The sequence below is a fragment of the Juglans regia genome, chromosome 8, assembly GCF_001411555.2.
Source record: "Juglans regia cultivar Chandler chromosome 8, Walnut 2.0, whole genome shotgun sequence".
In the NCBI taxonomy this organism is placed as follows: domain Eukaryota; kingdom Viridiplantae; phylum Streptophyta; class Magnoliopsida; order Fagales; family Juglandaceae; genus Juglans; species Juglans regia.
The window spans coordinates 5,961,366-6,021,291 of record NC_049908.1 but is presented as its reverse complement, the minus strand read 5'-3'; the positions used below and the strand labels follow the sequence as shown (position 1 = coordinate 6,021,291).

General features: G+C 35.1%; 4 protein-coding genes and 1 long non-coding RNA gene across 9 annotated transcripts; 3 read left to right on the top strand and 2 right to left on the bottom strand.

Moving 5' to 3' along the window:
• Positions 1 to 3,743: 3,743 nt before the first annotated feature.
• Positions 3,744 to 10,721, top strand: LOC109011817 (probable rhamnogalacturonate lyase B). Its single transcript, XM_035693549.1, has 15 exons — positions 3,744 to 3,948; positions 4,282 to 4,403; positions 4,590 to 4,649; positions 4,955 to 5,074; positions 5,193 to 5,312; positions 5,427 to 5,568; positions 5,864 to 6,034; positions 6,824 to 6,988; positions 7,746 to 7,852; positions 8,339 to 8,429; positions 8,854 to 8,995; positions 9,107 to 9,263; positions 9,438 to 9,554; positions 10,104 to 10,230; positions 10,343 to 10,721. Exons 1-15 carry the CDS (start codon positions 3,910 to 3,912, stop codon positions 10,577 to 10,579), a joined length of 1,917 nt encoding a protein of 638 aa, XP_035549442.1. The 5' UTR covers positions 3,744 to 3,909; the 3' UTR covers positions 10,580 to 10,721.
• A 419-nt stretch (positions 10,722 to 11,140) lies between these two features.
• LOC109015450 lies at positions 11,141 to 11,985 on the bottom strand. The gene is made up of 2 exons (XM_035693550.1): positions 11,696 to 11,985; positions 11,141 to 11,400 (listed from the first exon to the last, which is right to left on the bottom strand). The coding sequence occupies exons 1-2, from the start codon at positions 11,852 to 11,854 to the stop codon at positions 11,275 to 11,277; spliced, it is 285 nt and encodes a 94-aa protein (XP_035549443.1). The 5' UTR covers positions 11,855 to 11,985; the 3' UTR covers positions 11,141 to 11,274.
• Positions 11,986 to 16,243: 4,258 nt separating this feature from the next.
• On the top strand, positions 16,244 to 18,902 carry LOC109011818 (transcription initiation factor IIA subunit 2). 4 transcript variants are annotated; one of them, XM_035692871.1, is made up of 5 exons: positions 16,246 to 16,359; positions 16,439 to 16,456; positions 16,560 to 16,708; positions 16,818 to 16,868; positions 18,541 to 18,902. In XM_035692871.1, exons 3-5 carry the CDS (start codon positions 16,580 to 16,582, stop codon positions 18,679 to 18,681), a joined length of 321 nt encoding a protein of 106 aa, XP_035548764.1. In that variant the 5' UTR covers positions 16,246 to 16,359; positions 16,439 to 16,456; positions 16,560 to 16,579; the 3' UTR covers positions 18,682 to 18,902. The 4 variants fall into 4 exon arrangements, with proteins under 4 accessions (XP_018848703.1, XP_035548764.1, XP_035548765.1 ...); XM_018993158.2 differs by lacking the exon at positions 16,439 to 16,456 and having other exon boundaries at positions 16,244 to 16,359; XM_035692872.1 differs by lacking the exon at positions 16,439 to 16,456 and having other exon boundaries at positions 16,571 to 16,708.
• Positions 18,903 to 23,478: 4,576 nt separating this feature from the next.
• LOC109011819 (E3 ubiquitin-protein ligase UPL2-like) lies at positions 23,479 to 48,796 on the top strand. 2 transcript variants are annotated; one of them, XM_018993161.2, is made up of 17 exons: positions 23,479 to 23,646; positions 23,854 to 23,987; positions 34,513 to 34,608; positions 34,684 to 34,890; positions 35,059 to 41,611; positions 41,761 to 42,851; positions 42,951 to 43,250; positions 43,355 to 43,490; positions 43,961 to 44,238; positions 44,328 to 44,620; positions 45,109 to 46,228; positions 46,340 to 46,486; positions 46,587 to 46,667; positions 46,757 to 46,982; positions 47,118 to 47,257; positions 48,241 to 48,347; positions 48,468 to 48,796. In XM_018993161.2, exons 2-17 carry the CDS (start codon positions 23,892 to 23,894, stop codon positions 48,568 to 48,570), a joined length of 10,974 nt encoding a protein of 3,657 aa, XP_018848706.2. In that variant the 5' UTR covers positions 23,479 to 23,646; positions 23,854 to 23,891; the 3' UTR covers positions 48,571 to 48,796. The 2 variants fall into 2 exon arrangements, with proteins under 2 accessions (XP_018848706.2, XP_018848705.2); XM_018993160.2 differs by having other exon boundaries at positions 43,355 to 43,559.
• Positions 48,797 to 50,319: 1,523 nt separating this feature from the next.
• Positions 50,320 to 52,451, bottom strand: LOC109011847. The gene is made up of 4 exons (XR_001999390.2): positions 51,635 to 52,451; positions 51,051 to 51,137; positions 50,846 to 50,914; positions 50,320 to 50,739 (listed from the first exon to the last, which is right to left on the bottom strand). It is a non-coding gene; the product is annotated as an uncharacterized LOC109011847 (long non-coding RNA).
• Between the last annotated feature and the right edge of the window lie 7,475 nt (positions 52,452 to 59,926).

The window sequence follows — 59,926 nt, the reverse complement described above, 5'->3', positions numbered from 1 at the left end:
ATAAAAAAGTAAATTCTACTAAAAAATAATAACCTTTTTTTAGTACTTTTTCAAGATGTGATACAATTTTTAAAAAAACTTTTGCTGCTTATTTATTTAGAACTTGTACAAATTATTTTCTTTGTTTAAAACTTTAAATGGATCGGAGGAAGTTTTTAGGTAAATTTTATCCTTATAACACTAAGCTCGCATCACGCCTCCATCACCTGAACAACGCATAGTTAGGGGTGTAATTGGTCCGATTCGGTCTAGTTTTTGACATATTTTAGAACCGAACCGATATATATTAGTTTTGAGATTTGAAGAACCGATACCTAGGGCTGTAATTGAGCTGAGCCGAACCGGTTTTTGTCTTGTCGAGCTCGACTCGACTCAAAATACTCAAGCTTGAGCTCGAGATTTTTTTTTTTTTATTCAAACTCGACTCAATAAGCTAAACTCTTAACTCCAACTCGAACTCGAATTGTTTATTTTTTGAATGAGATTTAATAATTAATAAAAAAAAATTAAAAAAATATATATCTAATTTTTAGTTTATTCAACTGACAAGTAGAACCTCTATTGAATTATAAAATTTTAAAAACTCTATAAATAATTAATATCTAACTAGTTGATATTTATCCAAAATAAAAATATATTATATGCCTACATATATTATTAATACATACATTTAATATGATAGCATATATCTATTTCATATATGGTTCTCACATATTAGTATATGAAATTATTAAATTTTATCGACTAATTATTATACAAATTATAAAATATATTTATGAAGTATATTTACTATATAAATATAAGTAATTAGATTACATATTATATATTTAATTATAAAAGTGGTATGCTTATATTATTAGCTAATACATATATATGTATATATACATAGGTGTATGTATATATTTATCAATATATGAATTAGTCGAGTCGAGCTAACGAGTCGAGTCGAGCTAACGAGTCGACTCGAGCATAAACGAGTCTTAGCTGAGTCGAGTCGAGTTTTGTTGGGTATGTGTCATTTACAAATCGAGCGAGTACCGAGCGGATTATCGAACAAACTGATTCATTTACAACCCTATTGATACTGCACCGGTTACACCCCTAAACCAGTATTTTCGATTTTATCGGTTTTGGTCAGGTTCAGTCCCCTTTTTTCGATATATTATATAGTATATATAATATAATATATTATAATTGTATTATAGACTATAGTGATATAGTATTAGTATAACTATCAATACACTAGACTATAGTGATATATGATTTTAAAATTTAATATTATATTAATTAGTAATTTATCATACAATATAAGATTATTTTATATATAATTTATATATAATATAAAAAATCATATAAAAAATATTTTATACAATATAAAAAATTAATATATATATATGAATCGGTCTAGTCCGGTGTTAGAAAGAGAAAAACCAGAATCAAACCGATTTTGACCAAATTTGAAAAAAATGAAATCGGTACTAGACCAAACCCACTAGTTCAGTCCGGTCCGGTCCGGTTTACCAATTTACCAAATTTTTTTTTTTCACCCCTATGCGTGGTATCCCAACTCTAGTGCTTTATAAGATGTTAGGAAAGAAAAAACCTATTTTTTTTTAATACCTAACGTACATAGCACTGAAGTAGATCTCGGAATGTAGTGCTGTTTTATTCGGATCTCTTCTTTTCCAGAGAAAGATGGACTAAATTAATCAAGTGGACTAGCAGCAGACTCTACTGATCATTCAAGTTATGTAAATTATGTGCTCGAGCGCTACCTATTCTATTTAACAATTCATCTGTACCTTAAACCATCTGAAAATATACTGATATGGCTCATGTACTATATATTAATCTTCTGGGCTCTGCGTTTGAGCCAATCGTGATCCCTTGGCCCAATAATATCTCCCGAAACATTCACCAACCCAAAGGTGAATGAACGCCAAAAGAATCCATCTCCTTCTTTGCAGAGCAAGCCCAGAGCAAGCCTGTAATGTTTACGGTGTAAACCAAAATAATTCCAATATGAACAAGCATGCATGTCACTTAATTTAATAAACAGGGTACGAAGATCACGAGCACAGCAAGTATGCGGTCAGCCTAGCTAATTTCTAGGTAAAGCTCTAAGGTTACATTTAGATGTTGAGATAAGTTGAGTAGGACCGGCTCAATGGGAAGGCCATTTAGGTCATTACTTAAGATCCCATCCTATGTAAGGCCTTCAAAAATAAAAACGAGGTATTTTTTTTTAATAAAAATAAAAATCATTTCATTAAATAAAATTTTAAATAATTTTTATAATTTTCAATGTGTGCAAGGCCCCATAATACTAAATTTAATATTTAATACAATGAATTTTGTTTTTTGATAAGTAATGCAATGAATTATTTATATTTTAAATATTTTTTTTAACATCTTGCTAAATTAAGGCACAAAATCTGTATTGAGAACTCATTTTAAGTTGTTGTAAATATAAATTCACAAAAACTATATTTAAAGATTTTAAATAAAATCTCATTTTATTGTAAAGTTTGAAAATATTCCATATAATAATTTCTATTTTATTGTATTATAATTACGAATAAATCACTTAAATCTCACATTAGACCTCAATTTGTAATGAGTTGCCTGAGTTGAGTGGAATTGTAAATAGTAACAGTTTGTAGGTTCTATTGAAATGGGCTTAACTTTTTTAGATTGAGATGAGTTTAACTTTTTATGATAAAATGTATGGAAGTAGGTTGATATGAGTTTAACTTTTTTTATGAGAATTTGAAAAAGTAGTGGGTCTCATAATAATTGATTTGAGATGAGTTGAGATAAGTTAAGTTTGGTTTAACCACCAAATACAACTAAATAGACAAGGCCTGCGCAGATCTTTTGTAAAAAGATAGGTCCCATTTTTTTTTAAAGTAAGGTTTACTTTTTTACAAAGGTATATACAGAACTAACCTATATCATGAACTAAGCATGCACAAAACTTATCTATTTAAACTTGTACAAAACATTTCTCTAAAATTAAATGTTGCATGGTTCAATCACCGTGCATGTTTCAATATGGTGCTAACGCTTTATTAGCTTAAAAGTGAGCACGCTTATCATGACTTGGCACCTTCTCTAGCTCTCCCTCTTTGGACCCTTTACCGGACTTGAGATTACATATGTACCTAACGACCATGCATGGTGCATGGCCCGCCCAAGATCATCATATATATATATAATATTGCATCCCGTGATCAACATATATATAATCCCGTGATCAACAAATATATATATCACTACAAGAAAAATGAGTTTTTGTGGTCATTTAATTGCGGCGAAAATGTTATTTGTGATCAAAATAGACTCATTTTGACTGTAAATAATCATTTCGCTGGAATTAAATGGTCACAAATAAATAATTTTCTTGTAGTGTATATATATATATATAATTAGTATCTCATTTTGATCACACTCTATTCATGATTTGGAGTGCATTAGCTTTTTTACACATGGCTAGCGACTCCTGCACGTCTATGACATCATTGGCAACCGAGCAAAGAAATCAAGAGAGAAAATGTTAAAAGAATGAATATCTTCCTCTCTAGTTCAAGCAAACCCTAGCCAATTATCACTCAGTACGTAACCTAGCTAGCTACCTAGCTAGCTTTAAATTAAAAACTTAAAATATTTCCAGACTGAGGAGGCAATAATATTTAAGATATATATATATATATATATATATATATATATAGATCATGATCATCGATATATGGAGTACCAGATCAGATCGATTTTCTAGCTCTCCTCAACACATTCCATCCTTTTTCACAAAATCTGCCTGCTTGATTCGGAAGCTGCATCCCAAAATTCAGAACTTTTTTTGTTCTGCGAAAAGAAGGAAAAGAGACAACCAAGGGCATCATCATCACCATGTCTCCACGGGTGCACTTGCATATTGAGGACAGCCATGTAAGTCATGTATATGTATATACATATACACACATACACTCTTTAATTTATACATATGGAAATTAAAGAGTGGACACAAATGCATAAACAAGCTTTAATCATTAGATAGGGTTAATATATATATATATATAGATGATGAATTATAATAAGTTCCCATTTTATATATGCTCATTAATTAGGACTTCTAAATTCATTTTGCTCCTCCTTATTTCTTAACTTCTATAACTATCTTAATCTGCATGCATGCTAACTTATAAGTAATCAATATTACATTTTAATTAGTTTATTAGGTAATGATCTTGATCAGACTCTTGTATATATGTTCATGTGCAGGTGACAATGGATAATGGTATACTCCAAGTAACATTATCAAATCCAGATGGAATTGTGACTGGTATAAAATATAATGGCATCGACAATTTGCTTGAAGTTCTCAATGAGGAGGTCAATAGAGGGTATAATCTCCTTATATTAAAATTGCTCTTTAAATTTTTCTTAGATCTTGGGGTCTAGCTTCTTAATTTGATCTCTTAGATCTTTTTTTTTTTCTAGCTTCCTTCTTTTAAGGAAAAGGAGGGGCTGTTAATGTTTTACATAGCTACGTACATGTGTTACATATATATTTTGGATGAAATATGTAGGTACTGGGACCTTGTCTGGAGTGAAACAGGAAGTACAGGAACAACGGGTACATCCGATGTGTATGTATAACCTCATGCAACAATGAATTAAAAAGCCTTTATTTTCTTCCATATATATATATATATATATATATATATATATATATATATGTATGCACCACCTTGCCTTTATAATATTCATTTCTTTTGGTTCATCATGATCATCCGATCCCTTTTATTTCTGTCATCAATTTGTCCTATATATGGGTATTATTTCTTAACGTATGCAGATAAATGCAGTTGAAGTACTAATCCAAATTATTATTAATATTTTCTCATTAAGTACTGGTCGTCAAGAAATGATCATTACCATGCATGAAATGCAGGATCAAAGGAGCAAGTTTTAGGGTTGTAGTTGAAAAGGATGAACAGGTAGAGATCTCATTCACGAGGCTATGGGATCCCTCGCTTCAGGGAAACCTCGTCCCCTTAAATATAGACAAGAGGTACGTTGTGCATGCCACCGATATGTCACGGCTAGGTAGCCTGCAATTAATTAATGATGATGATGATTAATCATATATATATATATATATATGATGTTTGATCATCTCATGTACGTAGGTTTATAATGCTACGTAATTCCCCGGGATTCTATACCTACGCCATCTACGATCACTTAAAGGAATGGCCTCCTTTCAACCTCCCACAGACCAGGATTGTCTTCAAACTCAGAAAAGACAAGTATGCGTACCCATGTAATATATATATATATATATATATATATATATATGAATTAATTAATTATATTATGAACCATATGATATTGGTTTCTTAAAAATAATTAATTATATATAGGTTTCACTACATGGCAATGGCGGACAATAGACAAAGATACATGCCTCTTCCAGACGATCGGTTACCAGAAAGAGGTGAACCTCTGGCTACACCAGAAGCAGTCTTGCTCGTTAATCCTGTGGAGTCAGAGTTCAAAGGAGAGGTACTGTGTACAATTATTTCAAGACTAATGATTTGTACAAATCTAAATAGACAAGTTTCGTATAATTTATTTATAAAAAATAGTCTCATTGCAAAAAAAATATAAAAAAATCTATTTATTTTTAATTGAACCTACTTTTTAATTATAAAGGGGACACTCATGATACGATTACAATATACATATATATATATCTATATATATAACTAGGGATACAGTTTTTTTTCAAATTATTGAAATAAGAAATTGTTTAGGTTATAGTACTATAGGAATAATTTGTTAAATATTATGGTTGTAGGTGGATGACAAGTACCAGTATTCGTGTGAGAACAAAGATCTTCAGGTCCATGGATGGATCTGTACCGACCCGCCCGTGGGGTTCTGGCAAATCACACCTAGCAGTGAGTTTCGATCGGGTGGGCCCATCAAACAGAACTTGACTTCCCATGTGGGGCCCGTCAACCTTGCTGTAAGTAACGTTGCGTGTATATTCCACTTTCAAAAAGCTTAATTTCGAGATTAGTATTGATTTTATTAAATTTATTTTTAAAATTTAATAAAAAATACATATTTTTTATAAATTTTAAATTTTTTTATTTATAACTTTATATTGAATTAGTCATTATATTCATCAAAATGATAATATAATATTATTTTTTAATAATAATATTTTTAATTTTTTTTCATATTTTATAATTATACTAACTATATATACATTAATAATTTAATTTGATATTTAAATTATTGATACTGGGTCATTTATATTATTAAGGCCAGAAAATGCATCAACACCCACCATGCAGTAGTGTAACAGTGTTAGTAAAAAAGGCTCTCAAAAGAAAAGATGAAATAATTACATTACACAAATTATTGGAAATGTAAGAAATACTTTTTATAACAAAATAATAGAAATAGAGAATGAATAGTGGGTCTTCAAATATAGAGATGAGGATGAAGGTACTGTAGCTCAAAGCTTGAGTTTTGATAGTATGCCAAATCCAATGCCAGCATTTTAACTCCCAAATCATCAAATTTTGATGAAAATTCTCTTTTGATGAGACCAATGCTTGTACTCTTGAGAGTAGTCACGTGGAGTACTGAGGCACTCTTTGCGAAAATATTACATTACATTTCATTTTATTATTATATTTTTTAAATATAGTTATGTAAGTGATTGTGAAAATGATTGTATGTGTATTATTTTGCTACGAATGTGATTTTGTTATAATGTTAAACCTAATAAAGATGTTACAAACAGATGTTTCTCAGCGCTCATTATGCAGGAGAGGATCTTGTGCTCAAACTGAAGCCCAACGAGCCATGGAAGAAAGTTTTTGGCCCCATTTTTATGTACCTTAATTCTATGTCGACAGATGATCATGCAAGTGACCCATTTTTCCTTTGGGAAGATGCTAAAACACAAGTGAGTAAAACATAACTACAAGAAAACTACTTATTTGTGGTCAGTTAATTCTAGCGAAATGACTATTTACAGTTAAAATAAATCTGTTTTGATCACAAATAATCTTTTCGCCACAATTAAATGACTACAAAAATCTATTTTTCTTGTAGTGATATATAATATAGTATAGAGATTTTTATATATGATAGCAATACAAAAATAACTTGTAAATGTGAATCAAAATAAAAGAAGTTATCAACATGTTTATTAACCTATATAGAGATACATGATGTTATGAATTAAATATATATATATATAGTTTTTTGGAGCCAAAATGTTAATTTTTAAGAAAAATTATGTATATTTTGAGTTTTAGCAAGAACTCGATTACATATATTTTTATATTTTTGGAAAAAGAAAAACTGTGTTATCATGATGGGTTGGGGGTGAGAGGAGTTATTTCAATTCTCTTGGGTCAAAGATTTCTTTTTTTGTTTTTTTTTTTTTTAAGAAGAATTGTAGGTCAAAAAAGGGATTATTAAAAGAAAAATAATATCTGAAATCGTGAAATATATAAATGTTACGTAATTTTTTTATAATAAATAAATATAAAATGTACATAAAAGAATTTTATTTTCTAAAAATAACCCTACTCTTTTTCCATAATTAGACCGCATTCCTCTTTTAAAAATCCCGATCCGTCTCTGCCAACATATATAACTTCCAAGCTCTAGATGGGACAGCACTAATTAATTTAAAATGGAATCATTTTATTCAGATGAAGATTGAAGTTGAAAGCTGGCCCTACCATTTTCCAGCTTCGGAGGATTTTCCATCATCCGATCAAAGGGGCTGTGTTAGTGGTAGATTGCTTATTCAAGACAGGTAAGTTCCTTAATCGTCTTCAACTCATGTCCCGTGACCCGTCTATGATTCTTTTACGTTAACTCTTGTTTCAATATTAATGATTGTGTCGAGTCCTGCTGGGTTTATATCATAATAATTACACAATTATTTTCGGATTTATTTTTAATAAACGAGTAATACTGCTACAGTGTCGTAAAATATATAAATATCGTACAGTCATTTAAAAAAAATTAAAATTTATTAGTTAAAAAATTATTTTTCTTTTCATATAAATTTCGTATTTATTTATTTTTTTAAAATAATTATGCAGCATTTATACATTCATAATTGAAACTATCATTTTTCTTAATATGTATTTTTATTTAATTTATAAAAAAACTTAAAATTAAATTCTTTTACAAAATAAATATCTTTAAATCGATTTGTAAGTATAAGCTCTTTAAATTCATATAAATAAACCACCTTAAAAAGGACCAAAGATTGTAGTTGGGTTGCTTTGCGCAGGTATTCAAGTGACGAGTGGATTCCCGCAAACTTCGCTTACGTTGGCCTGGCCCCACCTGGAGAGCTTGGTTCCTGGCAAACAGAATGCAAGGTATTTTAATTCATAATAATAATAATAATAATAAAATATATATATATTATTATTATTATTATTATTATTATTATGTATAACAATAAATATATCATCATTTATTTTAAGAAAAAGATTGTTCTCTTCATTTAAGATTTGTCTTCTTAAATTACACTTATGTGATAAGTTTTAAGGCATTATAAATGTATTATAATAATTGGTATTATTGACGACAATAAAATGGAGTGAAATGATTTGTTCAGTCTTAGAGTACATGCACATGCTCTCTACATACTCTTTTTTTAAAAAATAGATAAATTTACTCGCGCATAACAATTTATTTTTAAATGGCAGACCTAATTTTTATTCAAATGGAGTACTTCATGTATACTCTTAACATTATTTTAAATCACGATAACAATTCTAAACCCCTGTGACTCACTAGGGTTACCAGTTTTGGACCGAAGCAGATGCATGTGGCTGTTTCGCCCTAAATCACATACGAACAGGGGATTACAATCTTTATGCATGGATTCCTGGAATTATTGGTGACTATAGGTGTGATGTTCTCATTACCATAACTGCAGGTCTGATTCTTATTTAATCAAAGATTTACAAATTATTTGTTTAATTTAGCAAGCATGCAAGAGTATTTGTATAAAATAAATAAATATATATATATATGTAAAATATTACAGGTTGTGATATGAACTTGGGAGACCTAATATTTGAGCCACCAAGAGATGGTCCTACAATGTGGGAAATAGGGATTCCAAATCGCTCTGCTGCTGAATTCTACATCCCCGATCCTAATCCAAAGTATATCAACAAGCTTTATGTGAATCATCCCGACAGGTATACATCATGCAGCTCGCTCATAATTACTACTACTACAAATATATATAAATGATTAACATTCGAGTTAGTTTTCATTACATAATACATTATTTTTCGTTTTCTATATACTTATCTTTCAATTATGAAAAAATATATATTGTTTTTTCATACTGAATTTCATCGTTTTTACAGGTTTAGGCAGTACGGATTGTGGGAAAGATATGCAGATTTATATCCCGATGGGGATTTGGTTTACACAGTGGGCGTTAATGATTATAGGAAAGATTGGTTTTTTGCTCAGGTTACCAGGTACCAACAGTTATTCCCAACTATTTAGGTCTCGTTTGTTTGTAAAGATGAGATAAATTGAGATTAAAATAAAAATATTGAATAAAATAATATTATAATATATTTTTTAATATTATTTTTATTTTAGAATTTGAAAAAATTAAATTATTTATTTTATTTTGTGTACAAATTTTATAAAGTTGTAATGATTAGATAAAATATTTTCAAAATTTTGAATTTTAGTTTTGAAAGTAAACCAGGCCCGAGTACGTGAACATTCTTTTTTAAAGAAAGTTAAGTTTATCATTAAAAAAAAAAAAAATTATATAGTCCAGATTTATCTAACTTTTTTAAAATGGAGCACACGAATCTCATACGTCCTACGACTCCAAATATCATTTCTCTTTACTTTTATATATATATATACACACCTAGCATTAGTTATAGTTATGCAGTCAATATCTAAGTTAAGAGATAGATACTTTCTTATCCCCCAAACAGGAGTTATATCTATACACTAATATATGAATATTCAATATATATATTATGCTTTTGTTGCGAGTGTGTTAGGAAAGTAGATGAGGACACATATCAAGGAACCACATGGCAAATCAAGTTCCAACTTCCCCAAGTAGATACAATCGGAGTCTATAAACTGCGATTGGCACTTGCAACAGTGAATGCCTCTGAATTACAGGTTTGGACCTTAAGCGTTGATCGTGAGCACATGCATGCATGCATATATAATTGATTATAGTCATTAAATCCAATGTGTTCTATTTTTATTTTTACTTTTCCCTTGAAAAAAGGTTCGTGTAAACGATCCTGAAGCAAATCCTCCCATGTTTACAACTGGAGTAATTGGGCATGACAACACAATTGCCAGACATGGAATCCATGGACTGTACCGGCTGTACAACATTGAAGTGCCAGGTGCTTTGCTCCTGACTGGGGACAATACCATTTTCCTAACACAAACATCAGTCACCGGCCCTCTTCAAGGGATCATGTATGACTACATTCGTTTTGAAGGCCCACCTTCCTAACTAGCTACTGGATAATTTGTATCAGTCGTTTATTATTGGTGTTGTACATTACATGCATGCACATCTTCAATATTTGAGTGTATAAACCCAAATAAAATTCTAGCTACTTAATTCCATATATAAAATTAAGTAATGCTACTCATCCTCTTAATTTTCATCATTTTTATTATTATTTTTATAATATAATATAATATTAGATAATTAAATACTATTTATTATATTTTATTTATAAATCTATCATCTAATATTACATTATAAAATAATAAAAAAATAAATACCAAATAGATTTATTATATAAAACTAGAGGTGAGATAGTTCCGATATGAAATTAATGAAATCGATCTCAAACTTAGTACCGCAAGGTCCCACAAAGCGTCAAGTAAATCATCAATTGTTATAATCGCAAACAGATTTTATAAAAATAAATATGATTTTATGTATATGATATGTTAAATTTATTTTATAATATAAAATTTCATATTAAATCTCATCAATTTGTGATTTTATTTTTATAAAATTATTTCTCTAAATTGTTTAGACCCGAGAGGTTGGATCCTGAACTAACATAGTGAAAAGGTACCCAAGGTCCATATAATAGGCAAATTAACATCTGCATACATGCATATATAAGGGTATTAAGCCCGCAAAAGTACATTTAACTTAGCATTTGGATATAAATAGTTATGCACAATATATTACATAGTTTTTTCAAGTCTCTTTTTTGTTTCCTCGGCAGCATCAGCAGCTTCGACCTGCATCTTGGCAGCCTTTAGGTCTGCTTCACTCGCTTCTCTCTCGTTCCTTGCCGTCATCTTCTTCGCCTTTTTCCCATTTTCACACATCAAAACAACGGATAGACCCACAACACGCACGCACGCACGCGCGCACACACACGTATACATACAGCAGCTCTTAATTATCTGAAATCTTTTTTGTTTTCTTTCTGTTTTAGTACTTTGGGTATAATTAATTATAAGGTCTTCTCAAAATTAATATTCGTGTGTATCAATTTTCACTATTTAGAATACCATCGTGCGTGTGGGTAAACATGTAGGAAACTGGTAAGGGAGCAGATCAGCAGAAGAAACAATGAAGAGGGGAGAGCGAAATGAGTACCAGGCCTGTGAAGGAGGCTTTGACATAGCTAAAACCCTCTTGCATCGAAGTTGAGAACCACAAGCAGTCCTTCTTCATTCTTGACGTTGCTGCTGACGATCGTGGTTTTCTCTTAGCCGAGGCTTCCGCCGGCGGTGGCGAAGACCTGATCTCTTCCATCACTCTCGCTCTCTCCCTAATGAATCCGTGACGGATTGGGTTGAAGAGCTAAAAAACTTAATCGACCGACGACTGCTTTCTTCTCAAGGGCTACACGTTCGTGCAGCTTCTTCCTCTACGTGTCAGCTTTAGACCCCACCCACGTATTCATTCTCGAGCCAGCGGAATGAAAATCCTTGGGCCTCACTGGAAATAATCTAGCGGGTCTAGCCCAGTGGTTCGGGCTGGACTAACCCTAATCATAGCCCACCTCATTTTCATCCATAAACACGGTCATTAAGCTATTTTTTATGGAGAAATGATAATTACAATCGTAAATGTATAAACATTATATAATTATTTAAAAATAAATAAATAAATATAAGATTTACATGAAAAGAAAAATAATTTTTTAATAATAGATCTGATTATTTTTCAAAGTGAAGTATGGCGTTTGCGCACTCCACAACTATATATAGTATTATTCAATATATAATAATATTGTCAAAAAAATGATGATCAAATTGACAAAGTTGTGAATATAATAATATTGGAAACAATTTGTGACATACCAGTTTTGGTGTTAGGGTATATTAGTAATATTTCCTAGTAAACTTTTATTTTAGAATTTATATTTTTATGAGTATAGTTTTATCAGAATTTGTATTTATTTTTATCTCTATATTTTCTATTATAGTGCTATTTATGATTTGTTAGAGTTTTATTTTAATAAGGATTTCTAGAGTGTATCAGATTACGTTCACTATGATTTTTGTTTTGAAATTTAAAGTTTAAATTTTTCTAGTCTCCGAACCTCATCACTTTGTTAGCCTCTGTTTGAAAACTGCAAACCATCTAACCCGTATACTTCTCAGTGATTTTCGCTAGCATCCTAGTGGAAAATCCTACTCTGTTGCCGAGTATCTCCTATACTTGCACGTCTCCACTCTCTTGCACGTGCACGTCTATGCTCTTCTAGGGTTTCTCTAATTCTCTATCATCTACCATTATAAAGCGTGCTTACCCGTACGTGAGAAGACAAACCTGTGAGCTGCGATAAACCCCTGTTGCCGAACCAGTGCCATCGCCCTTCTCCTCGGTAGCCATCTCAGTAGGCGCCAAACCTCTCCTCGACGCCACAGAAACCGCCGACCCTCAACTCCCGTCGAGCCACTCTTTTCTCCGGTAAGGCCTCAGCCGCCACAGCTTTCTTTCTCTCTCTTTTGGTTTCGGTTTTGTAGTTCCTTTCTCTAAACTCTCTCTCTCTTTCTCTCACTCGGTGCCGCACCACCATAGAGACTCCCCTTGTCGTGTCGCCGGTCACTCCCTGCAACCCAGCACCACCGTCGCCCTCAGCCCTCTCGGTGAGCTTCTCCATCGCGACCCTTCTCCCTCTCTCAAACTCTTTTTTTTTCTTTTCTGTTGTTAGCCGTAATATCGGGTTCTAGAGGGAACCCGTGGGTTTTGGTGGGCCTTGGGCCCTAGTCCTTTAGGCCGTATGAGGTTGGGATGGGTTTGGGTTTAGTTTCCTGTTTGGGCTCATGTAGTATAGTATTATACTTGGGCCAGAGTTTTTAACCCTTGTTACAGATTATAGTGATATTTATTTGAGCTTATATTTTAAGTTAGACTTGATCTCATTTTACTTCAATAATTGTTTTAGTGATTTATATTGAGTTTAATATTACTAGTTGAGTTTATTAAATAAATATAAGTAGTTAAAGATTCTTTTTAATAAATGTTTAAAGAATTGGAAATATGTTTTAAAGTATAATTTTTAAGTCTAATATTTGAGTTAATATTTCTTTTGTCAATTTAGTAAAGATTTTAATAAGATTTCTATGTTAAGAATTTAATGGAATTTATTAAGTTTCTTATAAGATTTAATAATTACGTTAAGAAATGAAACTAGTTTAAGAATTTAAGTTTTTGTGAATTATTTAAAAATAGCTCGAGTATTTATACTAAATTATAAATTAGTATTTTAAGTAATTTAAATACTATGAATTATTGATTTTAGTGTTAAACAAATATTGGTTTGACTATGTTTTAGAATTTCGAATTTAGTGAAGTAAGATATTAGCATTTATTTTAGTTCCAAACAATTTAGTGATAGTTATTTATTGAATATAGGTCTCAAGTTACGAAGTATTATTCAAGAAGAAACGCATCGAGGTAAGTAAATTTGATCATAAATTAGGATCATCACAGTTAGCTTATATGTATGTATTATTCAAGCCAGTTCTTTGATAGCCATTATTTATGAACCGCTCATGTACAAGCATGTCATCCAGCATAGCATATGATCATGTCATTCCGCATCATGTTTCAGTTTCAGAAATTATAGTTATGTATGTATTATGTCATGCATCTCATGTGTATAAGACACATAAGCCATCTTAAATTCAAGTGTAAGATAAAAATCAGATCAGTTAATAAGATGGCCATTCAGATGCATGGTACCAATGCAGTCCAGTTTCAGGGTGGTGTGCAAGCCACGAACTCAGTCGTGGTCCACCATAGTATGCTAGAATACTATCAGCAGTTCCCCTTGCTGCAGCGGGATGTGGGGCTGGTGCACAACCTTGCACACAGGGTTAAGTGTGTTGGCCAGTCAGATAAGTAAGATAAATCAGTCAGTTAGTTCAGATAATTCAGTCATACATAGCATAAGCATTAGCATGAATAGTCATGAATTTTAAGTTCAGCATGAAAGTTCTTATGAAAATTTTATGTTTATTATGTTTTCGTTATGATAGATTTCTTACTGAGCCATCGACTCATTTTAGTTTATTTTCATGTTTTTAATTACCCAGGTGAAGATGATGATTACGAGCAGGCAGGCCAGGAGTAGAAGGAGCATTTTAGTTTTGTTCAGACTTTTTAAAATAAAATGTGTCTCTTATGACGAATTTATTCAGTTATTTCTTTAATGTTTTTGGGAAGACATTTTTATTAGACCTTTTATTTCTTAATAAATTATTTCAGTTCATTTTTAAATTGTGAAATTAGAGAATCGCTTGCCGGGTTTATTTTTCATGAAAAAAATACGTGACACACCCAGCCTACGGGAAGGGGGTGTTACACAATTTTTTGCTTCTTTCTTTCCATAATTCCAATTTTAAAATATTACTCGTTTAATTATATAAATGAGATGAGAAAAAATGTATAAGTTGAATAAAATATTATTATAATATACTTTTTTAATATAATATTTGTTTTGAGATTTGAAAAATTTTAATTGTTTATTATATTTTGTGTGAGAGTTATAAAAAGTTGTGATGATTATATGAGATGAGATAATATGAGATAATTTAATCTGTATAACCAAACCAGACATATATTTCTTTGATATTTATGTTGTTTTGAATTGGGCTATTTAATTTAAAACAATATCACTCATCTTACATTAAATAATTTTATAGATTAAATATTAAAATAAAAACTACATATAAAAATAACATTCATTCCTCTTACAAAAAGGTCTCGCTTAAATTACAATATGATATCGTCACATCTTATTCAATTTTATCTCATCTCAACATTTAAATTTTACAAATATAAATATTTTTTAATTTCAAATATTCAATTCTTTCATCTAATTATTAAAAATTTCTCAAATTTTAAAACAAAACACAAAAAACAATTCAATCTTTTCATATCTCAAAGTAAAAATTATATTAAAAAATTATATTCTAATAATATTTTTATTTTATATTTTTATTCAGGTTTTCTATCTCATTTCTCATAACTCTATAAAATATATTGATTCAAACAATCTCATTACTATTTATAAATTATTTTATTATTATTCATAAATTTCTTATATCATCTTAACATCAAAATGAGCCCTAATTAAACATAAAACTCGTGAGACATCGTGGGTGTAAAGGGCTGATGGATAATCTTGGGCCGATTGTATCATTAATCCCTGTCTTGGTTCACAAACCTTTTAAATTATTTCATTTCACATCATTTTATTTTATCTCATATTAATATCTAAATACTATTAAGACATAAATATTTTAATTTTTGATTTTTGAACTTTTTTTATTTAATTATTACCTAATCATTAAAATTTTTCTAAATTTTCAAACAAAATATAAAAAATAATTCAACTTTTTAAAAACCCTCTTATTTCATTTTCTTTCATATGGATTTCCTCTACAAAAATAATATTAACAAATTTATAACCCTCTTTTAATTTTGTAAATTTTTTTTTATTGAAATTTTTTTCTATTTTTTAAAATCTCATAAAAATATTAACTCAAACTAGTATTCTAATTATGTTATTATTATTTATAAATTTCTCCTTGAGGCCTTAAATGGGAAAAACATAAATTTTGTGGGTGTATTCGTCATTTCGTCTTTCTAGATCTGTCGCGGCTATATATACCCCCAAGCTACAAAAGCTAGGGTATAAAAACCCCAAATCACTCCCCCCCAAATTCCAGCGGGAGCAAACGTTTAACGAGAGGGAGCTTCAGAAGAAAAGCTCCTCCAAATCCTCGCCACCCGATCCTCTCGTAACCTTCGATTCCTCCATCAATTTCCCATTTGTTACTTTTTATCATTTCTTTGATTGCTAATCCCTCTCTCTTTCTGACGTCTACAGTCGGCTAGGTTTTCTCCATTATTCATAGTTGGGTTTTCTTTTTTCGATTCAAAATGCTTCGATTTCTGTACGTATTTAGATTCTCAATTTTTGGATTTTGTGACTGTTCAGATCGTGTGCAGTGACGGAGAATGGCTACTTTCGAATTGTACCGGAGGTCGACGATCGGGATGTGCCTGACCGAGACTTTGGACGAGATGGTCCAGAGTGGTGCTCTCAATCCAAACCTGGCCATACAAGTTCTTGTCCAGTTCGACAAGGTACAGATAGGCCTGGTTTCTCTTTGCTAACTGTTTCGAATTTGGATTTAGTGTTTGGGAGAGGCGTTTAATCTTTATCGACTCTTTTTTTAACGTATTATCATTTTAGTCTATGACTGAAGCTTTGGAAACTCAAGTGAAAAGCAAGGTCACTATTAAGGTGAGCTTTTCTCCCTCTCTCAGGTTGTTTTTTTTTTCCAAATGAAGTTAATAATATTGTAGACTTTGGGCTTGTCAATTGTAAAGGGGACCAACAGATTTTTTATTTCTTACTTTTTTATAGTTATTTTTTTTTTTATTGGTATTTTTTTTTTTTTGGTTCCTATTCTTCTTTTATTACATTAAAACCAGTCTCTGCTTTGGATGTTCGTCTAGTTCATGCGTGGTTTGGTGCTTATAATTATTTATGCGTTGAACTTACTGCAACACAAACACCGGGGAAAGATAATAAATTTCCACTTGACTAGCATTTTGCAGTCGTAGCCTTCCAAGGCTCTTTGCTATTTTTATAGTGGAAAACTGCCGTTGTTCATGCTATTTTTTTTCTTTTTTGCTTGTTTGCCGTTGTTCATGCTAATTGATGGCACATCATGTTGTTGATGTGAGATTAAGAAGGCAATTTTTATTGCAGAATAATTGGTCGTGAAAGAATACAACTTGATTGTGGGCTTATATGGTATCTATATTATTCACATTGCATTGCTTCCATTTCTTTCATCTAGGCAATGATTTTGGCAAATCGTGGTTAAGTTTTATTTTTGTAGTTGTCAATTGAAATAATTTGATCATCCTTTCATCCCTAAAGTAAGAGAGTTAGGACCCATTCTCTATCCCATGGTGGAAGTTCTCATCCCTCGTAAACCCATATTCTGAATTTTAAATAGACGTGTTCATATTTCAGGCTTAAATTGTAGTACCCTAATGCTGGAGTATACCCGGTGGGAGGGTCTAGTAAGAAGTATCTCATAGGTTTTTTGGACTAGAACATGCATCTACTGACAATCTAATATACATTTAAGAGTATCTGAAGAAGTAGCGGTAGTCTGGTGGGATTTCATACTTATTAGAATCCATTCTAGATGCATCCATGTGACATAGTTGTTCCATTTAACAAAAAAGGAGTTGATGGCATGATGCAGTTAAATTCCTTAATCTATTACAAAATCTCATTATAGTTTCATTAATATCTATAAATCTCTTCTATACTTTAGGTTTGGTATAGCATCTGAAAACAAAACTTGTTAAAAGTTAATAGCTCCTTTGTGTATTTTCTTTGAGGTTTCTATTATACAGTTGTTTTTTTATGAGTAAATTTTTACACAGTTGACGTGTAAACCTCTTCAAGATTTGTTCCTAAGAGTAGAGGAATCTGATATGTTGTCTGTTGTGCTAAATATGAAAGTGATTATCTGAATTTTGGAATAGAACACAGTTGTTACCTTAACTGCTGTATTGAGTCAACGCTAATATGGTGGTTGCGCTCCCACCCACTGCTTGGAATTGGGAGGCTGGTATTTGAAATGTTAAGCATGCTACTTTATGAAATGCATCTTGTGATATGGGTATCGTAAGCTTTGAAAATTTCTGGTGTCATGGTGAAGTAAGACCGGTTAATCAGTTATGGATCGTTTTTATATTAAACGGCACTCGCTTATTGGTTTCGTCTCAAGTTTTCATTTCATTCAACTACTTGAATCAGTAATCACTCCATGCTACCTCTCAGATCCATTAATTTTTCTTAAGAATGTATTGTATTTGCTTCCTCAGCTGACAAGGAGACCATCAATCTCAGTCTAGTAAGTCTCATTGTTGTTTCCTTATATCCACTACAGGGACATCTGCACACCTACAGATTTTGCGACAATGTTTGGACCTTCATATTGCAGGATGCTTCGTTTAAGAATGAGGAATGCCTGGAGACTGTAGGCCGGGTGAAAATTGTGGCGTGTGATTCGAAGCTGCTCACGCAATGAGATACCCATGGTCAGTTGTCTATTTAATAAGGAGAATTTTACAGTCCTTTGTTGGTAGTTGAGGGAAATGGTGGCAAGAAAGTGGGTGTTTGTTTGTTACATGTAGGAACTCAGTGAATTTCAGAGATTGATCATGAATTGGCTACCACCCATGATGATTGTAGTTATTTGATGTCACTTGGATTATGGTGTAAGTTTATGGGACGAATCTTCTTTCTTCATTCCCTTTTTTTTCCTTGGTTAAATAACTTGCTACGTCAGAAAAGGCATAAAGGAAGGCTACGGCAAGAGGTGGAGATACTATTGATTTCAAAGATTGTGCTGGATACAATATAACAATACAACACAACTAGCTGGCTCTCGGACAGCCCGAAACCCGCAAATTTCTTTAACTCGATTCAAAGCGACAAGACGTCAAGAGTGTATTTGGCTCAAAAATTGAATGATGAATTCGGTAAGATGCGAAAGGAAGGTAAACGTGGAGATTTAAAATATATAAGGCACAATTTATTTTAGATCTCCACGTTCACTTAAAAAAAAAAAAAAAAAATGGTGTAAGCTTATACTTTTGAAATAGATATATACATATACATATGTATATAGTTTTATTACTCATCATTACACACCACATTATATTTTTTTTTATTTTTAATTTTATTTTATTCCTCTTATATTGATTAAGTGGATGTGTATGGTGTAAGACTTCATTCAGCATTTCTCCTTGGCTATAAACATTAATGCCTCATTTAGTTATATAGATGAGAAGATATGAAAGTTGGAAATTGAATAAAATATTATTGAAATATAATTTTTTACAATTCTGTTACATACAATTATTTTTATATATTTTTTAAGCACTCTATTAATGTGACGGAATTCAACATTTATTTTATATTAAAAAAGAGTAACATAGTCAATTATATTAGTTGAGTGCATAATAAATACGTAAAAATGATTGTAGATAGTTTTTAAATTTAAAAAAAGTTTTGAGATTTAAAAAAAATTAAATTATTTATTATATTTTATATAAAAATTTAAAAGAATTATAATAATTAAATAAAATAAAATGAATAAATTCAGATAATTTATTTATTTATTTGATGTTATGTTCTAAGTCAACACGCGTTGTTAAGCTCTCGGGTATAGAAGATGCACCATCCCAATTATCTCTGTCTTTCTCCCTCCATCAAAGGGCGCAGAGTTCGCACTTTGAAGAGTCCAACGTTGATCTTTCTCGGGTTTCGGACCCATCTCTCTCCTCTTCCTTCTTTCCATAGATTCCTAATTCCAGGTGTGTCGGTGGTTGATTCTTGATGGTGATCTCGGAATCCTCGTCGAGCATCAACTATCCTGTTGCAAGCCCTTGCTAGAGCGACATTTGCACTTTGTGAATTGGGAAAATGCAACTTTCTTTCGTAGCAAGGCTAGCATCCGATTCCAAAGTCAACCGGGGGTCTTGTAAGGCTCGATGACATTATAGTGACATAATTTGTTAATAGTAGTTAAATGATTTTATGTTAAGGATGGATAGCGAATTGAGATGAAAGTTATAAATTAAATAAAATATTGTTTGAATATTATTTTTTCATATTATTATTATTTTAAAATTTAAAAAAGTTAAATTATTTATTATATTTTATATGAAAATTTATAAAAATTTGATGATATGTGAGATGAAGTGAGATAAGTTGAAAGTCTCACTCAATCCAAACCGAGCCACAATTAAAATTTTTGAGGAGTTTTAGAAAAAGAGAAAAAATGTTGAATAAGAAAATTTTAAAGTTTGAATATGGTTAAAATATAATTTTTTACTATAATTTTTATTTTGATATTTGAACAAGTTGAATTATTTTTTATGTTTTATTTGAAAGTTTTAAATGTTATAATGATTAGGTAATTATTAGATAAAAAAATTAAAATTTTAAATTTTAAAAATATTTGTATTGAAATGTTGTTTAGATATTAAGATAAAATGAAATAAGATGAAATAATTTTAAAAATTTGTGAAATCAAACTAGGCCTAGACCACATGTTTTTGTCATCATTGAGTTGGTATGACTTGGTATGTCTGGCATCTTCAAATCCACTTTACCCAACTTTATATATATATATATATATATATATATAAAAGTATACTTGCACTCGGCGTGGGTACCCACCGCGTACTCGTCCCTCCACGTGTAAAAATTGAAACAACGCTTTTTGTGTTTAACCTAAACAAGAAGTTGTCTTTTTCGTCTACCCACGAATAGAGCACCCCATCGCGTTGGACTGAACTTTGACCTTGTCTTTGGGATGAGTCCTAGCTTTGACCTAGTTTGAACTTGAGGACTAGACCATTTGTTGAAATGGCATGGAAAGGCGCTCCACACGAAAAAGAAAATGGATGGGTCTTCTTCTCATCTTCTTTGTCTACCAACGAAGACAAGCACAAGTTAAGTTCTTCTCATATTCTTCTTCTCAGATTCGGTGATTTTGGGTCTTCTTTTTATTTTGGGTGATTTTGTTATGTTATTTCTCTCTCTTTTTTTTTTTTCTTTTTCTGAATGTGTGTGTAAGTTTGAATATATGAATTTTTTTTTTCTTTTTAGTTTTGTCTAAACGAGTATCCACTAGGCATAAGTTTGCAACTCGAGTGGAGAAGAAACATGAAGAAGAACAAGAACAAGAACAGGAAACGAGTGGAGAAGAAACATGAAGAAGAAGAAAAGAAAAACGAAAGAAAATGATATTGTTTCCACTATTCAAAATATGGAAAGAGAGTGTAAGTGTCATCGTAGGCAACAATTTGTTTTGGTGTTGGCTCTGGGATGGGGTTTGATGTGCTTCACAAATTGATTTTTTGAAATTGCTTATTTCTTTCATTTTTTTTTTAAATAATAATATCAGCTGAGGTGGCATTAACCACGTCAGTTAAGTCCGCAAAAGGTACCCAACGACGGGCATCTGTAGCAGAGTTGTATATATATATATATATATGTTTTATAACCAAATATCTGCACGACTCTAATGGACTTTTTACAATTTTTCATTTTCGAGAATCGAGCAGTACTATAGTTGTAGTGTGCAAAACACTAGATGATTCGGTGGTTTTTGTTAAAACCAGTTTTATCAATTCCAATAATGCCAACCAAGGAGAAGTAATAGCTATGTTCATAAGAATTGAATAAGCTAGAGTACACCGAATAAAGATATTAGTTATCAGTGGTGATTCAAAAGTTGTTATTAAATTGATTGAAAATATTGAGAAAGATATTGATTGGATCATCGAACGTATAGTTAGAGACTCAAGAATACTCATGTGATATTTTAAGAGTTGGTGTATTAAAAAACTTCATCAATATCAGAATTGATGTACGCATAATATAGTGCAATGGGCAATTCAAAATGTCTATTTGGAAGCATATCCATTATTAGTATAACTCCTGTCTTTTGAATTTTCATAATGGGAAAGACTCATATGTTATATGTATGTAACTAAGGTAGCTCTATCTACCAAGTATTATGTTTGTTTAGTTTAATACAATATAGCTATCTTGCCTTAAAAAAAAATCTCATTTTCGTGACCTTTTGAATAAAACAGTAGAAGCCAATGCATACGATGCCTCGATAATAATGCACAATATTAAAGTAAACACGAGTTAAGTGGGTTTAGTTGCTTAATGAATTTTAAAATAAACATTAGCATAAGGAATAGAGGTTAAAAGCCTAACAAAAAAAAAAAAAAAAGAAAAAAAAAATAACACCACTAGAATGAATGACTTTGCATTGAGTTTGCTATAACTTGAAAATACCAAAGAAATATGCTCAACAAAACATTGAGACTAATGCAATATTATTTTACCCTTAAAATAATGATGCATTTATAATTTTTTACAATTAATCAACATAGTAGTTCTACTTCACATAAAATGTTAAAAATTTATTAATTTTACATAATTATCTTTCATTTACATTAAATTTGTAAAATAATTAGAAAATAACTACTCATGTATTGTTACCAATAGTTTGATGAATGATGATGTTTTGGACGTGTTTCACATTCCTAGTCACTTGCAACCTACAATAAGAATGAGTGAAGAGGCTCCAAGGTGTAGGGACGCCTCTTATGCCTAAGTTAAGAGAATAATTTGTCTCCTCTAGATGACATTTGGAAGAATAATTTGTTTTTTCTTTAAATTTTCTAAAAAAGAGATTCAAGAAAAAGAGAAAGCAAGCACATATAAATAATGAAAAAATGGAGCAATTGTATTATTTCTTCTAGATTTATTATTTTCAGTTATGTCGGTTGATTTAAATATATCTTAATTTTTTGATTAAAATAAAATTAAGCTAAACTCTGTCTTCTTAACTATGTGATCAATGTTAATTAAATATAGTTTGAAAATAACATTTTTTGAAAGAAAAAAAATACAGAAAAGGATAATAAAAAAAATGAATAGTTAAGGTCTCGTTTGTTTTGAAAAAATATCTCATCTCACTTATCTAATCATTACAATTTTTTCAACTTTTAATATAAAATAAAATAAATAATTTAACTTTTTCAAATCTTAAAATAAAAATAATATTAAAAAATATATTCTAATAATATTTTATTTAATTTTTTATTTTAAATATCATTTTAATTTGTCTCATTTTCGAAAACAAACTAGACCTAATAGGAAAGAGGGGTTTTGATTCTTGAATGCAAAACCACATTATTCATAGTCATAAGAGACCGACCCTGTGGTCGAGAGGAGAGTGTCTCAGCTCTCACTATATACTCGCCTTTTCTTCTTCTCCAAGGACTTGAAAACAAACAAACAAAGCAACATTTTTTATTGAAAAGGCAGCGACCTTCTAACCCCAACGCTCCGCACTCCTTCCGCAATCTTGGGCTTCTCTCTCTCTCTCACTCTAAAATCCCATCTCTTTCTTCTTCTCGGATGTGTATTCAGCAATCGCCCCCTCTCTCTCCTCTTTCAGGTACCGTTTTGCTCTCTCTATACACATCTGTCTGTTTATACTTGTATGCTTATATCCATCGTTTTAAGTATCCGATCTATCCGTAAATTTTAGAATCATATTATTGGGTTTTTCATCTTTAAGTTTTATTTTTGTAGGGTTTAGTTCCATCCTAGATTTTGCTTCTGTTTTTAATGTTTTGTGTATTTGTTTTCGCTTCTTTCTCAGAAAAGTAGTAGTTAGAAAGTAGTCAAGGCCGGGGCGGGATGACTACCATAAGATCGAGCCTGCCGTCGCGGCTGCGGCAACTTTTGTCCGGAGAGGGCTCCCTCGTTCCCTCTGTCAAACTGGACTCCGAGACCGTGAGTTTTCGTCCCTCCTATACTGGAAATTGTGTTTATGTGCGTGTGTATCTACCCGCCTGTGGATTTTGATTAGGGTTTTATGAGAATTGTCAGGGTTTTCGTTAACCTATGCATTCTGAACCGTTCCTATTTGATACAAGGCGGTCTTATGCTGTCATGTAACTTCTATCTAGAACATTTTACATGGACTTTTTTTTTTCTCTATGCCTTTCATTGAGTAATTGAAGTGTTTGGCCGGTGGTTCTGTTGACTATTTATCTAATGGGGTTATTTTTGTACTATGAATTTTCAAATATGGATAAAATGTTACTGCCATATACCTTTTCTTTTTTCTTTTCTTTTTCTAGGATGTAATTTTATTCTGATTGAAAGGCTTTCTTCTTCTTCTCTCTAATATTGTGTGACTGGTAATTTTTATTTATTTATTTTTAAACTCAGAAAGCATTTCTATGTACAAATATATGGCAATTTTGAAACACAAATTTGTCTTTCCAATTGTCAAAGATGGCTTTAGTTTAGTTTGTGATTTATGTACAAATATGTTTGTTTAATTTAGTTTTTAATTTCTTTACACAATAAAGAAATGAAGTAAAGATAGCACATTTTATTAAAAAGCATTAGCGGTGCAACCCAAGTACATGGGATGTATATAAAGGGGAATGCCTAGTCAAAGGAAGGGGAGGGTAGCAAGAATTAGTATATATCGATTTTGGATGATGCACTAGAAAAAATGGAGTGAAAATTGGCTAGTTGGAAGAAGATGTATCTAACCAGAGGTGGTAGGGTCACTTTAATCAAAAGTACCCTTTCCGACTTGCCAACCTACTATCTATCACTCTTTTCGCTTCCTACCAAGGTGGCTCATTGCATGGAGAAACTTCAATGGGATTTCTTGTGTGTTTTTTTTTTTTTTGGGGGGGGGGGAATGAATGACGAGTTTAAATTCCACTTGGTAAAGTGGGATTAACTTGGGTGATGCCGAAAAGGGTAATAAACTTCCTAGCTTCTTAAGATGGTCCCAATTTGTCTATGGTGGTGTATTTACTTATAAAAAAAAAAAAAAAATTTGTCTATGGTGGTGTATTTGGAGGGAGAGGAATGCAAGAAGTTTTGAAAATTGAGAGCAGTCAATGGATGAGCTTAGAATTTTATTTTTCAATACTTTATTTTGTTGGTCAATTGTAATTGATTTTAATGGCACGTCTTTTCATGACTTCAATGTATCACTAAACTAGCACGCATTGGCGATGCTCTTGTATATGTCCCGTATACTTGGGCCTTTGTCTATTTCATGCTTAATAAAATGTTGTTTATTGAAAAAAAAATATACAAAAGAAGTGAAGCATGAATAGTTGTGGACCGTAGTCCTCTCATTCAAAGCCTTAATTATGGAAGCTTTTAACTATGGCAGTGTTCTTTCGCAATCTTCAAAGTTACAGGCATCGTTTCCTACCAAATTTGACATTCAGCACAAAGTTTCCATCCTCCTGATGTTTGTGTGGTTTACCTACCCAAGCAGCCATTAACTCCACCACTTGGAGTGGCATCACCTATTCTATCCCAAGAAGTTGGAAGATTGGTGCCCATAAGCCCTACACACTTCACATTGAAGCAACAAGTGGTCTATGACTCTATTGTCTCCCCCCCCCCGGCAAAAAAAAGAAAAAAAAGAAAAAAAAAAAATTCAACTTCTGCCACACCAATCCATCACCATTATGGGCCTCCTCCTCAACTTTTCCATTGTCTGGTAATGAACAAGGAATATCCATCTTTATGCTAAACATGATGTATTGAACTCATAATTCATTAGATTGGATTTGATTGGAAGGTACTAAAAAAATCAGCTGCAGTGCTAAACCCAATTTCATTTCAATAATTTGGATCTTTTCCCATTCTTATCAAAATAATGCCACTCTTTAGGGAGCCTTGTTCTGCCATATACTTTTTTGGGGAAAGGAATGTACAGCCAGGGATTGTAGGACATAATATGATGATATGATCTTAAGCATCCTTCTTTTGGAATAGATCTGGCCCTTTTCATCAACATTCATGATAGAATGATATGATCTCAAACTTCCTACTTTTGGACTGGATCCGCCCTATTTCATCCTCATGATTTCTCCTCATTCTTAGTGAATATAGAAGATTGAGGAGCAAACTGACCAAATCCACTTCCCAATCTTGTACAAATCTGATGAAGGAGATGTTCCAATGTGGATTACCATTTGTAACTTAGAGAAGTTCAGCAACTGATGCCTCTTCTTAGGAAGAGATGCTAAACAGGTCTGAGTATTTCCTTTATTGCATGGCCCGACAACTGCTTGCCATATAATGACCGAGTGAATAGAAACACATCTTTGATGACCCCAAACCATTGGAAGAGATTGGAGCACAATTTGCTGACCAATTGAATAGATGATATTTATGCTCACCCTCCACCCCACTTTATAGGAATTCCCTTTGGAGCTTCTCAGTACGCTTTGCCACACCTATCTAGATGGGAATGAGGGAAAAAAATTGAGTTAAGAGAGTGTTCTTGATCAGAACGGCCTGGCCTCTTTTGACAAATATAGACGCATTCTGCCAACCAACTATTCACCTTTCCATTTTCTCAATAATATCATCCCATTGACAAAGGAATCAGGTAATCAATAATTTGATTTGCTCTCAAAATTCTGATCTCAAAAGAGGTAGCTCAAACAAGGGCAAAGCAAAAGGTAAGGGGCTTGAGGAATTTTAAATGAAGCCAAGATCTTGACATGGAATGCGAGAGGGTTAAATGATAGGGCGAAGAGATTGAAGGTTCGAAACTTAAGGAATGGAAGGAAGATGTTGTGAGCTTCCAAGAACTAAATTGCCAGTTGTAAGGGTCATAATGCGTAGTTTATGTAGTAGTCAATAGGGTTTTTGGAGGAATTGTGCTTATGTGGGATAGGAGGGTTGTGGAGAAGCATGGGGAATATGTAAGTGAATATGCAAGCATTTCCCATACAATTTTTTTTTTCTTCAATTTTACTCGGCTCCCAATTGTATGAACATTGAAAAATGTTTGAAGATAACTTTGAATGGATGTTTATGGGCCGAATATTGATAGTGGGAGGAGATGACTTTGGAAGGAATTGGTTGGATTGATGACTTGGACAATCCTGTGGTTTCTTTTTATCCTTTTCTTTTGAAGTGGTCAATCCCGAGGTTTATAGGCATGGATTAGTATTACTTGGTTCTTGAGCATGGGGTTTAATGGTACCATTATATCCAAGTTCAAATGGAATTTTATGAGTTCATTTTTTACTTGATCTAGACCTTATGGGTATTCCATTAGAAGGCAACAACTATATGTGGTCTAATAACTGGGCCAAGCCTGTCTTCCAGAAGATGGCCCGACAAGAGAGGGCTTGGGCAGGTCACGCGGGAGTAGGTTGGAGGCCCTCTGTGTAGGAGCCGTTGTCGCGCTGCCAACAGAGGATGGTGGACTTGCCGGAGTTGTCCTTGCGAAGCCACTAGAAGATGCCGACAAAGGTGGTGGTGCAAGCAGAGGGTGGACTGATTTTGCAGGAGGCACATAAAATGCCGACTATGAGGGAGGTGGATCTTGCACCACCACTGAGTGACTTTCCTCCTCCGGGGAGTGCACAGAAATTGCCGATGGGGTCTGGGGGAGGAGATGAGGGTACAACGAGTAACTTTGAGTTGCATAGTGACATAGTTGTAATGGGAGATAGCGCAAAAGGTGGATCTGAGGACTCGGACAGTGATGATCTTTTTCTTTCAAATGAGGAGAACTCTCAGAGGCTTATTCAGGTTTCAAATGACCCTGGTGGGGAATTTGGTTTTGTGTTTGGGGAAGAGAACATGGAGGAACAACCGGATTTTAGAATGCAGAACCCTATCCCTTTGAATTGTTTGTTTTCAAATCATGCTAGTGCTTCAGACTGGGTGTTTAACACGGTGAAGGATATAGAGGAAATGGTGGGTTTGAAGTGTGAAGGTTATGAGGAACAGTTCATGGCACTACTCACTGCTATCGAAGTGGGTCACCAACAACAAAGGAAAGCTGTTTCTAAGAAACAGCGGCAACTCAGAAGGCTAACCTGGTCCATGAAGTTGAAGGTAGCTCTAGTAGGGATAGGACCAAAGGGAAGGGGCTGGCCTATCTCAAATAAAACAAAAAATTGTATTGTGGAATGTTCGCGGACTAAATGAGGCTAGTAAGCATATTCAAGTAAGAAACTTGTTGCGAGGGTGGAAGGCTGACATCTTTTGTTTACAAGAGACGAAGTTGAAAGTTATTACTACAAAAATTGTACAAAATATATGGAGGTGCGTACACGTGGATTGGGTATATTTGACAGCTAGCAGTGCCTCAGGAGGAGTGTTGGTGATGTGGGACCAACGGGTGGTGGAGAAAAGGGAGGAGTTTATAGGGTTATTTTTGGTAGCATGCTCTTTTAGGAGTGTGTCAGATGGCTATTTGTGGGCCTTTGCAGGTGTTTATGGTCCCAATTTAGATAATGATCGTAGATTATTGTGGGATGAACTAGCTGGAGTACACAGTTGGTGGGATCTTCCATGGTGTATTAGTGTAGATTTTAATGTTATAAGATATCCCTGTGTGTGCTTTGGAAATAGAAGAATGCGTCCAGCAATGTTAGATTTTTCGGATTGCATCTTTGAGTTGAATTTTGTGGATTTACTAATGGCGGGGTGTTCATGTATGTGGGCCAATAATTAGACGTGGTCTCGATTAGACAGATTCTTAATTTCCTCGGAGTGGGAAAGTCATCATCCGGAGGTTTGGCAAAAGAGATTGCCTTGGCTGTGTTCGGAGCATTGGCCTATTATGTTGGATTGTGGTGGGATTCAAAGAAGACGTTGGTATTTTAAGTTTGAAAACATGTGGCTGAAATCGGAAGGTCTTGTGGATAGGTTCAGACAATGGTGGTCTTCTTATCAGATACAGGGTACCCCAAGCTTCACGTTTGTGGGTAAATTGATAGCTTTAAAACAAGACTTAAAGCTTTGGAATAGACAGTCTTTTGGCGACATTGGGGAACACAAAAAAAGTAGGTTAAGGGAGATCCATGAGCTAGAAAAGTTACAAGAGTCTAGGACCTTAACTCCGGAGGAGATAGCCCAAAAGTTAGTGCTGGTTGCAAACCTTGAGAGGATCGTTCTATTAGAAGAAATTTCGTGGCAGCAAAAGTCGAGAGCGTTATGGTTGAAGGAAGGTGATCAAAGTACTAAGCTTTTCCACAGGATAGCCAATTCTCACAAGAGATCCAACAACATTGAGATGCTGAAGATTGATGAGGTAGATTGTAAGGATGAGCAGATGATTAAAAATCATGTAGTTGGTTTTTTTGGGCAACTACTTACCAAGCAGGAGAGTTGGCGGCCTAAGCTTGATGGGCTAGTTTTTGATGCTATTGGGCCTATGGATGGTAACCGTTTGGAGAGGCCTTTTGAGGAGGTTGAGGTTTTCGAAGTGGTGAGGAAAATGGCTAAAGACAAAGCCCCTGGTCCTAATGGGTTCTCTATGGGTTTCTTTCAAACTTGCTGAGATGTATTAAAGGATGATCTCATGAAGGTGTTTCATGAATTTCATTCGGATATAAAATTTGAGAAAAGCCTAAATGCCACTTTTCTTGCTTTAATACTGAAGAAGGTTGGGGCTGTGGAGATTAAGGAGTTCTGATCCATTAGTCTAGTAAATGGGGTATACAAGATTCTTTCCAAGGTACTTGCGAATCACCTTAGTGAGGTAGTGGGGAAGATAATCTCAAAGTCTCAAAATGCTTTTGTAAAGGATAGATAGATTTTAGACACGGTTCTTATTGCAAATAAGTGTCTGGACAGTAGACTGAAAGCTAGAAATGTAGGGATTATGTGCAAGTTAGACATGGAGAAGACATATGATCATGATAATTGGGACTTCCTATTCGACCTTCTTGGGAGATGATTTTGGGGAGAGATGGAGATCTTGGATCCATTGGTGTATATCTACGGTGATATTTTTAGTTTTGATAAATGGAAGTCCAACATGTTTTTTTAATAGCTCATGAGGTCTAAGACAAGGAGATCCGTTGTCCCCTCTACTCTTTGTTATTGTGATGGAGTCTTTGAGCAGAATGACCTCAACCTTGGTCGCCAATGAGCATGTGACTAGCTTCTTGATTGGTTCCCCGGGAGGGGGATTTATTAATATTTCACATTTATTGTTTGCAGATGACATTCTTATTTTCTGAGGCAGATCATAAAAAGGTTTGAGTATTGAAGGCCCTCCTACTTTGTTTCGAAGCAACTTCAGGGTTGAAAGTAAACTTGGACAAATGACGTTAATGCCCCTTGCATTAATGGAGTTTTTAGCATTCAACATCATGTTAATGCAAGGGGCAGTTTTTTGTAGCTCTCAGAATTCTGTAATGGAAGGAGGAAAGGTTTGTTAGTGATTCTGGAGGGAGCAAATGACATTGGATGGAAAGGCTTTCTGTAGTCCATTCTAAGTGTCATTGAATCCAAAGCCACTTCTCGAAGTGGAGAGTTTGTTGTGGGAAAACAGTGGGAAGGCCTTCCTCAATCAAAGGTGCTTCATATGCAACGATGTTGAGGTCACTGGCGGGTAGTCAGGCCAAGACCAGCTTAGCGGTAGAAAGAAAGGGCAAGGCAGTTGTAGGAGACAAAAGACCTCAAGTGACTTTGGGAGAGTTGGAAGGGGTCTTGTGGGATTTCAAATCTCAATTGAAGGGAGTTATGGATTATGTACGAGATCTAATGATTAAGGTGGATAAAGGGCTGGATTTAGTCGTGGGTACAAGTGTGCCGGAAAGTGTGTAGGCAAAGGGTGTGTCAATGATAGAGTCGTTGGACGTTGACATCTTTGTTCATGCCAGTGTCACTATGCCTTTTGAGGATGCAAATGGGATAACAAATGGTAGTGCTTCCCCTTTTGAGGAAGCAGTAGGGTCAGACAAAGTGGCACAGCGAGGATCGTCGAGGGGTGGAGCATATACACAAAATGTTGATGGAGGGTAGGAACCTGTAATGGTAACAGATGGAGGGGAAAACAACCATATACCTGTCAAGCAACCTTTTGGAGAGAGGAAATTATCGATTTGTCATTGGTGCCTCGTGTGGGGGAAGGTTTAGAATCGTCATTGGTGCCTCGTGTGGGAGAAGGTTTAGAGTCGGGAGTGCAGTTGGGTACTGTGGCTGGGGATAATGTCGTTCCCCTGGTTTCTCTTCCTCCGATTAACGATATAGCGGGTTCAACAGTGGATTGGATTCTGAATAAAGATAATGGGTTTCTACTAACCCTAAGACTTTCATATGGAGAACATGGAGAATATGAAGACCAATTTAAAGCACTACTCACTGCAATCAAGGCGAACCACATGCTTGAAACCAAATCTAAGTTTAAGAAAAGCAGGGAGTTAAAGAATCTTTCTTGGGCAATCAATTACGATACTAAGGGAGCTAGCTCAAGTCGAGGGAAGGCTAAAGGGAGGGCTTTGTGAAGACGTTCTCGTAGTGGGATGTTTGGGTAGAGGATTATTTTCACGGAATCTAGGGGATGGGGTCTGGGAGGTGTATCGATAGTTTTCCAATTCGGGCTTTGTGTATTGTGGGTAGGTTTTCGTGGGCTTTTAGGTCATTAGGGGCTTTCTTGTATGGGTTAGGTGTTTTTCTTGTATACGTCTAGTGTACTTAGTTACTCTTATTGATATATATATAATATTATTACTTATAAAAAAAAAGTAAACGTAGACAAATCAGAGATGGTGCCGATAAGAGGTGTTCAACGTATAAGATAGTTGGCTAATATTCTGCGGTGTAAGATTGCCTCCTTTTGACATATATTGGTCTCCCGTTGGGGGTCGCTTCAAGAGCAGCCTCTTTATGGGATACAATGATTGAGAAAGTAGAGCGTTGATTAGCAGGCTTGAAGAGAATGTACCTGTTGAAAGGTGGTAGAATGACCCTGATAAAGAGTAAATTATCTAACCTACAAACCTATTTTTTGTCATTGTTCCCTATTCCAGCAAGTGTGGCACTTCGTATTGAGAGACTACAATGGGACTTCCTGTGGGGTGGAATAGGCGAGGAGTTTAAATTCCACCTAGTCAAGTGAGAGAAGGTATGTGGCCCTCTCTCTAATGGTAGTTTGGGCATTAGAAATTTGAGAAATTTCAATCGGGCGCTGCTTGGAAAATGGCTGTGGAGATACCATAAAGAACCAAAGGTTCTATGGAAGTTGGTGATTAAGAGTAAATATGGTGGCTTATGGGGAGGATGGTGTTCCAACGAAGTGAGAAGGGCAAATGGAGTGGGTTTGTGGAAACATATAAGAGGAGGATGGGGAGTCTTTTCTCGCCACACAAGTTATCGTCTAGGAGATGGGGCTAGGATCAAATTCTGGTATGATACTTGGTGTGGTAATGGTGCTCTAAAGGATATTTTTCCTGCTCTTTTTAGGTTCGCAAGTGCTAATGATGTTTCAGTGGTGTAAGTCATGGCGAGAGTAGGGGAACAAATCCAGTGGAATATCAATTTTAGCCAGGCGGCACATGATTGGGAAATAGACAGTTTTGCAACTTTTTTCAGCCTCCTGTACACAAGCAAACCGAGTAATCAACATCTGATTTATTGTGGTGGATTCCTACAGAAAAAGGCCTGTTTTCGGTTCGCTCGTTTTATAAGTCTCTTTTTCAAGAGCTTCCAACTCAATTTCCATGGAAAAGGATTTGGAGACATAAGGGGTCTCTCAAAGCAGCATTTTTCTTGTGGACGGCTTCCTTGGGTAAGATCCTCACAACGGATAATTTGAGAAAATGAAGGGTGGTTATTGCAGATTGGTTTTGCATGTGTAGGAATGGAGGTGAATCTGTGGACCATCTTCTACTACATTGTGAGGTAGCTCGAGGGTTATGGAACGAGGTATTTAGTAGACTAGACTTGGGTTGGGTTATGTCTAAGACAGTAGTGGCGATGTTGGCTAGTTGGACAGATCTAAAAGGCAATCAACGGATCAAGGGTGTATGGAAGATGTTGCCTATTTGCATCATGTGGTGTGTGTGGCAGGAGCGCAATGAATGGACGTTCAAGGACAAAGAGAGATTGATGGAGGAACTAAAAGCTTTCGTTTTTAGAACTCTTTGTACTTGGGCCATAGGCATTAATTTTAATGGCCAAGATTTTCACGAGTTCCTTGTATCTTTTGCCCCTATGTAGTTTAGGGCCTTCTTTGTACTGAACATGGCTTTGCCTATTCTTTTATTAATATACCTTTACTTATAACAAAAAAAATAACTGGGCCAACCAAACCTGGTAAGAATTCTTAGAGGAGGCTTCCCAGATTATTGTTAGATCATTTTCCCTTGATACTTGACTGTGATGGTGTATCTAGGCAAGAGGGTATTTCAAATTTGAGAACATGTGGCTAAAAGCTAATGGCTTTGTGGAAAAAGTGGATCAGTGTTTGCTTTTATAAAACTACAATGGTTCCACTGAGTTTTGTGTTGGCAAGCAAGTTGAAAGCTTTAAACTAAGATTGGGAAAAATGGTAGGTTCAGCTTTACAGCTAAGGGTTTTTTATGCGTCTGTTTACACAGTGAATCTTATTTTATGAACCACTGAACCATTCATGATTGTGCAGCTTTGGAATGTGGTAAGATCAGACTTAACTGGTGTCATTTTTACATAATGATAATGCATGTATTTTTTATTGGGACTGGGTGTCCAGGAATGCTGTTAGTCCCGACTAATCCCGGGGGTGCACAGACCCTTGGCAATAAGTTTTCCACAAGTGCATCTCGGATAATTCAAAGGAAAAATCCCCCAGTCTGATGGCCCCTAAAGATTGTTTGCAGCAGGGGGATTTGAACCTTAGACCTGGGGGAAATATACCCCCAAGCCCAAGGCCTTTACCACTTGAGCCAACCCCTAGGGGTTAAATGGTATACCTGGCACATTTTTGTCTGAAATAGCTCATATTGATAGTGGTTTTTTCCCATTTAAGTCTCTGCCAATGGTTGTCAGGTCAAATGGTCTCTTGTCCTCCGGAGTGATTTAAAAATCTGGCATGGGTGACTGAGTTGAATTGAAAAAGAAAAAAGAAAAAAATTTGTTGCACATACTATTAGAGATGACCAAAACGTCAGAAAATTGGCATTACTGTAGTGTTGAATTTACCGATGATGCCATTGCAGTGATGTATGCAGGTTTTCTAGCTGTACTTGGACTTGTGCATCCCTTGCATGGCGTCAGGAATTGGAAGATTTGTGTCCTTCTCGCTAATGACTACTGCTAGATTATCTTTGGTTGTATTAGATGAGATTATTTATCCAATATATATATATATATTATATTTATGTATGAATGGATTGGTTCCTTATGAGGGTTGAATCAAGTTGCATAGGCCCTTTGCGACCATTTTATTTTTATTTTACCTGGAACATGCTAAAAGAAAAATAATATGTATACAAAAAAACATGCTAAAATTTTTTCTCTTGATCATTGCTTGCAGCCTTCAAAAATCAAATTGTTTATTGATAAGGTGATCCAGTGTCCATTGCAAGATATAGCGATACCTCTTTCAGGTTTTCGATGGGAGTATGGTAAGGTAATATAATGCTACTTCTGCTAGTACTGCTGTGCATAGTTTTTTTTATTTGCTTATTTTTTTGTTGCTTTTCAGGGTAACTTTCACCATTGGAGACCGCTGTTTCTGCACTTTGATACGTACTTCAAGACATACCTTTCTTCTAGGAATGACCTCCTGTTGTCAGATAAAATTTTAGAAGATGATAGTCTATTTCCCAAGCAGGCAGTTCTACAAATTTTACGAGTAATGCAAACAATTCTTGAGAATTGCCATAACAAGAGTTCATTTGATGGCTTAGAGGTATGTTGATTTTAGTGTCACAGGTCATGTTTAGTGTCTAGACTTGGGTATGAAACTAATTGCCTGGATCTCTTATTTCAAGGCATGTTAGCTTTAGGTGGTATTATGCTTATATGAGCATCTGCTACTGGTTCTTGCCTGATATGTTATACTGTTTGTCCTCTTCAGAATTTCAAGCTCCTGCTTTCATCAACTGACCCAGAGATTCTTATAGCTACACTTGAAACTCTATCTGCACTAGTGAAAATAAACCCCTCTATGTTGCATGGAGGGGGAAAGTTGATTGGTTGTGGCTCAGTAAACAGCTCTCTCTTGTCTCTAGCCCAAGGATGGGGAAGCAAGGAGGAGGGTTTGGGTTTGTATTCATGTGTAATGGCAAACGAGAGAACCCAAGAAGAAGGGCTTTGTTTGTTCCCAGCTGATTTAGAAAATGACTCTGATAAGTCTAACTGCAGGATAGGCTCTACTCTCTATTTTGAGATGCATGGGGTTAATGCTCAAAGCAGCAAGGAAAATAGCAATCAAAATACTTCTAGCTTGAGAGTTATACATATACCGGATCTTCATTTACAGGAGGAGGATGATCTCTCACTGTTGAAACAGTGCATTGAGCAATATAATGTACCTACTGAGCTACGGTTTTCATTGTTGACAAGAATTAGATATGCTCATGCCTTCCGTTCTCGCAGAATATGCAGGCTGTACAGCAGGATTTGCCTTCTTGCATTCATTGTGCTTGTTCAGTCTAGTGATGCTCATGATGAACTTGTTTCATTTTTTGCTAATGAGCCAGAGTATACGAACGAGTTAATCAGGATTGTGCGGTCCGAGGAAGTTGTTTCTGGAACCATTAGGACACTTGCAATGCTTGCCCTGGGAGCTCAGTTAGCTGCATACATGTCTTTTCATGAGCGGGCACGGATTTTGAGTGGATCTAGTATCAGTTTTGCTGGGGGTAACCGGATGATACTCCTGAATGTGCTCCAGAGGGCTGTTTTATCGCTGAAGGCCTCCAATGATCCATCATCTCTTGCCTTTGTTGAAGCACTTCTTCAGTTCTATTTGCTTCATGTTGTTTCATCCTCGAGTTCTGGGAGTAATATTAGGGGGTCAGGCATGGTTCCTACATTCTTACCATTTTTGGAGGATTCTGATCCTACACACATGCATCTTGTCTGTTATGCTGTTAAAACTCTACAAAAGCTCATGGATTACAGTAGTTCAGCTGTTTCCCTGTTTAAAGAGTTGGGGGGAGTGGAGCTTTTGGCTCAAAGACTGCAAATAGAAGTAATTAGGGTTATCGGTTTGACTGGGGCTCTTGAAAACTCGATGATCATTGGTGAGAGCTCCAGAAACAGTGATGATCAGCTGTACTCCCAGAAGAGGCTCATTAAGGTTTCGCTGAAGGCGCTTGGATCTGCTACATATGCTCCTACTAACACTACCAGATCCCAACATTCCCATGATAGTTCTTTACCGGCTACTCTTACATTGATATTTGGCAATGTAGATAAATTTGGAGGTGACATCTATCACTCAGCAGTGACTGTTATGAGCGAGATGATCCACAAAGACCCAACTTGTTTTCCTGTTTTGTTTGAAGTGGGTCTTCCAGCTGCTTTTTTATCATCGATAGCAGCTGGTATACTTCCTTCATCAAAGGCTCTTACATGTGTTCCTAATGGCCTTGGTGCCATTTGTCTTAATGAAAAAGGCTTGGAGGCAGTGAAAGAAACTTCAGCATTACGTTTCCTTGTTGACATTTTCAGCAGTAAGAAATATGTTACACCAATGAATGATGCTATTGTTCCTTTGGCAAATGCAGTGGAAGAGCTTTTGCGCCATGTATCTTCTTTGAGAAGCACTGGTGTTGATACAATCATCGAAATTGTTAACAAAGTTGCTTCTTTTGGGGACAGTAGCTGCTCAGGATCATCTGGGAAATTGAATGAGAGCACTTCAATGGAAATGGATTCCGAAGACAAAGGCAACGAAAGCCATTGCTGTTTGGTTGGTGCAGTTGATTCGGCTTCAGAAGGGATCAACGATGAGCAGTTCATTCAACTGTGCATCTTTCATTTGATGGTACTGGTTCACAGGACTATGGAAAACTCTGAAACATGTCGGCTATTTGTGGAGAAGTCAGGAATTGAAGCCTTAATGATGCTTCTTTTACGGCCTAGTATTGCACAGTCATCTGATGGAATGTCTATTGCTTTGCATAGCACCATGGTTTTCAAGGGTTTTACTCAGAATCACTCTACTCCACTGGCACATGCTTTCTGTTCCTCTCTCAGAGACCATCTGAAAAAAGCTTTGACTGGATTTGGAGTCGTTTCAGGGACCTTTTTGCTAGATCCAAAGATGCCACAGGATGATAGAATCTTTTCTGCACTTTTTCTTGTGGAGTTCCTTCTGTTTCTTGCTGCCTCAAAAGACAACCGTTGGGCAAGTGCGCTGCTTGCAGAATTTGGACATGGTAGCAAGGATGTTCTGGAAGATATTGGGCGTGTCCATCGAGAAGTTCTGTGGCAAATTTCTCTTCTTGAAGATGCCAAGCCTGAAGTGGAGGATGATGGTGCTGCTTCTACATCTGAATCACAACAGTCTGAATTGGCTACAAATGAAACTCAAGACCAAAGACTCAACTCTTTCAGGCAGTTCGTTGATCCATTATTGAGGAGGAGGACATCGGGGTGGAGTATTGAATCCCAGTTTTTTGACCTTTTAAACACATACCGTGATCTTGGTCGTGCCTCCAGTTCCCAACAAAGATATGCCGATAGTTCTTCAAACTTACGATTTGGAGCTGGTAATCAAGTTCATCATTCTGCTTCTTCAGATGCTGCTGGAGATGTTAGTAAGCAGAGATCCTACCATACTTCTTGCTGCGACATGATGAAGTCGCTTTCTTTTCACATTACCCATTTGTTTCAAGAGTTGGGGAAGGTAATGTTGCTTCCCTCTCGTCGACGGGATGATATTTTGAATGTTTCTCCTTCTTCAAAATCAGTGGCTTCTACTGTTGCATCTATTGCTCTGGATCACATGAATTTTGGGGGTCATGTGAATCCTTCTGGAACCGAGGCATCCATATCAACAAAGTGCCGATACTTTGGAAAGGTTATTGAGTTCATTGATGGCTTTCTACTGGACAGGCCAGATTCCTGTAATCCAGTTTTGCTAAATTGCTTGTATGGACATGGTGTAATTCAATCAGTTTTGACAACATTTGAAGCTACCAGTCAATTGCTGTTTGCTGTGAACCGTACTCCTGCATCTCCCATGGAAACTGATGATGGGATCTTAAAGCAGGATGAAAAGGGAGTTACTGATAATTCATGGATTTATGGCCCTCTATCTAGCTATGGGAAACTCATGGACCACTTGGTGACCTCATCTTTTATATTAACCCCATTTACAAAACACTTGCTTGCCCAACCTCTAACAAGTAGTAATGTTCCCTTTCCAAGGGATGCTGAGATTTTTGTGAAGGTTCTCCAGTCCATGGTGCTGAAGGCAGTGCTTCCTGTTTGGACTCACCCCCACTTTGTTGATTGCTGTAATGATTTAATTACTTCGGTTATTTCTATAATTAGGCATGTCTATTCTGGGATTGAAGTGAAAAACGTCAGTAGCAACACTGGTGCTCGCTTGACTGGACCTCCTCCTAATGAGACTGCTATTTCAACAATTGTAGAGATGGGTTTTTCCAGGTCTCGTGCAGAGGAAGCTCTCAGGCGAGTTGGATCAAATAGTGTGGAGTTGGCAATGGAGTGGTTGTTCTCCCATCCAGAGGATGCTCAAGAAGATGACGAACTTGCTCGTGCACTTGCCATGTCCCTTGGGAATGCTGCATCAGACACAAAGGAAGTGAGCACAAATGGAGATACTCAACAGCTTGAAGAAGAGATGGTGCAACTTCCTCCCGTTGAGGAGTTGTTATCTACATGTACTCGGCTCCTGCAGATGAAGGAGTCTATTGTTTTTCCAGTTCGAGACCTGCTCGTGATGATATGCTCCCAAAATGATGGACAATATAGGTCAAATGTCATCTCCTTTCTTGTTGATCGGCTGAAGGATTGTACTTTGATTTCTGAAAGCGAAAATGGTGCCATGGTATCTAGTCTTTTTCATGTTCTTGCTCTACTTTTTCATGAAGATGAAGTGTCACGAGAACTTGCCACAACGAATGGTCTGGTTGCAGTTGCTGCAGATCTACTTTTGCAATGGTGTTCTGGATCAGTTGGAATGGAGAAATGCCAGGTTCCTATGTGGGTGACAACTGCTTTTCTTGCTGTTGACCGGCTGTTGCAGGTGGATAAAAAACTGAACTCTGAAATTGTGGAGCAGTTGAAGCAGGACACTGCTAATAACCACCAAACATCTCTCACCATTGATGAGGATAAGCAAACCAGGTTGCGGTCTGCATTGGGATTAGTTCCAAAGCATACTGATATAAATGAGCAGAAGAGACTTATTGAGATTGCTTGCAGCTGTATCAGGAACCAGCTTCCCGCTGAGACAATGCATGCTGTTCTCCAACTGTGTTCTACTCTCACTAGAACTCATTCTGTTGCTATTAGTTTTCTTGATGCTGGGGGACTGAGTTTACTGCTTTCTTTGCCAACAATTAGCCTCTTTCCTGGGTTTGATAATGTGGCTGCTAATATCATCCGTCATATTCTTGAAGATCCGCAAACCCTACAGCAAGCAATGGAATCTGAGATAAGGCACAGCTTTGTGGCTGCCACCAATAGACATACGAATGGAAGGGTCACTGCACGAAACTTCCTGTCAAATTTAAATTCCGTCATTTCACGGGATCCAGTAGTCTTTATGCAGGCTGCTCGGTCTGTTTGCCAAGTTGAGATGGTCGGTGAAAGGCCCTATATTGTCTTGCTGAAAGATCATGACAAAGATAAGTACAAAGAGAAGGAGAAGGAGAAGGAGAAATCACTGGAGAAAGATAAACAGCAAACTACTGATGGGAAAGTTGCTTTGAGTAATGTGAATCCAGTTGCTTCTGGGAATGGGCATGGAAAACTTAATGATACGAATTTAAAGAGTGTTAAAGCTCATAGAAAATCTCCACAGAGCTTTATAAACGTGATTGAGCTTCTTTTAGATTCTGTCTGTACTTTTGTTCCTCCCCTGAAAGATGATGTGGTTTCAGATGTCCTTGATCCATCATCAACTGACATGGACATTGATGCTGCAGCTATTAAGGGGAAAGGAAAAGCCGTTGCCACTATGTCTGAAGAGAATAATCAAGCCAATGGGGATGAAGCTTCTGCATCACTTGCAAAGATAGTATTCATATTAAAGCTTTTGACGGAGATTATGCTGATGTATGCTTCATCTGTTCACATTTTGCTTCGGAAGGATGCTGAAGTTAGTAGTTGCCGGTGTCCTCAACAAAAAGGTCCTGCTGGTGTGTATGCTGGTGGAATATTCCATCACATTCTTCACAAGTTTCTTCTATATTCTCGGAGTTTAAGAAAGGACAAGAAAATAGATGGTGACTGGAGGCATAAACTAGCAACCAGGGCTAGCCAGTTTTTGGTGGCATCTTGTGTCCGTTCCACTGAAGCAAGGAGGAGGGTTCTAACAGAGAGCAATTATATATTCAATGACTTCATTAATTCGTGCAATGGTTTTAGCCCGCCGGGAAACAATATACCAGCTTTTGTCGATCTGCTTAATGATGTACTAGGTGCTCGTTCACCTACTGGTTCATACATTTTACCTGAAGCTTCTGCCACTTTTATAGATGTTGGTCTGGTTAGGTCATTGACTCAAACTCTTCAAGTTTTGGATCTGGACCATGCTGACTCACCTAAAGTTGTTACTGGTCTAATTAAAGCTCTGGAGTTGGTAACAAAGGAATATATCCATTCTGCTGATTCTAACAGAGAGAAGGATGATAATTCAACAAAAATTCCCGATCTTACTGAATCTGCAAGAATGGATAATAGTGGTGATGTATCTCAGTCTGTGGAAGCAGCATCTCAATTCAATCCTGATTCTGTGCCAGCTGACAACATTGGGTCGTATAATGCTGTCCAACCTTACGGTGGCTCTGAGGCTGTTACAGATGACATGGAACACGATCAAGATCTTGATGGAGGTTTTGGTCCTGCTAATGGGGATGACTATATGCATGAAACCTCTGATGATGTGAGGGGTCTTGAAAATGGAATTGATACGGTGGGAATACAATTTGAAATCCGTCGTGGACAAGAAAATATTGATGAAGATGATGATGAGGAGATGTCTGGGGATGATGGGGATGAAGTGGATGAAGATGAAGACGATGAGGAGGAACATAATGATCTTGAAGAAGATGAAGTACACCATCTTCCCCATCCTGACACGGATCAAGATGATCATGAAATTGATGATGATGATTTTGATGAAGAAATAATGGAGGAAGAAGAGGATGACGAGGATGACGAGGATGGAGTAATACTGAGGCTGGAGGAGGGCATAAATGGAATAAATGTTTTAGACCATATTGAGGCTTTTGGTAGAGACAATAATTTTTCCAATGAAGCTCTCCATGTGATGCCAGTGGAAGTTTTTGGTTCTAGACGCGAAGGGCGTACTACGTCCATCTACAGTCTTTTGGGCAGAAGTGGTGACAGTGTTGCCCCGTCAAGGCATCCTCTTCTACTGGCACCTTCGTCATCTGTGCACTCAGCTTCTCCTCGGCAATCTGGTAAGCTTCTTCTAGGGATGGTTTTTAGACCTTGAAATAATTGAATTCTTACTGCAATTTCTGTTGTTACCTGTATTTTAGCTTAATTATTTCCTCTAGATTTAATATTTGGCATTCTCGGTCTCTGATGCTGGAACACACTGCTGCAGAGAATGCACGTGACATGGTCTTTCCAGATAGGAACTTGGAGAGCACCTCATCACGCTTGGATTCTATTTTCCGTTCCCTGAGGAATGGGCGCCATGGACACCGTTTGAACTTGTGGGTGGATGATAACCAGCAAAGTGGTGGATCAAATGCAGGTTTAGTGCCACATGGCCTTGAAGAGCTGCTAGTTTCCCAATTGAGACGACCAGCCCTTGAGCAGCCTTCTGACCAGAACACAATGGCACAGGATCCTAAAAGCAAAGATGAAGTTAGCCAGTTGCAGGAAACAGAAGCAGGTGCAAGGACCGACATTTCTTTTGAAAACAATGAAAGTAGTAGCATGCCACCTTCAACTGTTGAAATTGATAGCTCTGGCAATGCTGATCTGAGGCCTGCCGCAAGTGAACCTCTACATGGAACTGATGCATCCAGCTCGCAATTGCAATCTGTTGAAATGCAGTTTGAAAACAATGATGCAGCTGTACGGGATGTTGAAGCTGTGAGCCAAGCAAGCAGTGGAAGTGGGGCGACCTTGGGTGAGAGCCTTCGAAGCCTTGACGTCGAAATTGGAAGTGCTGATGGCCATGATGATGGTGGAGAAAGGCAAGCTTCTGCAGATAGAATGCCATTGGGTGATCCACAGGCAGCTCGCTCTAGAAGGACAAATGTCTCTTTTGTGAATTCTACACCTGTTGATGGAAGAGATGTGTCCCTTCATAGTGTGACTGAAGTTTCAGAAGGTTCCAGCCGAGAAGCGGATCAGGATGGTCCGGCAGCAGAGCAGCAACTCAACAGTGATGCTGGTCCTGGAGCAATTGATTCTGCATTCCTGGATGCTCTTCCAGAGGAGCTGCGTGCTGAGGTTCTTTCAGCTCAACAGGGTCAAGCGGCTCCGCCCTCAAATGCTGAACCACAAAATTCAGGAGATATTGATCCAGAATTTCTTGCAGCCCTTCCCCCTGACATACGAGCAGAAGTTCTGGCACAGCAGCAAGCACAAAGGCTACATCAATCTCAGGAACTGGAAGGTCAACCTGTTGAAATGGACACGGTCTCAATAATTGCAACTTTTCCTTCAGATTTGCGAGAAGAGGTACATTGGTTTTTGGAGTGTCCTTTATTCAGTACTTGTAAAACCATATGTAGAATTGAAATGAGCCTCTTCAATTTTTTGTCTGTGTTTTATTATCAGGTTCTCTTAACTTCGTCTGATGCTATCCTTGCAAATCTGACGCCAGACCTTGTTGAGGAGGCAAACATGTTGCGTGAAAGATTTGCACACCGTTACAGTCGCACCCTTTTTGGTATGTACTCTAGGAATCGCAGAGGTGAAACTCCAAGAAGAGGTGAAGGTATAGGGTCCAGCCTGGAAAGAGCCGGGGGAAGCATTGCCCGTAGGTCAATTGGAGCTAAGCTAGTTGAAGCCGATGGAGCTCCTTTAGTTGATACAGATGCTCTGCATGCCATGATTAGGTTGCTTCGTGTAGTGCAGGTATAATCTTGGTTATTTACATATGCCCTTTTTTATAAGTATTTAGATATGTCCTTTATGTGTATTCTTTATGAACTATGCATTTATGGACATAAATATTGCAGCCACTGTACAAAGGTCAGCTGCAGAGGCTGCTTCTGAATTTATGTGCTCATCATGAAACCAGAAGTTCTATGGTGAAGATTCTCATGGACATGTTAATGCTTGATACAAGAAAGCATATTAACAACTTGAGTGCTGGTGAGCCTTCTTATCGGCTTTATGCTTGTCAGAGTAATGTGATGTATTCACGTCCTCAGTCTTTCGATGGTAAGACCCCTTATTTAATCTACTCCTTTGATGGGTAAGTTTTGGTTGCCCTTCCTATAATTACTAGAGTCAAGCTGTTTTCAAGAATGGGTGGAACATGGTCTTGGATTTTCTGTCGGGGAAATATATGTGATAAGAGCTCCTGGTGCTTCAAAGGTTGCCCTGGTCACCCAGTGTTGAATAGGGTGGTATGAAAGAAATTAAATTTATTTTGTATTTTTTTTTTTTTTTTCGGTTTGTATGCTTGATATATTTTTACTTGATGTTCAAAAGACTTTTCTGTAGTATCAAGGATTTATGCATTAAAAAAAATATCATTTCTTATGTTGTTAGTGGTTTTGACATGTGGCAGTAGCATGCAACTTGTCATCAGCTTCTTATGAACCTTTTTGTCCTTATAGGTGTTCCTCCCTTGGTGTCTCGGCGTATTCTTGAAACTCTTACTTATTTGGCTCGTAATCACCCATCAGTGGCGAAGATTTTGCTACAGTTTAGGTTGCCTCAACCTGCTGTACTGGAGACAGAAAATACTGATCGGGCACGGGGTAAAGCTGTGATGGTTGTTGAAGATGATGGAATGGATAGGAGTGATCATTGGAAAGGATATATATCCATTTCGTTGCTTTTGAACCTCTTAAATCAACCCCTTTATTTGAGGAGTGTAGCCCATCTTGAACAGGTGATGCTTTGCATGAAGTTTTATTTGGTTTTCTTACAATTGTTAATTTAGATGTGTTCATTAAGCTTTACTGTCTGCTTCTTTTTCAGCTTCTTAACTTATTGGAGGTCATCATTAATAATGCTGAAAGTAAATCAGTATCTGACAAATCTCGGGCATCTACATCTGAGCAACCATCTGGTTCAGAAAGTGTAACGTCAGATGTTGGGATAAGTAGAGAATCTGGTCAAATTTCTTCAGATGTTGCAGCATCGTCCAAGGACATTGATATCTCCAAGCTCAGCACCACTGGTGTGCTCAAGGAATTTGATCCGCAAGCTGTATTGCTTAACCTACCACAAGCAGAACTCCGACTTCTATGCTCATTGCTTGCACGAGAGGGGTATGATGCTGCTTTTGGCCTATTAAATTGCTTTTTCTGTGGTATTATATCGGATGAATTGTTATACCTTTGAATACCAAAAGCTGGATCGCTGGATTTCTGTTTATTTTTTAGTATTGTCCATTCTGTTTCCAGTTCCATACATTCATCTATATATTTATATCAATAAAATTTCTTATTACTTACAAAAAAAAAACATTCATCTATATATTTGAGCAATTACATATTTGTTGGTAAGCTTCTGTTACGTATTTGGTTTGGGTCACATCACTCATTCTGTGTCCAGACTTTTATAGTGGTCATGTTCCTTGCTTATTCATCCAACAGTCAATGCATGATCAACACATGATTCTCTGATGCCCGTACTGTAGTTTCTATTAAGTTCATTGTGACAGCCTACATTAGACATTTGGTTTCAATTCCTCGTTGAGAGTGGATGTGATTTTGACCTTGTACATTTGGCTTAACAAATTACATGATACACCCAGACTGTCAGACAATGCATATACTCTAGTGGCGGAGGTAATGAAGAAGTTGGTGGCAAATGCTCCAACTCATTGTCATCTGTTTGCTACTGAGCTAGCTGGGGCCATTCAAAACTTGACTTCATCTGCTGTAGATGAGTTACACATGTTTGGTGAAGCTGTGGAAGCACTCCTCAGCACAACATCCTCCGGTGGAGCTGCAATATTAAGGGTTCTGCAGGCACTAAGCTCTCTTGTTGCTTCAGTGAGTGAGAAAGAGAATGATCTACAAATTATTCCTGAAAAGGAATATACAGCCGCTCTTTCTCAGGTGCGAGACATAAATGCAGCTTTGGAGCCTCTGTGGCTGGATCTGAGCACTTGCATAAGCAAAATAGAGACTTATTCAGACTCGGCACCTGATTTGTTGACTTCATCTAAAATGTCAGCCTCTAAACCCTCTGGTGCAGTCACTCCACTCCCTGCAGGCTCTCAGAACATCTTGCCATATATAGAATCTTTCTTTGTGGTGTGTGAGAAATTACATCCTATGCAGCCAGGGTCTAATGATGAATTTAGTATTGCTGTAGTTTCAGAGGTCGAAGATGCCACCACTTATGCTGGCCAGCAGAAAACCTCAGGGCATACTTCGAAAGTTGATGAAAAACACCTTGCTTTTGTGAAGTTCTCAGAGAAGCATAGGAAGCTGCTAAATGCTTTCATCAGGCAAAACCCTGGGTTGCTTGAGAAGTCCTTCTCCCTCATGCTAAAGGTTCCTAGATTTATTGACTTTGACAATAAGCGTGCTCACTTCAGATCAAAAATAAAGCATCAACCTGACCATCATCACAGTCCCTTAAGAATTTCTGTAAGAAGAGCTTACATTCTTGAAGATTCATTTAACCAGCTGCGTATGAGATCCGCTGAAGATTTGAAAGGGAGGTTGACAGTTCACTTTCAAGGAGAGGAAGGTATTGATGCAGGTGGACTTACAAGGGAGTGGTATCAATTGCTATCCAGGGTTATCTTTGATAAGGGGGCACTACTTTTTACAACTGTGGGTAATGAGTCGACATTTCAACCAAACCCTAACTCTGTGTATCAAACAGAACATCTGTCATATTTCAAATTTGTTGGGCGAGTGGTGAGTATGTTTTAAAGTTGCTCTATTACTTGTAAAAAAAGAATGGTTTAAAGTTCTCTTATCCCATTGAGAGTTGTTTGTATTTTTCCTACTTATTCCTCATCTTTTCAGGTTGGGAAAGCACTTCTTGATGGGCAACTCTTGGATGTCCATTTCACTCGATCATTCTACAAGCATATATTGGGGGTAAAAGTTACTTATCATGACATTGAAGCCATTGATCCAGATTACTTTAAAAACCTAAAATGGATGCTTGAGGTAGGCTACATCAACCATGTGTGTGTGTGTGCGCGCGCTCGTGCAGAGTTTCCCTCCAAGTGACAATTTGTTTTACTTTGTTTCTTGCTGGCCTTTGCAGAATGATATAAGTGATGTTCTGGATCTTACGTTTAGCATTGATGCTGATGAGGAGAAGCTGATATTGTATGAGAGGACAGAAGTAATGATTTTCCGTACTCCTTCAAGAACTTCATCTTCTCTGGGGAAAGATGTTAGTGTTTATATTTACATGTCGTGGATCTAATGCAGGTGACCGACTATGAACTCATTCCTGGTGGACGGAATATTAAGGTTACCGGGGAGAATAAACACCAGTATGTTGATCTAGTTGCTGAGCACCGGTTAACAACTGCTATTCGTCCTCAAATAAATGCCTTTTTGGAAGGATTCAATGAATTAATTACCAGGGAATTAATTTCTATCTTCAATGACAAGGAACTTGAATTACTGATTAGTGGGCTTCCTGATATTGATTGTAAGTTTCCTTCAAAGTAGTTCATTCACTTTGTCTCCTTATAGAGAGGCATTCCGTCATTCTCCCCCCGTTAAAGTCTGTAAAAAGTACAAAATAATTCACCTCTGACAGAATGTTTTTGTACCCGTCTTTCAGTGGATGATATGAGGGCAAATACTGAGTATTCTGGGTACAGTCCTGCATCTCCTGTTATTCAGTGGTTTTGGGAAGTTGTTCAGGGTTTCAGCAAGGAGGATAAGGCTCGTCTCTTGCAGTTTGTGACTGGCACCTCTAAGGTATTTTTCCTCAATATTTTTTGGACTTGGTTTCTGGCAGATTTTTAAATAACACAACTCTTTATTTTCATATGCAAATAACAGAACTCTTTATTTCAGAACACACCATTTTGGTCTGAATATACACATGGATAAGCCTGTTTGTTTGTTGGCGATTTATTCAGCAGTTGGTCCCATACATGTTAATTACATAAATCTACAAGTTACTTCATATTCATGTTTAATCATCAAGTGATCCTATTTGTAAGTTTGAATGTTGGGTCCACGACAGTATCAGCTTTGTCACAATGTACTTTCTTTGTTCTTATTTAGAAATGTTATGCATAAAGTTGGACTGATTGCAGTGTACTTTGATTGCACTACTTACAATTGTCGTGATGAAGTATTTAAGGTAATAAAAGAATTCCCCCCACGCTGTTTTTTGGGTTTAATGACTGAGCTACGCAACCAGGTGGAGGGGACTGGGTATGGGATCCCTCTTTTATCCCTTAAAAAATCTCTCCCATCCCTGTATCAGTGGGATTTAATCTGAAGTCCCTAATACACATTGAGAAACTGTTATTTTTTTGGGTTAAGTAGAAACGTTATCTTTTAACCATGTTATCATTTATTCTTAGTTTCGTTTATTCCCATGACATAGGTGGTTCAAATTTCTCTGTATATCTATTCTTTCTGGTCTTATAATTTTTTTTTCAATAAAAATTTTGTTTACCGATGAAAAAAAAATAAAATCTTTCTAGTCTTATAAAGCTCTCCTCATCCATCACTTGCATGCAGTGCATATCTTATTGATCCACAAAAGGGACTGACTTCACTTGTTTGTACCTTGATTGTACCGAATGATGCGTTTTATGTATGCACCTCATTTCTGTGTGGATACATTTGGGAAAATGTGTACGTTTGAGCTTACCTGTTTGGTACACTGACTTTTAAGTTAATATGGTAATGGTTTGAGCACTCCACTCCTCTTTCCAATTTACCAGGTGCCTTTGGAAGGGTTCCGTGAACTTCAAGGGATTTCAGGCTCACAGAAGTTTCAGATACACAAGGCTTATGGCAGCCCTGATCACTTGCCTTCTGCTCATACTTGGTAATTTTTTTAAAAAATATTCCTAATTGTCTTGATGTAATTTATTTACGTACTTGGTTTGTTGTGAGTAGCATTGTTTAATGGGAATGAAAATTGGTTCAAAATTCTTGATTCATGCAGTTTCAACCAGTTGGATCTACCGGAATATCCTTCTAAACAAAACTTGGAGGAAAGGCTATTACTTGCAATTCATGAAGGCAGTGAAGGGTTTGGATTCGGTTGAGAATCATAATGGGAGGCATCAAGATAACCTTGTAGATAATACAGATTATGTCAAATGCTACCATGAAAAGGGGGAAATTGGGTGTTAATTGTGGGACTTTGGGGGTAATGCAGGTTGATATATTGTATAGTCTTATATTTTCTATTGGAAATGCCTCTGGCGGTTTTTGATTTACCCATCATCTTCTTTATTTATTTACTAGTGATTACCCATCATCTTTTTAACATTCACTTGTGCAACATCTCTCTCTCTCTCTCTCGCAAATTATTATAACGGAAATTATTAAAACTGAGCCCTTGTCAGCCGAATGCTCTACTCTAAAGTGGATGCTTTGCAGAGATTTTACAAACATAAGTACTAGTTTGACTGTAAAATATGTCCCACATAGGTCATTACACTTTAAAGCAGGTATTTCGGATGATCTGTAAATAGTAATAAAATAGTTTGTAAATAGTTTGTAAATGGTAGTATGAGAACTTCCCAAACAGACCCTATGCAGTAAAAGTCCTTGTGTTGCTATGATGAGCCATTAACCAAGTGCAATTTGGGAAAACTAACCCAGGTAATGAAGGAAAAGAACAGCCTTTTTCAAATCTGACATATGCTCCCCTCAATCCGGTTAAGAACCCAATCCAGCAACAGAAGCAAATATGGAGAAAAAGGGAAGTTTAATGATGATTTAGCAATCAAAATGGCTTCAAATCACATCAGCACATAAGATATAGACATGAAAGCTATGTAAATTTAGCAACAAAATGATGAAAATTACTATTTTTTTTCAATGTCATAGTGGTGGCAAAAGTAAACAGTTATATCTTAAAACACATAGCGACAAAGAGTTCATGCAATAAGAGATGATGAACAAGCCAAATTGATCATGCAAAAACATAACAACTATCATGTAACAGCATAAATATCCCATGTTTACCTACTTGTTTGACTTTGCATCGATTTCACTTTATAACTTTTAAATTGGCTTTTCCTCTTAACAGATTACAAGACAAAATCCTTTGCCAACCAAATATCAAATTGGAATTCATCATGAGCAAATATATCGTCTGTAAGAAGACAGAAAGGAATACACTTCACACCAAGGTAACGTGACCATTCATGATCAAACCAAACCAATGTAGAGGAAAGAAGAAAATAGATCTAAACCAATGGTATTAATTACCAAAACTTGGTAGTTTGAAATGTAAATAAAAAAAATTTTAATAATTTGGAAGCTCAAAACATACTTCTCCAGAAAAATTACCATGAGTCTCAGTGACTTGAGGAGCCTTTTTTTTTTTTAAATAGACGAAAGTCCCCTGTTTATGAGAGATCTCATCCCAATTTTATTCAAAAAACCCTTATTTATGGCGGAAGAATACCGTTGTAACAATCTCAAGACCACCAAAGAATTACTCAGGTGCCAAAAATCACAAATAAGAAACAATAAACCATCACAATCACTTTCTAATATAGGGCATTCCAAGTTTATCTAATCGAATTAATCCCCAAATACACCCTTGAATGGAAGACGCATCACAAAAATCTGACGGTCAAACCTTGAGCTCCCTGCTTTGCCAAAAAATCTGCCACCATATTTAGCTTCTCTATATATATATGACGAAATCGGACATTAAGCTCACATACCATGCTTGTCATTTCCTCCCAAAAATCCCAAATGAACCAATACTTGCATATCCCGGAAGCTAACCAACCAACAATAACTGCAAAATCGATTCTACCAACACATCCCGTAAATTTAATTGCCGACATAACCGAAGTCCATCATACAAGGCTCTACATTCAACAATGGTATTAGTGGCATATCCATATGCATGTGCAAACCCCCCAAGGACATCACCATTAGCATGAGACAAAAATGGAAAAATGACAAAAAAAATATTAAGCAATCCGAACAGCCCTAATAAATAAATCACATACAAGTAAAAGCACTCAAAAAAATGTGTTTCTCCTAACCACTTCACGTACACAAGCAAGATCCCAGCACTTTGTATCAACATCAACTATCGCCAAGAATCTAATGTCATCTGAAAGCAGCAGTCACAATTTGATCATTGCACTTGGAGTTCACCTCCACGGTTGTTTGTAATTTATAGCAACTATGAAATCCCTAAATGCCCCTACTTTACAAGCATCATCAAGTGTTGACCTGTACAGCTAGCATGAAAACACGATAGAAATCAATTTGATATTAAGCCAAACTGGATATGAATAAAGACAAAACTGATTTTTAGCAATCCAATATAAAATTAGGAACCAGTACCTTCTAATCAAAGTTATCGGGTAGATCTATTTCTGTATCTCAAGGATTAGCAAGCTCAACCAAAGGACCCTGCGGACACCAGAACTTCATGTAAAAAATATACACATCCAGAATCTCTCTTCAAACAACTATTATCAGCAGATTACTCTTGAAAATTATAGAGTTAACAAATCAATATGCATAAACACAAAAATATGTACATTACCATGCAAATTGCAAAGCAGAGCTAAATAAATTCATTAACTTCACTCCCCTTAATCCCTGGAATTTCGGGCACTTGACAAATATGGAACTGAAAAACAGCAGAAATGGAGCCTCGTAATATATGCATAGGTTTGAGGGAAGTGATGAGAAGTAAGAGGATGAAACGTAAAAAATATATATATATGGGAAGTACGTCGCAGTGGAAATGAAGACATTTGGGAGAGCGAAACTTCACACCAGACCCACATTTTTTTATTTCTTTGCCACCAGAAGTGCTGGGAAGTGAGTTCAGTCTCATCTTCCTGATAGTGATAAATTATTAAATCAAATGTAAAGATTGGATTGGGAATGGCATTTTTTACACTTGATATAGTGTATGTACAGGGTATCCAAATTCCATTGTGAAGACCCAAACCAACTCTTCCAACCACTTTCATTCCCATTCTTTCCAAACACGCACCTAATTCTAAATCCAAACATAGAGTTACAAAAGAAGATGAGTTTTTTAAACTCGAACGAATGCATTGACATGCTTTTATAATCAATAAATTACTAGAGTTTTGTAATTAGCCAAGATAGTATTACAGCTATTATATCATTGACTGAAGAATGAACAATCCCATCGGGAAGAGTATCAGTAAGATCTTCAGAAGTTCCACGCAAACCCTGTTCCACATAGAATTGAAAGTCACCATGGAAACCAATAAAATAAATATTACGGTTTAAAAAAATCCCAAGAGATGAGAAAGGAGATTAAGCCAGAGGTCTTCTTATAGGCTAAGCAAATGTAATACTTCAGATTATTTGAATATAAGAAGGTAGTATATAGGATCTCACATTGATTAGGAAGAAGAAGTTCTTGCGCTTTATAATGAATTTCAAGGGGCTCTAGATAGGACCTAGGCCTTCCTTAGGTTGTTACAATAAATTTTTCCAACAAAAACATTTTTCCATAAAATAGCGAAGTAAAAAGTGAATCGTAGATGTTCTAACAAGATACATCACCATTGGATATCAGAAATCAGGTATTTTTTGTTCTTCTTATGAGCAACCGACTTAATATATGAAAGGGATGGGCATACAATGTATCAAGACGTCCCTTCAATTAAACCAAATTTCCTCAAAAAACCAAAAGCATGAGGGTGTGGTTGTAAAAAGCTTGAGTGTGTGGTGGTTTTCATTCTTGAGTTTTGCAGTTGTAGAAATTTGGTTTAGTAGAAGGGAGGTCTTCACAATGAAAAGGCCGGCCCCGGATTTGTTTTTTAATTAAAACTCTTTCCCTTCTTCTTATCTATGCTCCCATCTTACCTGGATACAAACAGATTCAATTAAATCTATGTCATTTGAACATAATTATAAGAAACATAAGGAAAAAGATATTCTATCCCGTATTAGCGTGTGTGGGTCTGTGCTCGACGAATATTTATAATAGAATAATTCTATTTGAAGGCCTTTACACCATTTACTATTCAAATGTCAATGGACAGCTTTGTTGTCCATATCTGTTTCCTTGATTTACTCTTCAGAATAATTAGCTTAATATTTGACAAATTGTATTGGGATAGAATTAGCATATACGTGGTTATTTTCATGTATAGAATTCTTTGTATAGTTTATATAATATAATAGAGAGAAATCACAAGGCCAACGATTCGGCCATTCATACAAGATTTCACCTTATTTGTACATGGTATCATACGCTATGTTCAAGGCATTTCTGCCCGTGGCTTAGTATTTTCTACGGGCAATTCTCATCGTCTTGCTACTTATAGCGATTCTGATTGGGCTGGTTGTGCTGATACACGTCGCTCCATCAATGGTTAGTGCGTGTTCTTAGGTGATGTGTTGATCTCGAAAGAGTAAGAAGCAAGACAGAGTTTCTAAGTCATCTATAGAATCTGAGTACCGAGCAATGTCTTTTACTTGTTCCGAAATTATTTGGCTTCGAGGTTTGCTTGCTGGGTTAGACTTCTCTGAGACCGATCCTACACCTTTACACGCACGCCGATAATACAAGTGTTATTCAGATCACGACCAATCTTGTCTATCATGAGCGCACAAAGCATATTATAGTCGACTGTCACTCTATCCGTGAAGCCTTTAAAACTCGTGTTATCACTCTTCCACACATTTTTACTAAACTACAAATTGATGATATCTTCACCAAGGCTCTCACTCGTCATCGACATTGCTTCCTAAGTAGCAAATTGATGCTTGTTGATCAACCCGCATCGATTTGAGGGGGGCTGTCAATGGACAGCTTTGCTGTCTATATTTATTTTCTTGATTTACTCTTCAGAATAATTAGCTTAATATTTGACAGATTGAATAGGGATAAAATTAGCATTTACGTAGTTCTTTCCATGTATAGAATTCTTTGTACAGTTTATATAATAGAGAGAAATCACAAGGCCAACGATTCAGCCATTCATACAGGATTTCAACTTATTTTGACACCATATGGCATAATTTGATTTGAAAAATAAAAAATTTAAAATTTGAATCCTACAAATCAAATTATGTCATGTGGATGATGTGTGGTGTAAAGGCCATCAAATAGCACTACTCTTTATAATTTAAGGTTTTAAATGACATTAGACCTAAGTAATTCCATTAACGATGAGAAATCGACTCTAATGTTATTTTGAAAACCCATCACAATTTTTAAAATTGATGAAATTATGTTTAAGAAAAAATATATGTTTATTCAACAAACACCAATAGATTCTATGACTCCATAAGGAGTTCAGCCAATTAAAAAAAAAGGCGTTTTGTTGAAACAAACGTCCCTATAAACTGTACTCCATCCAATACTTTATAACTGTTGTCCTTAATTCTGTCACATAAAAAAAAAAAATCCACCCTTAACAATAAGCCATTTAAAACTTTCCAAAGTATCAATAGAATATCACAAAGTTTATTCTGAATAGAAGAGTTTGTAAAATCGAATAATCAACAAAAAAAAAAAATTTATAAAGTGATTTTGTGGTATGAATATTCGATACTAGCACTAATTTCAAAACCTAAAATTAGATAGGAGGTTATAGAAAAATGTTTAAGTAGACAAAAATGTTAAGGAAAATACAAATAGTTTGCATAAGTTCTTAGTAAATAAGGTGAAAAATGATCTATACAAAATAATTTTAAGGGTTACTTTTTCATAGCTAAAAAGCTCTTTTTTCAAAAAAAAAAAAAAAAAATTTGTTATTATTTGGAACAAGTAGTTTCAAAAACATAACTAAACTTACACAAAAGAGGAGGCAAATCTCATTGGCATTTAAATTTTAAATTTTGATAAAAGTTTGCTTTAGTACCAGTTTTTTATTCTAGTGTATCATTAACCACACTTTTCTAGCAACTGTTGTGAGGAGTTTACTTGAATAAATTTTTATCTTTGTTATATATATAAATATAACTTGGGAGTAATTTGTTGATCCGAAACATAAATGAATAAAAAAATATTTTTCAAAAAATCAAAATTTTAATCAAAACTAAAAAAAGTTAAATATTTAATATTTTTTTTTTTTATTTTTTTATAAGTTGTATACCGTCGACTATTTAGCAATACAAATGAAAATAAGAAAAATAAAACCATCTGGTATATTGGGATGTTAAAAATGAAGATTACTGGAAAATAAATATATAACTTTACAAATGCATTGAACAAAAGAAGCAATTGCTCTATTGCAACAAAAATCATTATAATTGTTAAAAATCATTATAAATGCATAACATAAAACACTAAGAACATTCCTCCATTGCAGAAAAATGAAGCTCCAAATGAAAATCGTTTGGCTATGTTTTGTCAAACATTTAAACAGTAAAAAAAAATCTTTTGGTGATATAAGCCAAGCGTCGAAATTTGCATTCACAAATGAATCTCTAAATGAGTTTCTTTTGGCATATTCTTGCAATGGAGGAATATCCTTAAGTTGTGTTTGGATGTTGAAGTGAGTTGAGTTGAGTTGAGTTGAGATGATAAAATATTGTTAGAATATTATTTTTTAATATTATTATTATTTTAAAATTTGAAAAAATTAAATTGTTTATTATATTTTGTGTTGGGATTTGAAAAAGTTGTAATAATGAGTTGAGATGAGTTGAGAGGAGCTGAGAGGAGTTAAGTAACCAAACGAAGCCGTTTTAAGTGATTCCATTATAATGTTAGCTCTTCTATTATAATGTAAGTTTCTTATAGATAATAAAATAGATATTTCTTCTATTTACAAATATGCTTAGTAAAAAACATTACCAAGCAGATTTTTTACACATTGATAACATATTAATTGGAAACATCCTAAACTTCTAAATACTTGCAGTCGAGTTTTCTTCTATACAAGTCAATCCTTTATAAAAAAAATACCAGATAAACAATCTCTCTTCTAGCATAAGAGTTTGATTGTTTATGCATTTTACCAGCACATCATAAATTAGTATCACAACTTAAAATATTAACTAATTGAAAGATTAGTAAAATTACAATTATATCACTAAGGCATAGATAATAATATCTAAAACTGTATTTACTTACCCAAATGCGTAGGAGATCGACAGGAAAACAAAATAGACAAAAATTTGAAAATTGGTGGTCACTATTTTCACGCTTTTTTTGAACGTTTGAATAAGTATAAAAAATTTTAAGATATGGCTTCTGCACACAATAAAGATGTAAAATAATAATAATAATAATGATAATAAAATAATTTTTATAAACAATCTAGTCAAAACCTTAAACTATAACCTTATCTTTTCATATAAGTTTAATGAAAAAGCACACAAAGGCATGGAAAGTTCTAACTGCATTTTAGTAAGCTAAACCTGCAAAAGTAAATATTTTATTGCAAAAGGCAATGCTTTTTAGGTAAGGTATTCTTTTATGACCGTTGATAACAAAAGGTTATAAAACAAAGACAAATTATATATTGTGTTAATACATATTTGCAACATATAACTATAGATAGAAAATTAAAAAAAATAATATAAAAGATTTTAATATTTCAAAAATATTTCAGAATGAAGCAATACTTTCTTCTGAACAAACAAACCCAACAACAAACAGTGTTGAGAACAATGAGTATAAAAAAATAAAAACCCAAACATTCGGCCAAGTAAAACTTCCAACCATGTTAGACAAAAACAACTTAAATTTAGAGCGCCAGAGAATAAAACTTAAATATATACAAACACAGAAATCATTTCAATATTAAACCAGAAACTAAGAAACAAAATACATAAAAAATTTGAAATAACTCCAATATATATATTTAAAATTAAAACATAATGTCCACCATAAAATCTCAAATATATTCAAACCAAAACAAATACATAAAAAACAATAACCTCAACATAACAACAACATCTAATTTGTTTAAATATTAAACCAAAATTAGGTTCAATTCATAGAAACATCTAATATGACATAAACAAACCTTAAACGAACAGACCATGAAAACAGTACTTCCAGCTTGCCTACAGCAAAGATAAACAAATTAGAGCAATCAAAAATAGATAAGAAATGTATAGAAAACATCCAGCACGAACCAAACAAAACAACACAAAGATGCCAAACAACAAAAATGTATAGAAACATCCATGAAGATCTTCAACCATTAAAAAGACAAGAAATGTTCAAATAAGTTACAAATCAGAATGCCACAACATAACTCAACGATCAAACCATTTGGGAAATATTCAAATGAAAAAATATAAGAAATAAAAAATATGATACAAATAACCCGTGGTCTCAGACAGACACAATATCAGAAAACAACACAGATAAACCGAGGTCTCAGACATAAATAATGCAATGTAAAAAAATAGTTGAATAAAACTTGTTGGTTAAACTGCACATCCATGAAGATCTTGAACCATAAAAAAGATAAGAAATGTTCAAATAAGTTACAAATTTGAACGGAATAACATAACTAAACATTTAAACCATGAAAAAAAAATCAAATGCAAAAATATAAGAAATAAAAAACACAACAAAAATAACTCGTAATCTCAGATAGAAGCTATATCACAAAAGAAGAAATAAACCGTGGTCTTAAATATAAATTAAAAAAAAAAAGGAACTGAATAAAACTTCATTTTTCAAAACTGCAAATATTTAGAAATGAACACTGCACAATAGACAAACGACAAAAAAAATTTAGGAACTTTAACAATAGAAGGTAAAAACACACAACACAAATAACCCGAGTTACAAATCTGAATGGATCAACATAACTAAATGTTTAAACCAAGAAAAAAATATTCAAATGCAAAAATATAATAAATGAAAAACACAACAAAAATAACCCGTGGTCTCAGACAGAAGCTATATCACAAATGAAGAAATAAATCGTGGTCTCAGATATAAATAATGGAATATAAAAAAAATATCTAAGTATAACTTGTTTCTTAAAACTGCAAATATTTACAAATGAACCCTACACAAAATATAGATGACAAAAAAATGGAGGTAAATTTAACAACCGAAGGTACCACCAAAATGTACAACAATAATACCGCTGAAAAAATACATTAATAATATTGAAAGACAACCCAGATGCCATCTCATATACTATTTTTCAAGAAAATGAAGTGTATCATCGACCTCAGGATCAAACTGAAAATAACTAAGAATCTAAACTTTAAAACAAGACCAAAATGCACCACTAAAGACCTAAAAAAAACACATAAAACACACTATAAGAACCAAATGAGCCAAACAGGAAAAATCAAACTGCAAACATCGACAACAAAGAAAGAGAAGTAAACATCGAGAGTCATAAGCAAAGAATGAAAGAGAAGAAGAAGACGAAAACCTAGAGAAACCAACAGAGAAGACCAAAAATGATGGAGAGATAAAATGAAACGCAACCCAAACAACCAACCTAAATATTTAATCCAAGCGAAAAGACAAATAGAACCAACAACGCACAGAAACAAACCTTAATAAATCTAAGGGCAAAAAAGATAGAAAAAAATGCACAAAAATATAAAATGGAGGGGGAAAATGATTGTAGTAACACTGTAGTTCAGAACTCCAAGTCCAATATTCCTTTTTTAATACAAAACACTTGACCAAAAAATGTTAGAAAACAATGAGAGATAATAGAAGAGCGAGGTAATGTATGATAAATGATATATCGCGATTTATATAAGTGTGGACATAAACTAGGGATCCCGGAAGGAAGGACATATAAAAAGAAAAGTAATAAAACAAGAAAAGATTTTTCCACATAAAATATAAATCAAATCACATTTTCCTATTCCCAATACACTGACGACACAAAAATTCAAATACTCAACTCATCCTCTCAAGCTGACAAACAATTCAAATGGTTAGAATTTCTAGAAAAGGACAACAAAATATTTCAGAAGCTGCCTCGCAGGAACTGAAATCTCAGAAACTTAATGTCCCCTACATATAAAAATGAAACGAGAATGCACCAACCAAACCAAAAAATAATAGTGGAACCAACAAAATAAAAGAAACTAAGAAACTAAAAAGCTGTCAAATAAAATAAAATAAAAAAAAAAAAAAAACAAATCTTGAAAACCGTATAAAAAATATCTACACGATTATTAAGAAAAAATTTTCAAAAAACAATTCTCGAATCCATCAACAGTGACCGACGGACTCAGAGCACCATTAATACACTGACCAAAGGCTGGTACATCTATTTAAAATAAAACTCCCACTGCACAGACATAAACATATAGGAAATGAATGGCAAAAAAATACATAGAAAAATGCACGAAAGGGAAAAAAACGGAGTGAGAAAGTTACTGTAGAAACACTATAGTTCATAAATTCCCTCTAAAATAATAGAAAAGTAGAAACAGAATAGAGATAGAAATACTAATAAAATAAACATATAGGTATACATATAGCTATAAAAAAACCAAAAACCACAATTAAAACAGTTACTTAAACTCCAAGAAAAACAACAACAGATTTCTGATTACATACATGAAACAGAAAAGCAAAACAATCATATATTTGATCAGAATTTCCCCCCCAAAATAAAATCTACAAACAACAATAATAACAAAACCCAAATAACTTTTATAAAAATTCCTACAAAAAAAAAAAAGTACATCATCGACCACGGAATCAAAACTTACACCCAAAATCAAATCTACAAATAACACTCAATCACCATCACAATAATACCACGAATAAAATATAAGAAGAACACGGAAAGACAACCTAAATGACATTCTATATACTACTTTTCAGGAAAATGAAGTGCATCATTGAACAAAAAATGTAAACTTTACTGAAATTAAAACAAATCAAACAAAGTGAAATCAAACGAAATGCATCATTGACCATGGGATCAAAGCGAAAAAAACAAAAAATGTAAACCTTAAAACAAGACTAAAATGCACCACCAGAAAAAATACATCAAGAACACGGAAGGGCAACCCAAATGCAATTTTATACACTATTTTTCAGGAAAATGAAGTGCATCATCGACCATGGAATCAAAGCGAAAAAAAAAAAAAATGTAAACTAGGCCAAAATATACCACCAAAGACCCAAAAAAACACACACAAAACACACAAAAAAAGACCTAAAAGAGCCAAACAGGAAAAACGAAACTGCAACTCCTTCAAACCCTTTCAAAATCAGTAAAAAAACTTAAACTTTAAACCCACAACAACATCTCCACAGAAACAAAACCGCAACCTTCAACCCAAAGAAAGTCCCCCAAAGAGCCAAACAACAACATGTTTGAACTCTTCCAAACTCTGCAACCAAAATGCACCACCAAATATCCCCAAAAAACACACAATACAAAAAAAGACCCGAAAGAGCCAAACAACAAAAATGAAACTGCAACTCCTTCAAGCCCTTTCAAAACTAGCAAAAAAATCTCAACT

Bases quoted from the DNA above. Each gene is read 5' to 3' on its own strand.
- LOC109011817 (XM_035693549.1), top strand. From the start codon at position 3,910: ATGTCTCCACGGGTGCACTTGCATATTGAGGACAGCCAT. The intron at 5,313-5,426 runs GTATGCGTACCC...AATTATATATAG, and splicing joins TTCAAACTCAGAAAAGACAA to GTTTCACTACATGGCAATGG. The intron at 6,989-7,745 runs GTGAGTAAAACA...CATTTTATTCAG, and splicing joins GGGAAGATGCTAAAACACAA to ATGAAGATTGAAGTTGAAAG.
- LOC109015450 (XM_035693550.1), bottom strand. From the start codon at position 11,854: ATGGAAGAGATCAGGTCTTCGCCACCGCCGGCGGAAGCCTCGGCTAAG. The intron at 11,401-11,695 runs GTACTCATTTCG...AATGGGAAAAAG, and splicing joins AAGCCTCCTTCACAGGCCTG to GCGAAGAAGATGACGGCAAG.
- LOC109011818 (XM_018993158.2), top strand. From the start codon at position 16,580: ATGGCTACTTTCGAATTGTACCGGAGGTCGACGATCGGGATGTGCCTG. The intron at 16,709-16,817 runs GTACAGATAGGC...TTATCATTTTAG, and splicing joins TTCTTGTCCAGTTCGACAAG to TCTATGACTGAAGCTTTGGA. The intron at 16,869-18,540 runs GTGAGCTTTTCT...TATCCACTACAG, and splicing joins AAAGCAAGGTCACTATTAAG to GGACATCTGCACACCTACAG.
- LOC109011819 (XM_018993160.2), top strand. From the start codon at position 23,892: ATGACTACCATAAGATCGAGCCTGCCGTCGCGGCTGCGGCAACTTTTG. The intron at 41,612-41,760 runs GTAAGCTTCTTC...ACACTGCTGCAG, and splicing joins AGCTTCTCCTCGGCAATCTG to AGAATGCACGTGACATGGTC. The intron at 43,251-43,354 runs GTATAATCTTGG...TAAATATTGCAG, and splicing joins GGTTGCTTCGTGTAGTGCAG to CCACTGTACAAAGGTCAGCT.